Below are 72,089 nucleotides of genomic sequence, written 5' to 3'. Positions count from 1 at the left end.
AGAGAGATTAGAGAGTATGCTCCAACAAAACCCTGAAAGCATGCCAATCTCACCTGGAGACATTCTTATCTTACAGGAGCCACTCTTTTCCAGATTCTTCTTACTTCAGATCCATATACAATTACAGCATTTAAAAAATACTGTATACAAATATTATAGTTGTTATCTGTAGGAGATTTGTCTTTTACAAATTTCTCTCACATTATTCCAAGCTAGAACATCAAATTTGTTTTCAATTTTGCAGATTTTCTAAAATTAAAATTTACACAAACTCTAACTACTTAAGATACAAGTAGAATTTCTCTGGTTAAATAAAGAAATAGAGGTAGAATCCTGTCCTTTTTCTGGACAAACACATCTGTCACAAAATTACCCAGATATACTCCATAATAATTCTAGTTTTTCATAGATAGTTTCAAAATAATTTATCTACATCAAATAATGAATACTTATGAGGGGAAACATATATTATGTTTCCACTCAGAATATATTCACACATGTGACCAGAAAAATTGACCATGGGTTCACCACAATCTTCAAGCCAAACTCCAAAGGACATCTAAAAAATGCACATTACTTTAAATATATTTAAGGCTGCTTTTAAATATATTAAATATATTGTATAATTAGCTAAGTGCGGCATATATAATTATTGTCATTTTAGTACTGCTACTACTTTATTATTCCACAATAAGAACTGAAAACATAATTTTCTGACTATATGTGACAGACACTATGTTAAGAGTTCTGAACATATTATCTGACTTTATTTTTACTAAAAGCTTTTGACATACGGGTTATTAGTCTGCATATACAAAAGTGAAAGCCGAACTATAAAGATATCTTACTACTTACTCAAAGAGAGACAGATAGTAAAAATATGATCCACAAGCCAAACCACACTTTGTATGCCTGTGAAAGCACATTCTTTCCAACATATCATCTTGCATTTCCCAAACAAGAAAAGTGTTTCTCAAAGAATTAAATATTTTGACAAGATACACATTCATTATAATATAGAGATTGGGCTTAAAACTAGTTACTTTAATTGTTGGGCTTAGCCATTTTGTACTATATAGCATGACAGAACAAAAAAGGAAGAGAGAGACGATATTAGGACATGTAGGACTATTGCTGCAACTCTGAAATTTGAGTGGTTTAACCATAAAAATTTTATTTCTCATTTAATGAAATCCAATGTGGATTAGTAGCTTTCTTTTACTTTGAGTTTTAATTTAAGCAAAAGATGCCATTATGGTTTCACTCTAATGGTGACAGTAAAGCTGAGTCTTTAAGAAAGGAAGTGTAAGCTGTGCCTGTCATGTGAAAGAGCATCCTGGGAAATGTACAGGAAGATCAAAGGTCCAGTGTGAGATTATTTTTGGCTAATTGGAGAGCATCTGGGATGCCAGTGTTCTTGGTACAGAGGGAGAAAATTGTAGAAGGTGAGGCTGGAGACATAAAGTCTGTAGGTCTTTGAAAGCCATTGCCTTTATTCTAAGTAAGGTGGAATTCCTCTTCTTCAGTCTTCCACACCAGGCTCTAACACGTATTTATCAAAACTTAAATAATGTGTCTTGTAATTATATATACATCTTTCCTCTCTGTCTTTGTCAGCAGGCTCTGTGTATGTTTGTTAGCATATATACAACAAACCTGTCTTGTGTTTGGTACCTGATAGAGAAGACATACTGGTGGCATGTTTCTTGATCAGATTTTATGTTCCACTTCAGGTTCATGGGTGTCCCTATGGGAATATGGTCCTCTTTACATGCTTAGAATCAAGACATTTGGGTTTTCATTGTCATATTATCTTGGACCCAAATCAGTTTGGCCCTCTATAAGTGAACTCCCCTACTAAGTGCATGGGTTTGTCTTTTAACCAAAGCTGGAGATTTGGACACTGTATCCAAGTCAATTGGTTTTTCCACTTAGCCTTACCCTTATATTAATCCAGCCTTCTCTTCTGACTCCTGTGCTCTACTACTCAACCATCACGTTCGGACTCCTGGAGTCCTTGTCCCTCTAGTTCTAGTCAGTCTCAATTCACTGAACTGACATCAGCCTTAATTATTAGGTATAGGTAACGTATGATCCTCTGACATCCTGGAGAATGCAAATGAGTTGATATTTCTCCTAACTCTGCAATGAAGAGTCAGACTTGAAACGCTAGTACTGTTATGTGATTTATTACTATAAAAATATTCAATGAACAATGTGCATTTTTTCCCCAAACTTGTCATTTGGGATTGGCAACTCAAAAAACAATAATAATCCTTGGAGAATCAAAATGATCTACCTCATTCTCTTAAAATATGCGTTACCTAGGTAATCACAGTGACTATGATGAAAATAGATATAGGTTAAGTAAATTAGAAAGAGGAAGTAATGGATAATTCCTATAAAACTAGCAGATTAAAAATTAGCAAACTAAGATTATAGCTAATCAAATTGTTTTACTTTATAAAGAAAACATGAGTTTTGATATATGCTTAAAACATCTTATTTAATACTAGTGAATATTAGTGAAGTAATGAGGCAAAAAATCCTTAATACCACATTTGTTCTGTACAACTAAACTTTTAAAATCCATTTTAAAAGCATCTTCTATGAATAAGCTTTAGTAAGAAGAACAACAAATTGCTACCAAATACATTATAGATAGTATTAATGGTGCATTTGATTTCAGTTCACATAGACTGTTGAACAGCTTTGAAGAGAAAGCCCATAGAGAAATACATATCAATACAAATCAACTAACATTTATTTTATTATAGTGAGTTGCATATTTTTTCTATGCTAGGTTCAATAGAAAGGTAATTCTAACTCAGTGAAAAGACACTTTTTCCTAAAGTTATATTTTATTATTTCTACCTATATGTACACATTTTTTCTAAGTCTCTGTCTCTGTAATAACTGCACTGGTTCAGGAAATGACTAAAATTTTCCTAAGTTGAATTGTAGAAATATTTTTCAATAATGTGATGCTTTTTTCAAGGTTTGACTTTGCTTTCCCTAGATATTGGTTCCTGAAATTGATAGTTTATAGTTCATGGCAAAAGAGCTGAAGATATATTTTCCACTTCTCGATCTGCCTATCCAGAATGCTCCTAGGTTTTCTTCCAGATGATTAAACTGTGATCTCTTAACAATTCACTTGTTGAATTTTTAAATACACTTCTCTCTATCCCCTCCATGAAAGAGCATTTGTTGCCAAGCAAAAAGGTGAACAGCAGCACCCAGAGATACAGGTGTTCCTTTTTGTCCCTAAAAATTTTCATGGATTAGGTGGGCATTTAGAATAGTAGTGGAAAAAGGCATACTCCAGAACCTTAAATTTCATTTTTATTTCTTTATAGATCATTATGCCTAAGAATGCACCTGGCTCAATGCATGCTGCTAGTCTTTCTTCTAATCCTTCCTTTCATAATTATCACTCTTTATTTAGAAAAGAAATCCATATCTTTTACCCACTGTGAAATAGAAACTTCACTGTTTCTTTACTCTTGATTAAAAAGTCTCAAGGGTGCCAAGCAAAGGAACAATTCAAAACATTGGTGTTTGTGAGGACTCTTTTATTCAAAACATCACAAATTCATGGTAGGACTGATTTTGCATTTTTACACACATAGGTACACACCCACATATATCCTATTAAAGTGGAAAACTGACATTACAAATGGTATATTCTGATCTATTCCACAATATCCAAATTAAAATTTATTATATAACACATTTTGGGAGTGCTATCAATTCCTCTTCTTAAAGCAAGTCTCTTCCATTCCTGTGTTAATCAATGTACTCATTGTTCCTGAGAAAGAGAACCAAAGGGGATTAAAATTGTCTATAGAAATTTTAAACAATGTATGATTTATATAGTGATGCTGGAAACACTCAATTAATAATGCAAACTTGACCACATAATTCCTTTCTTACCAATATTCATAATAACAAATAGTCTGCTCAATGCTGTTATTCATGTATACCACAGACATATGGGATTCCACATTTTTCATGACCTTAAGAAAGATATAAATTCATGCTTTTAATTTTTTAATATTCATTTAGAATCAGAAGAGAATCATCTCTTTTCCTAAGCTCCAGTATTATCATTTTGGCCAATCTACCAGCTTCCCTTATCTGGATTACTGCAATCACCTCTTCATTATTTTTTTCTTCTGCTTGTAAGCCTGGTGCACTATTTTCTCTTTCTAATGAAAAACAAAAAGAGCAGCCAGAATGATCTCTGTGAAACAAAGTTTGTTATGCCACTTTTCTGCTCCAAACACCCATAGTAAATCCCAAGGCCATACCATACCAAAGGGCTGGCCCCCATTACCTCCTTGACAGTCCTTTTACTACTTTCCTTATCTGTTTACTCCCATCAAGGGACATCATGCCAGAATATGTTCCCCCCCGGAATGTTCGCAAGCCTTTAAACCTGTTGACTATGGGTGATGGGGCGACAATCTTTAGTTAAGCAAATCAAGTGCTTATGTTTTTATCTTAGAACTATAACAGTGGTGCCGGTTTAAAATATTTGTAAGCAAAACATAAGATATGGCAAGGGGAGATCATTTAGGGTATTATTGCAAATACAGGAGTAAATTTATATGAACTAAATTGTAACAGAGGATCATAGACTTTGATGCATTTAGAAAGTATCTGACCAGCTCTATAAGGGGAATATGAAAAAAAAAATGGCATGATTTAGAAGTTTGTTTGAGCAACTGGAGGAATTATCATGACAACAAATGATATTGAGGATAAATACCAAAGATATTACAAGAGTAGAGATAATCTTTCTGTGTATTTCTGCACTTCTGTAGAACATCTAGCTTGAGAAATTACAGGCAGCTCATGTGGATGAAGACAAATATGCACTCCTGGAGGGTCATTTTGTCTGCCCGTAAATGAGTTTAGCAGCTAGCTCAGTCAGTTCAAGGCAGCACAATTACTATTTTTTTTTTTTAGATGAAGCTTGCTTCTGGTCTCTGGAGGCTTCCCATATCTAACAAGACCAGTAGTCTTATTGGTATGAAGCTGCATAGATGTTTCCAATACCCCCACCTTATAAATACTTTGATTATTATGAGGGTGAAAACCATGCTCCAAGAAAACATTGGCCATGGTGAAATCAGACCAGCCATACCCAGTTCAAGCTGCAGGACAATGTCACTCAGGAAGATTGTTGTCACTCTACTAGTTCCCTTAATTTAAACTAAGTTCTCCATAAACCTTCATCTTTTGTGTGCCTCTCCTACTTTTTTGCACATTTGTCTTCAACTTTCCTTTGCACATGGTGAATTTCAGTCTTTTTTCTGCACCAAAGTTTCCAGTTTTTATGTGGTGTTTACTCTCCCTTATTTTGATTTGCAGTCATTAAAAAGAAATCTTGAGATTTAGATAAGCTGACTTTACATTTTCAAATGGGGAAACTGAATGGTCTTTAAGATTTCTTTCTTTCTTTCTTTTTTTTTTTTTTTTGTGAGATAGAGTCTCCCTCTGTTGCCCAGCCTGGAGTGCAGCCATCTCAGCTCACTGCAAGCTCCGCCTCCCGGGTTCACGTCATTCTCCTGCCTCAGACTCCTGAGTAGCTGGGACTACAGGCGCCGCCACCACGCCCCGCTAATTTTTGTATTTTTAGTAGAAACGGGGTTTCACCGTGTTAGCCAGAATGGTCTCGATCTCCTGACCTTGTGATCCGCCCACCTCGGCCTCCCAAAGTGCTGGGATTACAGGAGTGAGCCTGTGCGCCCAGCCTCTTTGAGATTTCATAGAGAGATTTCCAGGTAAAAATATACATAAAAATTATAGCTCAGAAAACTAAGGTATTCTGTGTATTATCCTGATGCTCTAGGGAGACAAATTTAAGAGAAGGCCCCTAGTTACCCATTTCAGCTCTATAGATTATTAGCTTTCAACAATGAGTTCTCATCTGTAAAACAGGTACACTGATGGCATCTTAGCACAGATTATTATATAGTTAACTGATATAATTTATGTAATGTGCATGTATATTCCCTAGCATTCAAAAATGTTACCTTGTAGTGTTGTTATTGTCATTATTATTATTTTCTGTTCTAGACTTTGAATTTGTTGAAATTCTAGACTTTTAAGTAATCATGGCTGTATTTCCAATGGCGAATACAATGAGTGGCAAATACTGGCTATTCAATATCTATTTCTTTAAAGAATTAACCATACAGGGTAAGGTCCTAAGTTGACTTTCTCTTTATTCACATCTAAGACTGAAGAAGGCCGGGCGCAGTGGCTCAAGCCTGTAATCCTAGCACTTTGGGAGGCCAAGACGGGTGGATCACGAGGTCAGGAGATCGAGACCATCCTGGCTAATACGGTGAAACCCCGCCTCTACTAAAAAATACAAAAAACTAGCCGGGCGACGAGGCGGGCGCCTGTAGTCCCAGCTATTCGGGAGGCTGAGACAGGAGAATGGCGTGAACCCGGGAGGTGGAGCTTGCAGTGAGCTGAGATCCGGCCACTGCACTCCAGCCTGGGCGGCAGAGCGAGACTCTGTCTCAAAAAAAAGAAAAGAAATATTTGCTGATGTTTTATAAAGAAAATTCAGTCCACTTCTTTAGCAGTCAAAGGTAGTATTTTCAATGTTTTTTTTCTTTGGAAAAAAAAAAAAAAGACTGAAGAAAACTGATATCCAGAGAAAATATCAATTGAATTTGAAGCAATGCTGTCTTGAATATGTGGTAATATTTATCAAAGTGTTAGGGAAATTGTGCCACGTTCCTATATTTACACCTTCTTCTCTTAACAAGACCAAGTCAAAAACTAAATGTTCTCTCTCTTTTTGTGTTTGTTTCATCATTTTCTTTCCTTAAATTATCTTCCATGCTATATTTTGGTGCATCTGATTGGAAAGTTGTAAAAATTATTTTTTAGCATCTGATTTGAGAGTTAATGACTTCTTATATTCTTATATTTTGTGACTTCCATAAATATTATGAGAAACCATAGTATACAAACCTAAATACAAATATGTCATTTAGAAAATATTTTCCTTTTTTTAACTTTTTCTTAGTTCATGAGAAAATAATTTTAATATAATTATTTTGGCCTAGTCAACATATGCTTTTTACCATTAAAAAATTATATTGAAATTCTTCAATAAGAACTGTATTCCATGTATATAACATTTATATTAGAAATATTAATTTATTAACCATGCATTGAAATTTATATTTTCTCATATCATTAATTTTATTTAATATATATGTGATCATTCCCAGTCCCCCAACTTATAGAAATAATATTTACAGCATAGCAGGGTTTTAAACCTAGAATATTACATATTAAAATTTACAAATATTCAAAAATACATTTTTAATTCAAGATGGCTACATAATTATGAACAACAGAATACCTAGTTATTTATCAACTTTTCTTTTCTTAGGCAAATTATTTTTTTATTTCGTTATTTTTGCTACTTAGGGCCCATGACATTAGAGTAAGTTGTTGTCTGTATCTGGAGATTTCTCATTTATAAAAATGCTCTTCCAACTTTTGGTTGCTTTAGATAAAATCTAAATGGTAAGTAATGAAAGTTCTTACTATATAGTTCTTACTATGTAATTCTACTCCAATTGTAGAGTTAAATATACAGAAATACACATGAAATGCAAAATAAATGTACATAAAATGTAGAGGATTAAAAATAATAAAAAGTTACAATGCCCTACTCAGTCTTTTAAATTTTAATTAGGTACCTAGGATATTTCCATAATTCCATTGTGTTCACCCTTTTAAGATAACAAAAATTTTTTATAAATCAGAATATTTTTATTGCTTACAATTTTGATAATTGCATATATACTATCGATTTTGAAGGTTTGGGGATAAAGGAAGGAAATACATGGAAAATATGCATATTACTTTGACTTTATGTGAATGATAGGAGGAATCAGTCCAAACTGTCAGCCAAATTAGAAGTGGTTCAAATTAACTAGGCATTTCCCACTATTTCCAAAATGAATTTAAAAAGTCCAAATAAGTCCATAAAAACTGATACATTGAAACCATCACACATATGGTTTTATCAGAGCATATTCTCTTTCCTAACTGAAAATAACCTCCTTCTGAGAATAAAAATCTGAAAAGAAATTCCATTCTTGATTATCTGCAAAAGCTACAAAAGCTCTTATGGGCCTAGCCTATTCAACCATCAGATGGGCAGAATTTTAGGGAAGTCCATTCCTGAAATGCATCTTTATTTCCTGATGTGCTTATTGCCAATGTTATTTTAGCTGTTAGAGTATCTTAAAGACATAAAAGCAGTTGACTAGATATTCTAAAGATGATGGCAGTAGCCCGCAGCTTACATAAACCATATAGGGTCCTTGGACATAGTTGCAATAAAGCAGAACATTGAAAACACAGCTTATATAAAACTTAATACACTCAGCCCGGAAGATACTTTTAAACATTTGCTAAAACTACTTTACAAGCAGGCATGTTCGCTATAAAATCATGGTAATGGAGAAATAAAGCAGGGGTACAGAATAAAAAGCAAGAAATTTGCCCAAACAGTTAATTTAAGCAGCTAAATAACCACTAGGGTTATCTTGATATAATTCAGAGTTTCTTTACATGAAGATCTCATTTACAGCTATGTGGGGTAGATAACTATCTTACTTAAGGTTGTTACCAAAGCTGTCATGTTTTTGTAATATCCTCAGTGAGTCTCTGACTTATTTGCCTTTCAGGTATGTGTGCTTGTAAGTGCGTGCTTTTGCTATATTTTAAGGAACATTAGTTTACAGGCTACATTTACAATCACATATGCATGTGCTCGTCAGTAGTTAACTTTATATAAGACACAAGGCTTATTATTGACTGTCTATTATTGTTCAGAGGGGAGAACAGGTAGTATTGGGTGAGGAAATGTTTTCAAAGCTGATTAATAGATATTTGTTGTTTGTGGTTAGTGAATTCCTATAAGACAGCAAACCTAGATTTGCTTGGAACTAAACTGCATGGATATTCTTTCACTGAATTGCTGCTTTCTCATCATTTTTTAATAAAATAAGGACAACTGGAGGGAACAATAGCTCAACAGAAATGTGAGCACATATGGCCTAGCCAGTGGAATGTCTTAGTCACAGGATGTATCTCAGGGGACAATGAAAGGACGAAGGGCCAGTGAACTCTCCTACTAAACCTGTTCTTATGTCTTCCTCAATGAAGCCTATTCTCTACTGCATTTAGTGTAACGTTGTAGAATTTACATTGAAGCTGTTACTTGACAAGTCATGACCATGAAAAGTCCAAGCTTGTTCAGTAAGCTGAAAATATAAAAATGAATATATATGTATATATATACACATATATATATAATTTTTAAACAAGAATATGTTTTACTATCCCACATAAATGGCTATTCATATTCTTTTCTATGGAAATACTATTCATTGTGTCTGAAAATACTCATAATAAAAATCATAGCATGCATATTTGGCCTTGCACTTCCTATTAGCATGTAGGAAGTAACCAAGTCCAAATTCAGTCTGCTCACCGCACAACAGCCAATAAGTCAAGACAGAATGATTTGGAGCAAAGAAAATGACTTTATTTCTGAAAGCCAGCAAACCAAAAAGATGGCAGGCTAATGTCCTAAGGAACCATCTTAAGTCAGTACACATTACAAGTTCTTTTTATGTTCAGGGTAGGGGGAAGAGAAAGGGATTGGGACCAAAGGGTGACTGATGACCACAGATATCTGTGTGCCAGTGAGGATCTGAGGAGGCTGTGAAACCTCCCTGTCCTTGGTCAGGTCACAACACCTCTGCAGATCCTTACCACAACATTGCTACTTGTGTCTATACCTCCGTTATTTCCTCTGGGATTAGTTTTGGGAAGGGACTATTAATAATTCTTGCTTTAAAGTTAAATTATAAACTAACTTCCTCCCATTGTTAGCCTGGCGTACCTGCAGAGATAAGCAAAAGCAATTAACCTAAAAGATATCACCATGGACAGGAGCAAAATGGAGTTAGTCATGCTAGGCCTCCTTTTCACTGTTACAAAAGCAACAAGGGAACATTATATCCTGTCTAACAAAAATAAGTTCAGTTGTCTAGGCATTTTTTAAAAAGTCTACCAGATGACTGAGATTGCAAGGTCCTCTAGCGAAATGAAATTCTTCTAAGAGTGAGAGTAATGAGCCCATGAAATAGGGTGGAGACACAGGACAAATGAACTGTCTTACTTAAGGCAGTTCTGCAGGAAGAAGAGATGTTCATGGTAAAAGCAGGTTAAAAAAACAGTGGAAATGTTAACCAATTCTTAAAGATGTAGGCTAGCATTATGTTTAGAATCCCAGGAAGATTCTAAAACAACGGAAGTCTGAAAGTATTATACAACTCACTACCATAGTCCTCTGACAAGCATTCACAAGGAAGTTTTGTGGTAGAGGAAGAAGCCTGAGAGAAAAACCCCTCCATAATGAAGACATTCAGGGATTCCCAGGGCAGAGCAGCTGGACCTAGAGAAAACTCTCTGTCCACTGTAGAATAAGTTCATGGTCATGGCTGACTGCCACGGGGATATAATATCAAACACTGCTCTGATACAAGGTACAAGCTGCTGAAGGAGGGACAGGAAACCTGTTCACATCAAGGAATCTGCACTAACTTAAGGCAGAACACCTCTGCCGTGGGTGGGAGAAAGGCAGGAAACACCTAGCCCTAGGCTTTGCACTGAGTTGAGTAGGAGGAAAAGTGACTTCCCTGCAAGGAGGCTCCAAACAGCTGAGAAAGCTCCACACAAGAGGTTTGGGCACGCAAGTGCAGCCTAAGCCGAAGACTGGAGAAGGAGAATTGAACAACTCCCCTACGCAAATTATGAGCCTGCCACAGGAAACACACACACACACGAAAAAACTACAGAACGTCATCTCTCGTGTAGATAGAAATCTGTAAAATGATATTAGCAAATGTAATCCAACAATATTTAAAAGAATAATATTCCATTATCAAGTTAACATTATCCAGGAATGCATGACTGGTTTACCATATGATAACTAATGTAATTTATCACATCAACAGATTGAGTGTAAAATCATTTGATTCTTAAAATAGGTGCAGAGACAGGCCAGATGCGGTGGCACATGCCTGTAATCCCAACACTTTGAAAGGCTGAGGTGGGTGGATCACTTGAGGTCAGGAATTTGAGACCAGCCTGGCTAAGTTGGTGAACCCCCATCTCTACCAAAAACATAAAAATTATCCAGGAATGGTGGCACGTTCCTGTAATCCAAGCTACTTGGGAGGCTGAAGTGGGAGAATTGCTTGAAACCAGGAGGCAGAGGCTGCAGCAGAGATTGCACCACTGTACTCCAGCCTGGGTGACAGAGCAAGACTCCATCTCAAAAAATAATAATAATATGTGCACAGAAATCATTTGAGAAATACAGTGACCATCTTATTTTAAACTTTTCAAAATACTGGAAAATGGGGAGAGGTGAGAGAAAGCACAAATTCTTAACTTTTTAATGAGTATTTACAAAAATGCTATGAAGCATCATTTGTTTTTTTCATGGATCAATATAAGGGACAAGACAAGGATGTTCTTTCTCACTGGTTTCTCATACACCATTGTACTGGAAATGTTGGGTAGAGTAATAAGACAAGAGCAAAATATAAACCATATTGACTTTAACTGAAAAGTCAATCTTTCCTGGCAAATAACTTAATTGTACACATAGAAAATCCTAAAACAAATCTCTAAGAGAAAACAGTTTGGCACTATTTTATGAAACTTAATATGCAACTGTCATATGACCCAGTAATTACACTCTAGGATATTTATCCATGACAAATAAAACCTGTGTTCCCACAAAAACCTGTACAGAAATGGTCACTTGCGTGCACATGCATCTTTATTCGTAACAGTCAAAAACTGGAAACCACCTAGATGTCCTTTATTTGATAAATGGCTCAACAAACTATGGTTCATCTATGCCATGGAATATTATTCACCAATAAAAATGAACCAACTGTTGATGCAGAAAACTTGGCTTTGATCTCCACGGAACTTTACCAGGTAGAAAAAAAAACAATCCCAAAAGGTTATGTAATATATAATTCCATATGTATAACATTCTTGAAATCACAAAATCATGTAAATGAAGAACTGATTGGGGGTGACAGATTAGTGAGGAATGGGAAGGAGAGTGATTTTAATGGAATTGTTCTGTATCTTGATTGCATTAGTGCCAATACCCTGACTCTGATATGGCATGAAAATTTTGCAAGATGTTACTATTAGAGAAAACTAGGTAAAGGGTAAAAGATGTCTTTTGGTATTTATTTCTTACAACTGCGTGAATCCACAGTTATCTCAAATACACTTATGCCCCGATTATCTGAAACTAAACATTTCAAAATAATGAAAGTCACATAATTTTAAAATTTTCTAGAAATTATTATCACTTTTTTCAAGCTTTTAAGAGTGCTCATTCTCTAGATGTCATGTTTTCTTTCTAAATGATGGTTACTATTGTGGTTTATCCTATCACATTTTGCACTCTTATAATATATAGATTCTGTTGCTCCTATCATTTAATTAAATGCAGAAAGTTTAGGTCAGATTGACGTGTTTATGTGACTGTCCTTGTAACATCAATTGCATTCTTGTATCTATTTCAATAGTATTCCCAAATTAAATGCAATATTTTGAAAGATATATTGCATCTTTATTTTTATTAATTTATTTAGCATATTCTCAATTTAAATTCTCAATTAAATGTGACAAGTTGACAAGTCATCAACTTCTGCAAATGTACATTTGTGTGTTATCTAGATATGTGAGTATCCTGCTACCAAATTTCAGATATTTCAATATGTGCATTTCTTTGATTTTTGCTGACTTTTTCTTTCTTTTTTTTTTTTTTTTTTTGAGATGGAGTCTCACTCTGTCGCCCAGGCTGGAGTGCAGTGGCACGATCTCGGCTCACTGCAAGCTCCGCCTCAAGGGTTCATGCCATTCTCTTGCCTCAGGCTCCCGAGTAGCTGGGACTACAGGCTCCCGAGTAGCTGGGACTACAGGCGCCCTCCACTACGCCGAGCTAATTTGTTGTATTTTCAGTAGAGACAGGGTTTCACCATGTTAGCCAGGATGGTCTCTATCTCCTGACCTTGTGATCCACCCACCTTGGCTTCCCAAAGTGCTGGGATTACAGGTGTGTGCCACCGAGCCTGGCCAACTTTTTCTTTAACATTTGCTTACATTAAGGTTCATTCAAAGTCTTTTTGGCATAAATATTGAATAGGGGCCTTGAGCTGTTGGGAATAAAGAACAACCATTAAAACTGGGCAGAATAAAACATTTTTGCTAAATTAGTTTGTGTAAATAATTCAGTTATATAGAACTGAGTGTGCTTCTAGTTTACATCATCAAAAAAAAAAAAAGTGTTCCCCTCTTGTGTCCAGGTGTTCTTGTTGTTTAACTCCCACTTATAAGTGAAAGCATGTGGTATTTGGTTTTCTGTTCCTGTGTTAGTTTGCTTAGGTTAATCACCTCCAGCTCCATCCATGTTGCTGCAAAGGACATGACCTCATTCTCTTTATGGCTGCATATTTCATGACATATCTGTACCACATTTTCTATATCCAGTCTACCACTGATAGGCATTTAGGTTGATTCTATGTCTTTGCTATTGTGAATAGTGCTGCAATGAACATTTGCATGAATGTGTCCGTATGGTAGAATGATTTATATTTCTTTGGCTACATACCCAATAATGTGATTGCAAACACCGGTGCCTACTTGAGGGTAGAGGGTGGGAAGAGGGTGAAGATTAAAAAACCACCCTTTGGGTACTATGCATATTACCTAGGTTACAAAATAACTTGCACACCAAACCCCATGACATGCAGTTGACCTTATAGCAAACCTGCATATGTACCCCTGAACCTAAAGTAAAAGTTTAAAAAAAAGTTGGAGAACCTTCCTTTGGTAATATAATGAAGAAGGTATTCCTTGTTTCAAAAATCACTTATTTGAAGATGATTTTTCCATGATTTGCAAGGTTAAAATATAGCGCATCAATATATATAATAAAAATTACTCTGCTAACAGCCTACAGATTCATTAAATTATAAAAATGGTTGAAGTGTAGTGAATGAGAATAGGTTTTAATTTCAATAACTTTAATAGCTGTCTATATTATACATACGCATATATATACATACACATATCATTTATGTACTGAAAATATTAGTCAAACTATTTTGAAAATAGGGAAGATAATACTTTAGAGAATTGTTCCCTGACCCTTTCCTAAAGCAGTTTTTTTCTACATGCACTTGAAGCTAACTTGTAGTGGATTTGGTATGAAAAATTGCCTCTTAAATCTTGTCAGGATTTTCTCTAATCTCATAAACTTGGAAATATAAATTGGATAATCTTCGATATTCTGTAATACCACCCTTGTTTTGAAAAAGAAAGCACATTTATTGTATACCAGGTCTTCCTGTATTCCCAACTGAATGAAAAATAAGATGAAAAAATCTAAGTAATATTTAATTACTTTAGGAATATATATCCCATCATATTTTAGCACCACTGGTAGGGTCATTTGAAAAAGAGGATTCTGGATTCTCATGATGTCTCCTTTCCTTAAATGCTATGTAAATTTTGGAAAGTTACTTAAAAGCTAAAAACGAATGGTAAGTCTTGTGTCACAGTAGTAACAATGATGAAAGGTCATTCTGTGATGAATTACCTATCACAGTTGGTGGGAAGAGAAGCTGGAGGTGAACAGACATGTCAGTTTCTTTGCTTCATTTGTCCCATAGATACTAAAACATATCTGGAAATAAACTTGCCAAGTTTTCTGGTCTATATACGTATCACATAGGAGAAAAACATTTGAATAAACATTTTTTAGTCAGATATTCTACGGAAACTCTTTTCTGCTTGTCTATTTCCATATGAATATATTATATGTGCATTGTAGGATATGAGAGTCTTTAAAGTTTTTCTGCTTCAGGATAATGAGATGTGAGCAGACATAAAGTGTATCACTTCTGGGAAGCAATTTTAATATTCAATATTGTGTTAATCACTTTTCATTTCTTCTAACATGGAGACTGATAGATACCAAATCGTGGATCTCTGACTGCCTGCGTTCCTGAATGCAGCTGGCAAGAAGTAAATACACTGCCTGAACTCTGAATAAAAATGTAGCACACGGCCGGGCACGGTGGCTCAAGCCTGTAATCCCAGCACTTTGGGAGGCCGAGACGGGTGGATCACGAGGTCAGGAGATCGAGACCATCCTGGCTAACACAGTGAAACCCCATCTCTACTAAAAAATACAAAAAAAAAAAAATTAGCCGGGCGTGGTGGCGGCGCCTGTAGTCCCAGCTACTCGGGAGGCTGAGGCAGGAGAATGGCGTGAACCTGGGAGGCCAAGCTTGCAGTGAGCTGAGATCCGGCCACTGCACTCCAGCCTGGGTGACAGAGCGAGACTCCGTCTCAAAAAAAAAAAAAAAAGTAGCACACACACACAAAAAAAAGCCTTTGTTGTTCCAGCCACTGAGATTTGGAGATTATTTGCTACTGGAGCATTATCTAGGTTATCACAGTGGCTTCTATGTAAGATTCCATGCTAGGCTACATAGAGAAGTCAAAAAATATTATGACCTTGGCCTTATTTTCAATTAGTGATATGCTTCTCTCTTAGAGTAAAATGCTAACAAATCTTTCATTTCATATTTATAAAATAATTTTCCTTCATACTTCTTTAAACATTTATAGGCCCTAACTACCTGTGCTGAGTAGTTAGATATGCTCTTTAGAAATAAAAAGAAAAATTAAAAATCACATGACTCGTGATCTTACACTTTTGAGGATAAATGAAATATACGCCCATTCTATCACTAATGAATTTCAAACAGTGAGGGGAAAAAATAAACACTGATAATTCTAGGATGTCCAACATATCCCTTATATATTTGTGAGTTTTCATGCACTTACTAGTATCTTGCCAGTAAGGTTTCTGTATGATTGATTTTAGAAAAAATTAGACACTTGACCCTTTGGGCTTCAGAGTACCACAATTGCCATTACAGACTATTAACCAATATAGGAGCCATAGTAGTTAAGAGATAAATCACGAGAGCTATTGCCAATTTCACTCTGACATATTAAGGAGCTTGGAAGTTCTTACTCTCATCCTTAAGACTAAAAAAAAAAAAAAGGGAGCTAAAAACCAACAACTTTTCTTTCATTCTTCAATGGCTTTAATTTGTGGCATAAGCCACTACTCTGCAATCTGGAGAGACAGGCAACCAAGCTCTGCCTAACTGCAGGTAAAACTGCTGGGGGCATGAACTGGGAGAAGTACTTAAATATAAATTTTGATGATTTTCTGGAGCCTGAGTGTGGATTACAAGGCATATCAGAATGCAAGAAAAATCATAGTATGAAGATACAAAGGAAGCACCAGAATCAGACTCAAATATGGTACAGAAGTTGGAGTTATCAGACCTTGAATTTAAAATCACCCTGATTGATGTTACGGGTGAACATGCAAAGTTGGACCACTAATAAGAATAGATTATTAATTGAAGCAGATACCTGAAAACATTAACAAAGAATAAAAAGGAAATGTTAGAAGTTTAAAAAATACACTGCAAGTCCAAATTCCTTCAGCGGTTTCATCAATAGACCTAACAAACCAAGGAAAAAATTAGTGAGCTTGAATATAGATCATTATAAACTTTACAGACTGAAATGTGATGATAATAAAAGATAAAACAGACCATTCAAAACTCTAAGACAATATCAAAAGATGTAAGTGTATGCATAATTTGAATATCAGAAGAAGAAAGGATGGAGCAGAAGACATTTGAAGTAATAATGCCCAAGAACTTTGCAAAATTAATGACAGGACAGTAAACTACATATTCATGAATCTCAGAAAACACCAAAACTTTGCAGCTGTAGTGAATAGAAAGCCCCACCTCAATGTTGCTTTAACCTTCATAACAGCGAGTACTGCTACACTTCTAGTGATCCTTGAAGGAAGAGACATTGCATTCCCCAAGGATGTAGTAAGGGAAAGCCCCGTGCTAAACTGGTCAGAGTTCCTACGTTTATAATTTTTTGGTTTACTCAAATATCTTCTTTCTCATGTTACAAATATGTTACCAGAAGAACTGGTTAGGGTAATTAACCAGTTTTGAATAAAATTTATGGGAGGCCATTTTTTTGAACTAGGCCCTAACCGATGAAACCAAGCCAGAAGAAAGTCATTTGTGCTAGGGGCCACATAATCCAACTGAGCTTTAAAACAGACCAGTTTTCCAAAACACAGGAGATTCATAGCAACTGATCTAAAGAGGCCAGTTAACTTGAGCGAGCTTGAGAAAGAAGTTCCCCCTGCCTTAACTCTATAGGAAAATAACTTTAAAATGGCCAATTCACTTTTTCCTACTTATTTCTGTTTTCTTCAGCACTTTTCTGCCTACAAAGTCAGCTCAGGTCAGTGAAACACCTCTCTATTTCATAGACGGGATGATGCCCAAATCATGAATCACTAATAAAAGCCAATTAGATCTTTAAACACAATTCGTTGCAATTTTAGTTTTAAAATGACACCAGTTAGGGTCACTACCTGACAGACTTGGAAAATATATTATACTTTATCTACTCAGTGATCAGGGCATGTCACTTATCCATTTATTTCTTCCTTAAAGGTAATTTTATTTCAAAGACTTTTTATTCCTGCAGGAACTTTGTCAGTATCCCTCAATTCCATCTTAGCCAGTTTCCCTAAATTTGATTTTTAGTGAGCAGTGGTGTTCATCCATTCTCTCACAGAAGGTTTCTGGCTCCTGCTTAGCCACGGGGAGGCTTCAATTAGCAACTTCATCCCTCATCACCACCATCACCCATCCACACAAAACACACAAACCCCGGCACACTGGCCATAGACTTATTATTAAATTATTTTAAGGTTCAATAATAGGAAGATGAACATTTTATGTAACCATTACTGAACAAGGGTGCTCCTCCGGATAAATCTCATTTAAGCTTTTGAAGATAAGCAGCTGGGGACTAATTTTGCATTTATGAGAAAAATGAAATAAAAAGACATGCCTCATTAGGCCACCCAAAATCTTGACTAAGTCACAGTCCATTGATTTGGTCTCCTCAAAACAAACAAGCGAGCAAAACAAAAGCACTTGTCAATCAGTTTCAGCTCCTTTATGTAAAATGAAAGGAATTATGTATTTTAAGAAATCAAAAAGCCTTTAGTATTGCTGATGGTACTTATAAAATTATCTTTCAAGATTTACAAAAGCTTTCATCATAAAAAATCTTTTTTCAAAATAGACTTTGGCTCCCTAACCATTATAGTAATAGTAAGGAAATGCTCAAGTTTTTAAACATGTCACAACACTACATTTATTGTAGCCTTTATATAACAGTGTTTGTGTGAGTCAAGTTCTTGTTAAGCATTTCTCAGCTTATTCTCTAGGGTGTACTGGCCAAACTCTAATCTCATGGAAAGGTAAACATAACTGAAGTATTTGGAGAGTTGAGGGAAAATCTCTTCCCTGAAGGAGCATTGCATGTGTTTTTAATCATAAATGCCAAAGGATAGGGCCATAAGTTCTTGTCTCAGTTTCTTAAGAGTGTTCTGAATTTGAATTCCATTATTTTTATTTTCTATCCAGCTCTGGAAGGAGAGAGATGGCTATTGACCTGACCTTCCATTAGTTGTTCTTTGAACATAGTTGTAACTACTCTGATTAGTAACATGATATATAGTAAGCTATATATAGTTTCTCATTATAATGACTTACAGGTATCGCCTAATTTTTTAAGTTCTTATCCTTTATTATGTTGGTGCCATATTTGTCCATGCTTAAGGAGTTCCTAACTGAAGCATACTTCCAGGTACGGTAGCTGTCATGTGGCAGATTCTCCTCAGATTAATTGTTTTATAGTATTTCCTGGTATGCCAGGTAGACCTTTACTTTCAGATCTTGAACAAAATTGGCAAATCATACCTTTCAACATCGTGTCCCTAGAAATGTTATCTGCTATATGGCCAAGAGACACCATTAATAGACTCCAGTAGCATATTCCTAGGTTTGTTAATTCAATATATATTTTCTAAGCATTTATAGTAGCTGTTACCACTTTCGTCTTAGGGTTACAAAAGTAATTAATACAATCCACTAGGCTCAGGAGTTACAAACAGATACATTAATTGATAAACAGAAAGTCAGAAAATTGCTAATACAGGGCACCAATATTTGGACTCCATTAAATAGTGGATACATACATTACTTTATAAAGATACCAGAAGGAATATGGAGAATACGCAAACACTGTCTTACTTCTCACCAAAGTGGAAGGTGAGTTCTTAATTTTCGAGGGTCTGACATGAGTTCTTAATTTCCCATTAATTAAATAGCGATTACACTTAGGTAATGTGGTTGATGGAATATGATGGTTTCTCAGAAGCATACTAATTCATGGCTTCATAAAAAAGCACTCACATAAAAACACACCCACATAATGTACTCATAAATTCTAAAACAGTGAGTAACTAATTTTAAAAGTAACCAACCCAGATGCACAAATATTATCTTAGAAGCAGATTACCATAGATCACAGGTGACCACTCCTGCTTCCATTAGAGCAAGAGCGATCTGGAATTAATTCCATCAAAATCCCTATTAATGCAATCTATTATATATATTTCGAGATTGCTATGCAATCTAATATATGTATTTCTGTTAAACCAACTTATTAACTCAAGAAATGTTACATCTATTTACTTTTCCTCTCTCATATTCTCATCTTCATGACTGCTTTGTTCTTCTACTGCCATAAACCAATCTTCCCTTCCTTCTTAAAGCTATGTCCTGGATACTTTTACATTTAATTGAATGTTTGCAAATTCTTGCCTTAAGTATAATGTTACTTTCTCCTGAGGTCACAGCTCCCATTACAGCGTATTCAAATGCAAGCTATAAAATAACCCAAATGCAGCACGAGAGAAGGCATCATTGTTATATTTGATTATCCTTCTTTCTAAGGATTAAAAAAATCTGTCGTATCCTCTGAGGCTCATATTTCTTACTTTACCCATGTCTATCTACCTTTCCTAATTTCTTTTAACTGTCAAGATGCTTAAAAGTTAGATCAATCTCAATTCATTCTCATAGCCCTCTAAAACAGCTCTAAAATTTCCAACTATTTATGAACAAATTTGTCTGCAAAAACACTAGGTGAACACACAACATTTCATGAATCAAATCTGGACAAATACACAAAACACTCTTCAAACACTACCAGCTACTTGAGTTTACCTCCTGTCTTATGAAACGTATTTTCCAAGTTTGGCATATAACTCTCCATCAAATTGCATATAACCTTCCACCTACCATTTCACAGTAAATCAAAAGCTGCAACCATTCCAATGTCCACTTCTACAAGCAAACTTCAGGTCTTTTCTGAGATAGTGTGACATATTTCTTGTAGTGTTGTTGCCTTTCTTACCATTTGACATATGTAATCCTGTGCTACTGTCTTTATTTTTTAAAAAATACGTCTCTAACAAAGCTTTGGAGTGTTGTGCCCTTACTTCCAACTTTTCGTAAGCCTTGTGGCTTCTATTATTTGAATTTACATAATACAACTACATAGCGATTTCTAAGAATGCATGTACTATATTATAACAGAAATGACTGTATCTCCATTGGCAAAATTTTCTAAAAAATGGAACTACTGTACTAAGATATTCCGGAGGGAATAAATTATACTGCCACATGTTTCCAACATTCAGTCACACATTAAAATCATCACCTTTTCCTCTGTGTCAACTATATCTTCTATTCTCAGAGTTTAATTTTTCAATACTTATCTGTACTTTCAAATTTCATCTAGAAAAGTGAGTAAATTTGAGATAGTAAGCTTTAGTGGTAGTCAAAACAAGAAAGCATACCAGTTTTTTTTTAGATTAATTACAAATATGCAAACAAAAAAACATGGAACTTGACTATGGAAGAAGATTCATGACATTAAGTAGATAAACCTTTACCATACTGGCTTTGATGATTGGATAAATAATTCTACCATTAATCAATATATACAACGTAAAAAGGGAGGTTTCTTTTTGAAAAATTTTTTGTTTTGTTTTTTTGAGACGGAGTCTCACTCTGTCACCCATTCTGGAATGCAGTGGCATGATATCAGCTCACTCCAACCTCCACCTCCCGGGTTCAAGTGATTCTCCTGCCTCAGCTTCCCGAGTAGCTGGGATTACAGGCACCTGCCACCACACCTGGCTAATTTTCTTTATTTTTAGTAGAGACGAGGTTTCACCATCTTGGTCAGGATGGTCTCGAACTCCTGACCTCGTTATCCACCCGCCTCAACCTCCCTAAGTGCTGGGATTGCAGGTGTGAGCCACAGTGCCCGGCCGCTTTTTGAAAATTTTGATAAATATAGGTTCGTTGATTTGAGGGGTATGTAGATTAGCATATAGAAAAATATGGAGATTGAAAGAACTAAGAGAAAATTTGTTCACTTGATAATTGACTTTAGTATTAGAGATGTATAAACACTGAGGGAAAGATATAAACCAATGTGGAGGAAAACTAAGGAATCAAGAAAAAAAGTTGAGTTTACAAAGGAACAAATTCTTTCTACTCATAACTGAGTTTAATCCAGGTAAATGATTGGATGAGTAGGATATGAGGCACTCCCACCAACTGGAATGCGGGGCAATGAAGAAGCAGGTACAATTGCAGGTGGCAGAGAGAGTCCAAAGCAGTTCTAGGCTGATATGGTCTCTTTTTCTAAATTTATGTAATTTCTATTTGATCACCTTCCAGAAGAAAGTGTCTGCTGTTTCCTACCACAGACAAAAAAACTAACAGAACATAGAGCTCTTACTTATTCCCTAATTGCAACCTTCAGAAGTCAGTCAAGCAACACGTTTGTACATTCCAGGGGGCTGGGGGGCGGGGTGTATGTGTGCGTGTACATTTTCATCCACTGCCTCACAATTCCTGAATCGGTGTGAGAAACAGTCATCACTTGGTTAAAGGAAAACCAAACAACCACAAAGAGCGATTTTAAATGACTGCCATGATGACCAATCATTTTTTTCAGTATTTCATTTTTTATGATATTAAAAACATTCACAAGCTTCTCAAAGAAGGAAGGCATGTAGTGCTACCTCATGGCCATACCTTTATTCTTCTCCTATACCCATAATCCCTACTTCTGTGATGTGAAATATCAATTAAAGTATTTAGGAGGAGTATGGGATCTCTTTACACATATCTGCTTATTAAGAAACAACACTATTACCAATGTGAATCTTGGCCTGGAATATAGTTTTTTTTTATGATGAACACTTTCATGTTCCTAACATCATATTGTGAAAATCATTGTTTCAGTCATGCTGGAAAATATCTACTTTTTCATCCCAGCTTGTGTAAAATTTAAAACAAGATCTTTAAAGTGATACAATCCTTTCCGGCGGTGACGACCTACCCACACGAGAACATGCCTCTCGCAAAGGATCTCCTTCATCCCTCCCCAGAAGAGGAGAAGAGCCCCAATTCCTGCTTCATGGATGTGAAATGCCCAGGATGCTATAAAATCACCACGGTCTTTAGCTATGCACAAACGGTAGTTTTGTGTGTTGGCTGCCCCACTGTCCTCTGCCAGCCTACAGGAGGAAAAGCAAGGCTTACAGAAGGATGTTCCTTTAGGAGGAAGCAGCACTAAAAGCACTGAATCAAGACGAGTGGGAAACCATCTCAATAAACACATATTGGATTAAAAAAAAGCTATGTAATCTTTATTTATTTAAGCAAAATACTTTATAGCACTATGTCATATGCTTATTTCTTTTGGAAGAAATAAAAATGAATAATTAATTAATATAACAAATGTTGCTAACACTTACGAATAGTATTACTATTTCCCGATGAGAAAGAATTATATAAGGGTCTCTGTGTAATATTTTAGCTAGTCCAGGCCAGAATTGCCGCTTCTAAGAAAACTTACATTGCCCATCCTTGACATAATTTTAAAACTTACCAAATGTTTATTACTTATGGCAAGCATTTTTGGGGAGCCAACAACACAACTTAATAGACAATGATGACAAAATAAAAAAATAGCAGGCTCCTAAGCAAGAGTGCCAGTGAACAAATGATTTTGCTATAAAGGATTGCTCTGGTTGAAATTCTAGATTAGGGATACACATTGCCTATGAAAGGCAAACTTATGTAGCTGAGGACAGGCGATAAATACTACTGAGAAAAAAATGTACAAAGTAATTGTGAATTAGGTTTATTTGATTCACTATTTTTTTTCCACTTTACTACCTATGTGAGCTGAAATGAAATCATATGAGAGAAGTAAAATCTAAACTGATGAAAAATGCCTTTCATGCTTTTATACTCTACAAAATTATAACTTTCTATCAAGCTTATGCATAGGTTGTGACACTTTTTTCGTAGCAAAAATTTTCCACTTGAATACAAAGTTAAGAATTACAATGTCATGATCTCACAAGAAGAAAGTAAAAATGCTGGAAAAAGGGTGAAGAAACAGGTTGATCCGTTTGTTGTTTCGGTCAGTTAATTGATCGGAACAATATTTTACATCATACCTGGTTGATTTTGGCATGAGTGGTTAAAGGTTAGACAGTTTGTAGATTCCAATATTAATGGAGACTTGTGGGGTATTCTCACAAATGTTTTTAAAAATATACTTAAAATAACAAAAAAAGCAATAGTATATACAAATACTTAAAATATGTACTTAAAATAAATGACATATTAATTTCACTGAAGTATTATCAATTAAAAAACCTAACCAGTTACATTTTTAATTTTTACAACTGTGTTAATCATTGTGTAATAATAGATAAAGACATTCAAGCAGTATATATATGGCACATTATGTGGCAATTTGAAAGGGTTAGATATAAATTAAGTATTTAAATAACATATATAATTAGTACTTTTCTGTAGTAACTTAAATAATAACTGATATTTATTCAGCACCTATACATGTATTACTGTTATTATGGAGTACAAAAAAGCATAAGATGTATTTCCACCAATAATTTTATGATATAATTATGTAGATATAACCAAAGTACATAAAACAATTGAAAATAGCAGCATTATATACTGATTCAGGCATTTAGAGACAAGTTGAATACATGAAAACATACTAGACACATATAATTCTTTATTTTCTTTTTTAATTATAGAACAGTATTGAAACAGCCCTATGTTCTGAGGTATTACCCGGAGTTATTTGAGAATAAGGAACATGTCCACCAAGGGTGACGTTGGAGCAAAGGTTCAGTAAGCTAAAGAGAAAATCTGTCCATAGTGGACAGAAGGCCTGAAAGAGAGTCACCAGCTGTGAGGCTGAGTCTAGGTTTTTATGGACTGGAAGGGGACGAATGGGCTTACTGGTCTTTAGGCTGTCTTGGAGAAAGCACCACTTAAAGAGGTATAATAGTGTAAAGAACCAAGTGGAAGTAGAAGTGAAGGCTTGGCCTGGAACCAATTGGAGGTAGAAGTGAAGGCTTGGCTGGGACCAATCAGGAGCTGAAGTGATGATTCACCCTATGTAAATGAAGACTTAGCCCATAGCCAATTATAGAAAGATAGACATATGTAAGATAGGTGAAATGTAAGAGACCAGTAGGTGAAAAGTAAGAGGCTAAGGAATGCCAATGGGAGAGAAATGTGTCCAGAAATGAGTGAAATTTGTTCATCTGGATTCATAGAGTGAGAGTTTCCGTTTCAAGGACACAGGCTCTTTCTTATCTGGGACCTGAAGTTTGATTATCAGGCTGTTCTTGGTTTGAAGAAGTTTTACCAAGGACCCACCCTAACTGCCTGCCTGACCGGTTTCTTCCTCCTCTTTCAGTACGATCTATACTGAGTAGTGATATCATGAGGATACTGAAACTAGGGTCTTGCTGAAAATGATGTGTAATAACAGTAGTGTGAAAATAAGATCAAGTAGAAGCCATTATATTTTGTTAATTGACAGACTAATTCCTATGCCATATCACCAGTTGTGATTAAACAAAAGCTGATTTTTAAAAGTGAATTAAACAAAATAGAAGCTCATATCTCTGAAAATATATATAAATGCATACTGTATATATAAGTGTGAAATAGTAGCATTTCATGGTTGATATGAAAGGAACTGTGGGGTGTCATAGGTCCTAGGGTCCTGGCTACTGTTCAACAATCCTCAGCTCACTGCTTGCATCGCAGGTCACCACATCATCCGACAGGTCTGTGGGAACCCTAACTTTGTTTATGTACTCTAGGCTTAATGCATGAGATCGATGAGAAAGGCTGCCCCTCATTTTAGGAAATGCTTCTTGGAATTGTAACACAATGTTTCACTTAAATTATATGAATGAAACTTAATAATATAACCTAGCTAGCTTCAATAGAAGTCGGGACACGTGGTGTTTTAGCTGTGCATATTTGATGATATTTTATCACTAAATATACAAGATTCTAAGTTATTTGAACAGATAAGCCCTGAATTAGCAAACATGGAACCATCACTCTCAGGGAAAATACAGGGTTAGGTTCCTGCGAACCTCCGGACAAATTTTCATCAACCTGTCAATACATGACTTAGATTTATGTGTGTTTCGTTTTAAGACACCATATTTAATGTACATAGTTAATTCATTAACATTGAACTCACAGAGAAGCTTACTCTTTTTTTTCTGTTACAAGAATGCTTCCAATGGACTAGTGTAAAAGCATGAAGAAATGTCCTCCACTTAACAGTTTCTGTTGACACAAACACAGCAATACTTCACAATGTTAACTAATTATGTTGAGAAAAGTAAACTCCTTCTCCACAGTAATGGCAAATAAGGATAAAGATTGAAGAAGCAGATTATAGGAATCGTCTTGGGCATTAAAAATAAATCTAGAAAGCAGACAATAGTGTGTGGATTTATACTGTTTTTCTCTGGAAAGAACAGATGGGATTACATAAGAAACCTAGATATACCAGAGGCGATTTTTTCTACTGTAAGGAATGCCATATTCAGAGGCTATATAACAAAATCAAAATGTTGAAATTTAGTGGCTGTCCTTGCTCACACACACACACACACACACACACACACATAAAATGCTTCATTCAGTGGGCTTATAGAAATCAATTTTCTGCACAAAAGGGGAAAATTAATTAATACAAAATTCCTCAACACATTATTAAAGTATATAAATCCCTTTAAGGTGAAAAAGTCAATTACTATATGTATATTTGTTCATTTTTATTTTCTATTTTAAGAACCTTAATTTACTAAGAGAAACCAGAAGTAACCAAAGAATACTAGCACCAATTAAACCTCATCAGTTTTTCAAGAGAAGATACTGTGATCCAGAGGCGTAAGACTTTTCTATTCAGTTTCAAGATAAAGGCATAGAAAATTTAGAAGTTAGGTGCAAGCCCACTACTATTATTTTTAAGACTTGACAAAGTATGAGGGAAGATTCCCAGTTGTGAAGCAAATTCAGTGTACACTGGTTACCACTTCAGCCCACTGTATCTTAGACTGCAATTTCTACTGCTTGCACAAGTCCTGTGAGACAGAACAGTCACACAAGTTACCTGAAGCAGACTTGTTACAAATAGGGAGCAGGGGACAAGAGAAAACCAGAACTCATGACAAGCTAGCCTGCCTAGGTTCAGGACAGCTATGCAGGGTAGATAGGTTTGTCTGTATGTGTCCTAATTGCACCACAGCTGAGGGGCCCCAGAAAGTAGGCTGTCCTGTTTTGTTTGTTTGTTTGTTTATTTTTTATCCCAGGGGCAAACTTGAATAGCTGAGTGAAATACTGTAGGACATCCTCTTCTAGGATGGGCAGGAACAAGGCCCAGGCTTTTCTGGCTAGTTTCACCCTATCTCAGAATGTTACATTCCCAGCATATTCTAAAGACAACCAGCAAGAAAAGAGTGACAATTGAATTTGTTCAAGTCCACCTAGAAAATGGCCTGCACCAGTTCACAACCTGCGCATTCCATACTTCTCACACTTGGTTCCTTTTGTTCTTTGACTGGTGTCTGGACCACGCATTTAGATAATAAAATCCACACAGCCAGACTTTATCTACAATCTTAAAAGGCCTACACCCTCCATCATCATCCTCTTTCATAATTTCTTTGGCCTGAGGGTGTGCACAAATGAGGCTTTCAGGAACAGACGACAGAGGGCCAAGGAGAAGGTCTGGCCCATTGGATGGGGAATTCTAGGTCCAAGATTATATTTTGGAAGAGGAATGCAGGCTCTGTATGGGCATATGCCCTCAGTGCGAATGACTGCTTGGCAGATGGGTCACAGCAGGGATCTCTAAAGCCCTAATTCAAGAATGAGATCCCTTTGCTTGGGTCACAAGATGGGGCTGTCTAACTATTTTACTTCATATCCAGGGTACATTCAGATTCCTTATAATTCCCATTACTCAAAATTGTTCACTTGTTTTAAATTTGCATTCTTTCTTCATTTGGAACAAAGAGATCAAAATCCTAATTTATTATGTGGACTAACTGCTGCATACATTTTTCTAAGTAAGTATTTTATCTTTTATTAAATGTTTGTCTCATCTTAATTTTTTTAGTTACAATAAGATACTACATTGCTCAATAGGTATGTAATATGTCCAACATTAAAATGGACAATCTATATTTTTAACTCTGAAAATTTTAAACTTTGCAAAATCATACATAAAAAGGTTAAAAGACAAGATGAACTGTAAAAATAAGTGCAATAAATACATCATTAACTCACATATCCTAGATATAGAGGAATCCTAAATGAATAATAAGACAATAAAATTAAAAATACAAACTACATAGAGCACAGAAACAATGAGTAGTAAAAACACAGAATCATGTAAATAAATGTCTGAAAATGTTGTGATGATCTACTCAGGTTTACTAATCATAAAAAAAAGAGATGAATAGAAGGAAGAAAGAGGAGGAGAGAGAAAAAGAAGAGGGGAGAAAAAAAGGCAGAAAATATTTTCATACCTTTCAAACTGATAAATTTCTTAAATACAATAATGCATAATGATAGATGAAATTGGCATTGATAGATTGATAGAAATGATAATTAATATAATATTTCTGGAAAACAAATTACAATTAGAAATTATTTAAGTTTTAAGACATTCCACTTATTACACGTGTAGAAATCTAACCTAAGTAATTAAATGTAACAAAAATTATAATATATGGTCACAAAAAGCCCAAAAACACCCTAAAGATACCATATTAGAAGAATGATGAATCAAATGTGACATGTATGTAAAACCAGGGAATCTCTGAAACAATGCAAATTTTGAGCAACATCATTTGTTTAAAAAATCCTCCAACTGAAAAAAAAATTATTTATGCTCGGAGTACATGTTCAGGTTTGCTACATAGGTAAATTGCATGTAACGGGGATTTGGTATAGAGATTATTTCATCAAAAATTGACAAATGGGATCTAATTAAACTAACGAGCTTCTGCCCAGCAAAAGAAAACTATCAACAGAGTTAACAGACAACCAATAGAATGGGAGAAAATATTCACAGACTATGCATCCAAAAAAGTCTAATAGCTAGAATCTAAAAGAACTTAAACAAATTAACAAACTAAAAACAAACAACCCCATTAAAAAGTGGGCAAAGGACACGAACAAATATTTTCAAAAGAAAACAAGAATTCTCCAGATTTATCCAGTCTTGAAAGGAGGTTGACCTTGTATCAGACATTTTGGGGCAAACATTAAGCATCAAAATTTTAACTTAAATTTTCATCATATTTAGAAAAAAGGAGGCAGATTCAATGCTTCCTGTACTCCCCTTGTCCAGCTTAAAATTAGAGTCCAGTGCAGGCACCCAGAACCCCCAAACCAAGGTATAGGCATCAACTAAATGACTGTATTTCAAAAATGTGATGCATGTGTGAGTTCATGGTTGTCCTCCTGTTGAGATCGTTGCTGTCAGCACCTTTGAAGCTTGCCTTGTCTGGGACCTGCCAGGCTCCTTATGAATTTCTTTACACCCCTGGTGTTGTGGGTGTCCACTCGCAGCTATTCTCTTTGCTGATGCCATTTTATTCCTGTTGTCAATTCTCCTGAAAAGAATTGTTTTAAAATACAACCCCTGGCAGGCTCTCTTGAGTATGTACTTTTGACATCTTTGCCCTTGCCTAGGAATAACTGAAATTAGCTTCATGATAGCTCTTCTTATAAACATACACAAGACAAATGCTATTCATCAAGGCCATGACAGAATGGCTCAAAAACATTTCAGTGATGTTCAAGGCTGTCATGCCCAACAAAGACCCAGAGTGTCAAGGACTTGAGGTCAGAAGGGTTTCAATGGAGAGGTCCAGGTTATCAGTGGGTTGCAAGTCACCCACAGGTCCTGGAGGCTTGCTGCCCAGTGCTACCTCCAGATTCTGCTCCCCAAATTCTAGTGAGCATTCCTTGGTCACCTCACCTGAGGCTCAAAGGGACCTAGGTGAGGTCTAATGAGCACTTTTCTAGTGAGCACAAGTGGTTAGCATTGGTGACATCTACATGGTGCTAACTCTGCAGGTATACTGAGCACAAGAGCTCTGGGAACATAGCTTCCTCCATCTAAACTTCAAAGGAGGCCAAGGGGACCCTTGGGGTCAAGGCAGGTACCTGCTGTAGGAGCAGGGTCACCACCAAGTCCCCATGGGATAATGTCTGGTAGAGCCATGGGGTCAGGGCCACTACCGTGAGCCATAACTGTGGAGCCATCAATATGCAATGGCAGCCTGGAAGAGCTACAGGCACCTGACTCCAACCTGTGAGAGCTGCAGCATGCCAGGGGAGTAGGGTCCCTTGGAACCTTGGGGATTCAGTCCCCTTCCCAGTGTGTCTAGAAGGTGGGGCATGTAACTAAAGATGGTTCTCAAGCCTTAAAATTTAATGTTTGCCCTAATCCATTTTGGACTCGGTTTGACCTGTTACCCCTCTCCTTTTGCCTGTTCTCATTTGAATGGAAATGTTTATCTTATACCTCTTCTAACATCGCATGTTAGGAGCACATAATTGGTTTGCTTTCTCAAGCTCATGGCTACAGAAAAATTTTTTTTTCCAGATGAATCATACCTTGAGTTTCCCTCATATCTAATATCTATGAGACTCTAGACTTTAAACTTTTGAGTTGTGGCTGGAATGAGTTAAGACTTTGGGGGCTATTGAGATGGAATGAATATATTTTGCATGTGAGAATGACATAAATTTGGGAGGACCAGTGGCAGAATGTTGTGACTTGAATGTGTCCCTTCCTAAATGTATATGCTGAAACTTAATGGCTGATGAAATAGTATTAAGAAGTGGAACCTTTAAACAATTTTAGGTCATAAGGGCTCCTCCCTTGTGAATGGGATTAAGGCACTTAGAAAAGAGGCTTCACGTAGCATTTTGTCTTCTTTTGTCCTTCTGCTTTCTGCCTTGTGAGAATGTATTAAGAAAGTCCTCACAAGGTACTGCTACTTCCATTTTGGACTTACCGACCTCCAGAACTGTGAGAAATAAATTTCTGGGTTTTATACACTACCTGATCCATGGTATTTTGTTACAGCAGCACAAATGAACTAAGACACACCTCTTTAAGATATTGGGTTCTAGATCACAATATTTTATTTTTCTTGGCCTCCAGAGCCTCAACTGAAACCAAAACAAAAATTATTCTCATTTTAGCATGATTTTATATACTATATGTTGGTAATCATAGACACCAATATAAAATTAGGCATATAGAGAGATGTGTATGTAAACATAATCAGGTAGAAACTGAATAGCACAGGGGAGTATATTTTCTGGAATTGCTACTATTGTCCGAACCAAGCAGACTGCAGACCTTCATCTTCTTTCTGGACCAGTTATCACCCAGTAGACTCAGCCATGTGTTGTATCCAGAGTTGCAATATGCATCCACATTAGTGATATTTTTAAGACAAAAATCCACTAATTCTATGCTATCATCTTTTATCTATCAATATACAAAATACAACTATGTTGCCCCAAGAGTTTTCTAACACATTATTTTCCTCACCATGAGTTTTACCTTATTGTCCCTATCTCAGCCTGCAGCCCTTTCCCTGCTCTACATACTCTAATACAGAGCTCCACAATTGCAGAATTCTCTGCATTCACAACTTCACTCACCTTCACTGGCAACTGCACTAATTGAACTCTGGTTCTCTCTCTGGGAAATGTACATTACTCCTTATTCCCAAACTCTTTTTACTTAAACACTTTGACACCTTGTTTGCATAATTTTCTTCATACCTAGATGTCATTGTCATCATCCTTAGTAAATACAAATGTCCACATAGACACAGAAAACAACTAAATTATCAGTTTTATAATTATGTATGTCTGGTGAGCTTTTAGCCCTTCACTTGGCAATTCATTTTCCTAATTTCAAATTTGACCTTGTGATTATCTGTAATAAAATCTCTTTACTATGTTTCTAAATATCACCAATTCAGTGTTTCTACGATCTAATTTATTGCCCAGCTACTTGGTCAAAAATCTTGCTCGGAAATTGAAGCCTCTATCAATTTCTCCCCATCTACCTCTTTTTTTCACTTTGTCATTATCCAGTTTGCTCCATGGTCCATGATTTCAAGGACATTCCTGCAAATATTCTAACTCTCTTGTTCTTCTGTTATTCCTATTTATGCTACCAAGCAAAACAGCAACCTTGGATGACCTGAACTATAATCACACAGCATGCCCTTACCCCAGCAGCTCACCAATACCAGATAATTTCACACATGAGGTCATATTAGCCTCCTAAAACTGCATTATCATCACTCACAAGCCTTTGCCACTGCCCATCAACCTCACTCTTCAAAAAAAATTTGATCCTCTCTCCTCTCCTCAGATTTTGATTACTGCAACTTTCTCTCACTCCAACAGATGTCTTTGTCATCTACTTGTCAAAGAAAATAAAAGTCATAAGATTCGACCACAAATACGTATTTAGTACTAAAATATATAGACATGCATTTACACACTCATCTATTCTAAGGTTAATTTCTCCTTATCTGTACTTTGAACTTCACATATTTTTGCTAAAGCAAAACTATATTATTGATTTTCCCTTATTTATCTTGCATATTCAATCTTTAATTCTCAACTAAAAACCCTCCACTGTTTTCTATTCTTACATTTTAATTAAAATGATAAAAGTATTGGACAGTAATATAACTCTCCCTATCTGTCTATAGCAAGGAGAAGACTCAGAGATGCAAATTTGTGTGATGAAAAGTGCTTAACTCTTTGGAACAACCAATTAATCATAGTCTCTTCCTTGCCACCAATGGAATGGTGATGTGAACAAGAAATAAACTATATTTGTCATTTTTAACCGCTGGTACTCTAATTGATCTCTTATAGTGTTATAACAACTAGCATTAGTTTCACTAATGCAGAAACTGTTCCCTTGAAGTGATATTATGCTGTAAGAAAAAGTAAAATATATGGAATTAGTTAAGCAGTCAGGTGGCAGGTCAAATGAGCTGATACTTATATATGTAACCTGAAAATCTATGCCATAAAATGACAAGATACATACACTGTTTTCTGTAAGAATTGGGAATTCAGACCTCATGAAAATTGTGCGTTTAACTCTGAAAGGGAATGTTAGAAAATACACTGATATTAGTAATTTGGGGTGTTACTACTTACAAACAGTGAGGCATTAGAAGAAAGAAATAGACTTAGAAAAAAAATGTCTGAATATCTAACAAAAATTACAAGGAAGAAAATTCAAACATATGGAGGCTCAAAGGTGAAAAAGTGAATGGCTTCTAGACTCCAAAGAGTAATAGATAAGATAGAGAAATAGTTGGGGCAGCAAATGACATAAGGTTCAGCACTTAGACACTTCAGAAGTGGCCCAGAGGTTAACAGACAGTAAATATTCTCTTTTTTTCTTTTCTTTTCTTTTCTTTTTTTTTTTTTTAATGAGATGCACATTCAGTCTTGTCGCCCAGGCTGGAGTGCAATGGTGGATCTTGGCTCACTGCAACCTCCACCTCCCGGGTTCAAGCGATTCTACTGCCTCAGCCTCCCGAGTAGCTGGGATTACAGGCATGCACCACCTTGCTTGGCTAATTTTGTATTTTCAATAGAGACGGGGTTTCTCCATGTTGGTCAGGCTGGTCTCGAACTCCCAACTTCAGGTGATACGCCGGTCTCAGTCTCACAAAGTGCTGGGATTACAGATGTAAGCCACTGCGCCTGGCTAAATATTCTATCTGAGGAAAAAGTACGAGTCACAGAAAACAGCAGATAAGGAATATCCTGTAAGTTTGATCTAGGTTTACTTAAAGAAAGAAATTTTCCTGAGAGGGAAAGGGCCCCAACAAAATCGCCCATTAGAAACAACAACCTCACACTCACACACACAAAAACTGTAAGTCCTATCAAAATTTGATCTTAAATGGGAATTTTTGTGTAGTTGTCTTGTTTCTGTTCCAAAAACTGTACACTGGGTCTATCATTATAGGGAGTGAAGATAATTTGTATCCTTTTAGAGAACAGTTTGCTATACCAAAGCTAGCCACATGTGGATCTGAAGGAGAAGGCAGAGGAGCACCAGGACCTTATCAGCTGTTTTAAGTAATTGAATGGGTATTGCATTTGTTGCCCTTGGAGAATGTATGAATATGCCCAGTGTCTGAAAGAAAGGTGCAGGATGAGATATTCAATGGTCAATGGAGTAGCAAAGAAAGACAGCCAACCACCGTAACTGTTTGCTCTGTTTCTCTAGTGTATACTAGTTGAAGCGATAGGACTAATTTTCTAGTAACTTCATTTTTCAGTTTTCAGTCTGTTTGCAGCTAAGTGGGGCTGTGTGATCTGTGCTTAACAATAGAGAGTAAGTATAAATGAGGCCTAGAAAAAAGGTGTGTCTTTTTCTGGTCCTATTTTTTTTTTTTTTTTTTTGATGGAGTGTTGCTCTGTCGCCCAGGCTGGAGTGCAGTGGCCCTATTCCGCTCACTGTAACCTCCGCCTCCCAGGTTCAAGCAATTCTCCTGACTCAGCCTCCCACGTAGCTGGGACTACAGGCATGCACCTGGCTAATTTTGAATTTTTAGTAGAGATGGGGTTTCTCCATGTTGGTCAGGCTGGTCTTGAATTCCAAACCTCAGGTGATCTGCCTGCCTCGGTCTTTCAAAGTGCTGGGATTATAGACGTGAGCCACCACGCCTGGCCCTCCTGATCCATTTTTAATGTTAATAACTCCTAAGTTATAAATAGGGACTGATATCTGAAATGGAAGAAACTACGTGCTTTCTTCACTCTTTCATAGAAGTGCTTCCTTTTGTACCCACTAGACATCACACCCTGTCATCACTGGACTGTAACATGAGCTACTGAAATTTTGGGATTTATCTCTTACAGCAACTGTTACCTTAAAAAATAATTCAGCTTATATATTTTTATATATTTGAAAGGATAAAATGGTACTATGGCAGTGACCAGTTCTTGCCTCTCCACTCCATAGCTATCTTGCCAGATGTCATCACTGAATGTTATTTTTTAGTTTTTCCTAGAATTTATAGGCATATTATAAAGCTGCATGCTTGCATCACCATTTAAAAATAATAATTTGTTAGCTTTCTACTATTGTGTGTTTTTTGAGTATGTCATTATGGATCTGTGTACCAAACACTTCATAGAAAGTCAATAAATAATAAATACATATACTTATGTATAATCATTATATTATATGTCATATATTAATATTTTATGGAATATATTTAGTACATACATTTTAAATATAAAATTATAAATAAATAATCCTCTTATACTTCTCAGCCATAAATGTACATTTGCTCACACACACACAATTAGTTTTTCTGTGTTCTAATAGAATTATACAGCATGAATAAATAAATGTTTGATATTTGCATTCTTAAGATTATACAAAGATGGTTCACAGGAACTCAAAGTGTTTCAATAATGTTTTAATGTCTGACTTACAACTAATGAAACAGTAACCCTTTCAGAAATTAAGATTTCTTCTAAATCTGTGGTAATTTCATTTTGGACTCTTGAAATTACTTCTCCATTCTGTGGATAAAGTTATAATCATTATCTCCCTCTATAATTTCCCTGGAAATAAAGAGTTAACAGTTCTTTAAGCTTTCCTCTAACCTCAGGGACACCCGATAATTTTTTGACTTGCTTAAGCCCTCCTTGTATTACCAACTCAAGAAATTTTTAGGAGTGTAACTATACACAGGAAAGATTAAAAGTATCCAGCTAAAGGTTGCTTTTCAGACCAACCACTGTGTAAGTCGATGTCTATAACAAAGGGTCAAGAGACAAGAAAAAATATAAGGGGACATGAAAAGAGTGGCTGCCATCTTCTGCTATCAAGTTAATCTGTTAGATGCTTTCTTATTTTTATTACTTTGTTAATCTTTGTGTTCTTCGTAAAAGCCTTTAAAAGCTAAAAATGTTGCTGCATCATCTATAGCACCAAACACTTATATCCATGTGGTACAGAAATTGACCAATACATCTTCACAAAAGCAGAGTCATTTGTGAAAACGCAGTATAATAGGACTGACAAGATACAATCAGTGAAGAATAATCAAGTCAGAACTAATTAGTTAAAATACATTATACATAGACCCATTCAAATTTGGTTAGTTTATTTTTTATAGATTTGTACATAATGACTAAACAAGAAACATGTAAATAAAATATACCATGACTATATTTCCTTCATTCACATATTATCACTCTAGACTCATGATACAGCTATCTATGAACATAGCTTGTATATGTCATGCAAAATAGAACAACAACAAGAAAGTATTGCCAGTTGTGAAAATTTTAGCATTATAATATTTTGAATATCCTTAATGTCTTATTACATGCATGACTTCTAAATCAGCATGTTAAAATATTTGAAGGATAGTATATATGTGTATATGTATGTATACATGTATATTTTTTCTACTGATGTGGCACTGAAATAGTATACTATATTCTCTCTTGATATTCAGTCCAACTTATAAGCAGCACCAAATGTTATTTTCTAAATGCATGCTTATTGAGTATTTCATTATGGATCTGTGTACCAAACACTTCATAGAAAGTCGATAAATAAAAACTACAAGTATATTTAACATATATGTACATATATGTTTGATATAATCATTAGGTTATCTTAATATATTAAATTTTATGTAATATATTTAAGATTATTATAAAAAACATGTTTGAGTCATTCAAGTATGCATTTTGATTATTTTCAACAGTCATAAAAATTTAAATCACTTCAATGATATTAAGAATCTTTATTCACAATATTTGAAATGAAAACCAATTATAATAAAACAGAAAATAATAACTCTTTAACAAATACCTTATAATTTAGAGTAAATGATAGACTAAAATATTTCTCAGACATTTTGATAAAGACATCAGGAGTCTGATCGAAAAGATTTTTTTGAGACCTTAATAATTACAATAATTTAGAAAAAGTAATCATGTATTAAGTATTACAATAAACTTCCTTATGTAAAGAGCTCTAACTGTGGAACATAAAAGCTTCCAAATGTGGAAAAATAAAAGTGTTTAATCGACAACTTATTATTCAAGTTTTGCAAAATGTGATTTTCTTATATTAACTTTGACTTCTTCAGTCTAGTTCCCATCCACATTTCTCATTCATATCTATTAACACCTTTACTGTGTGAGGTGTGAGGTGAAAAAAAAAAATTATTGAAACATTTATAGAAGATTATTATTCAATGTAATATAGTCTGGTTTAGAAATATTTTAGTTTTTACAGTAAAAAATGTCTAATAGTGCAGAAAACAAGACTTAGCCTTTATAATTTGGTTTTCACATGACTTACATTGTATTATAAATTTTATGGCTACATAATGTTATATAAATGCCTTTATTATGAAGAAGATCCAAAATATATATGGTAAAAATTTGTAATAGGCCAATTATAAATCAATAGATAAATTGGTATTTTTAAGCAATCTTTTGTGTACAGAGAATATTAATGGAATTTTCACTAAATCATCTAACCTAGTCTAAATTGTGATGCTCTTGAGTTCTTATTTAAATATAGTATAACCAAAGGGTGTTCATTAATAGCTTTTTTAAAACCCTATATCCTGCCGGGCGCAGTGGTTCACGCCTGTAATCCCAGCACTTTGGGAGGCCGAGGCGGGCGGATCACATGAGGCCAGGAGTTGAGACCATGCTGGCCAAAATGGCGAAACCCCGTCTCTACTAAAAGTACAAAAATTACCCGGGCGTGGTGGCGGGCACCTGTAATCCCAGCTACTCAGGAGGTGGAGGCACGAGAATTGCTTGAACCCAGGAGGCGGAGGTTGCAGTGAGCGGAGATCGCGCCACTGCACTCCATCCTGAGACACAAGAGCGCGACTCCATCTATAAAAGAAAACCCTATACTAGTGAATTACATCAGATATGTGTTGTTTATGTCTCCTTTGCCTTCATACTCATCTATATATACCCCATTTTCCTACCATCTCTGTGCCCTAGGAACCCGAACCTTTGGAAAGGATCAGATGGGCTTATTTTCTCACTTGTGCCTGGTTGGGCTCAGCAAATGCAAAACACCAGTAAATGACCCTGGAGAAGTTAAATAAATAAAAGCTGTAAGCATCATTTAGTTTTTGAAGAGTAAAGAGGATTTTCTCTTTTTAAATTACATTTTCATGAAATGACTTGAGGAGACTTTTCATCTAAAGTATACTTTTTCCTCCAAACAATATACAAATATGGATAGTTTGAACATCTAACCTCAAATAATACACATACTTTTAAAAGTAGTTTATTCAATCTTTAAACAGAATTTTGAGTCTTAAATAATGGGGAGCTATTACTCAGAAAGAGTAAAATTTCTATTGCAATAATTGCTTATATTGATAAAATTTGAGCATTGGTATGATAGGGAAAATATCTGTTTATTTCTTTCTATTCAGCCCAAGTATTGTGCCCAGCAGGTACATACTAAATGTACTAAATGCCTATTGATTAAATTGATAAACATAGGAAAGTTGGAATCCTATAGCATTTCACAATAAAGTGCTTTCACAGGTACACATGCATAAGTTATTTGACTTTTTATAACTCTATAGGTATTGTTGGGCACGTTTTATCATCAGCTTCTCAAATAGTGCAATTTAGAAGTTTTTTTCAAGATCACATGGCTAGCTAAGTTCTAGAATCATGAATCCATTCACTTTCCTCTATAACCTCTTCCAGCGATATGGTACTACAATACATATCCCTTACTGTATTTTCTGATGTGATTAAGCATGTATTACTGTATACTCATATAAGCCACTACCAAAAGCTTATTATCTGTGATATGCTCACTTATTTATTTGTATCATTGCTATTAATGCTTACAATGATTCTAAAAAAGAATAGTCTACATTTTTTCATCATTATTATTTTACATAAGAGGAAACTGAAGCAGAGAAGGCTAAACTCCAATACCATTCTCTGCAAAAGACACCTAGATGTACGGCATACAGGCCCATTTAAAAAATACGTTTTATTTGCTATTAGTAATAATAAAAAATAAAACTAGTTTAAAAAAAGAAAGTAGAATTAGGGGGCAATGAAAAAATATCCAATTGGTTCATCTCCAGAAGGATAAATAATCATTGTAACAAATTTTTCAAGTGAATTGGTATTATTTTTATATAATGGAAAACAAGCAAACATTAAATTTTCAAAGTCTTGCCCAGATAATGACATCATAGTGATCAACTCAATAATTATTTCAATACCAGTGTTCAGAATAGTGAAAAATTCTTGTGCAGGGTTTGGTTATGTCTTCCATTTTGCTATCAATAGCTGTATATTGTTTTCTCATATTAGAAATTGCTTACCATAATATTTGAAATATTTCTAAACCAGACTATATTATATTGAATAATTTTTATTATTGTTCTAATAAATGCTTTTTCACCTCAAGCAATAAAATTGTTAATGGATATAAAAGGGAAATTTGAATGGGGACTAGATTGTAGAAGCCATAGTTAATTTAAGAAAATCACATTTTGTAAAATTTGAATAATAAGCTGTCCATTAAATGCTGTTTTATTTTTCCACATTTGGAAAGTTCTATATTCCACAGTTAGATCTATTTAAAGGACGTTTCTATTGTAATAATTGACACATTATTGTTTTTTCTAAATTATTGTAATCATTAAGGTCTCATAAAAATCTCTTTGATCAGACTCATGACACTCTTTATCAAAATGAAAATACAGAGAGCCCCTTATTTAAAAGACAGGGGAGAGGTGCTGCCAGAGGCACTAAAATACATCATTTTGGTTTCATGGCATTTTTACTTTGCCCTAAATGACACAAATTTCTCCCACTTGAATGCCGAAACATGGTTCCTCTACCCTCAAAACTTTGGTATACACAAAATATTAAAGTATCTTGACCTGAGTCTTTCTCAAGGGAAATTTGGTTATGATCCATACCCACTGTCAACAGCTGTCTTTTCATCATATGAAATGCAAGTATCCCCAAAAAAAGAAATTTTATTTTTCTTCAACTCATGTTTTTAGAGCAGGACAGCAATCACTGGCCTCAGTATATTGACTTCATGTGATTCAGCTGCCCAATATTGTTCCAGCCAGCTGTGTCTATGGATGAGAGAGGGTCACATGGTGTCCCACTCAGAGAAGCATTAATGGCTGTGCTGAGGCATTTCCCATCAAAGCAAAGGGTGGGCAAGTCAGTGTCTGTGATTAACACATGTAAAATATGAAAGAAGCCATATTATTCAAATAGTTTAATTTGGCAAAACATCTGTTAAAAATAAAAATAGTATAAAATGTATGCGTTTAACTTTAACTGTAAAGATATAAGTGTGAATATATTCTAAAACCTTGACATTCAAGACAAGAGCTCTGCTTAAAAGTTAGCTGATGGACAGACCTATACACTTTCTTTTCTTTTTCTTTTTTTTTTTTTTTTTTACATAAACCGCACTCATAATGCATGCTCTGCAATTTTCTGTTTCCATCTCTTTAAAGCACATCAAGCAATTACAAACACTTGTGAAGCAATTTATGTGGAGAATCATTTTAGAAGTCTATGATTTTTCCCCAGTTTTTTTATGGTTGTCCAGCCCACACTTACTTTTTGAAAGCATCTTTCAAGTAATTCACCTTTATAGAGTTGTTTTCAATGCATACAACTTAGTTTTCATAGAAACAACCTCTTTATTTTCATACACTAATTTTCATAAGCTTAAGTAATATTTAAACAAATTTTGTAAGTGAAAAAACAAAAAAACAACTGGTATAAACAGATTTAGGGATAAACACATCTGACACTTGGTATACATACTACCGAAACATAGAGAACAGAAGTGTGGAGACAGAGTAGTCTGCCAGCCAAAGGCATTCAACAAGCATAGACTTCAGTAAATATGCTTAACAGAAGGAGTGGAAAGCATTGTTTCATCTGGTAAACTGGTAAAATGCAAGTCATTAAAAAAAACTTTTATTATATTCTTATCCCTTAGTTCTTTAAATTTAGCTTATTTTATTTCAGCATTCTCAAACTGGTCTCTGTATGGAAAAGCAATGTGAAAAGGCATATTATTTCACTCCTACTAAATACGTAATTAAACATTTAGACCTTACTTAATCTATATAAAAAGATAATAGGGCCATATTTAGATGATGACCTTGAAATCAATATACTGTTTAAATACATGACAGTTTTTGCTTCTGTTGCAGTTGCTTTTGGCATTATCATCATGAAGTCTTTGCCTATGCCTATGTCCTGAATGGTTTTGCCTAGGTTTTTTCCTAGGGTTTTTATGGTTTGGGGTTTCACATTTAAGTCTTTACTCCATCTTGAGTTAATTTTTGTATAGAGTATAAGGAAGAGGTCCAGTTTCAGTTTGCTGTGTATGGCAGGCCAGTTTTCCCAACACCATTTATTAAATAGGGAATCATTTCTCCACTGCTTGTTTTGTCAGGTTTGTTGAAAATCAGATGGTTGTAGATGTGTGGTGTTATTTCTGAGGTCTCTATCCTGTTCCATTGGTCTATAAGTCTGTTTTAGCACCTGTACCATTCTGTTTTGGTTACTGTAGCCTTGTGGTATAGTTTGAAGTCAGGTAGCATGATGTCTCCAGCTTTGTTCTTTTTTGCTGAAGATTGTCTTAGATATATAGGTTCTTTTTTACTTTCATATGAAATCTAACATAGTTTTCTCTAATTCTGTGAAGAATGTCAATGGTAGTTTGATGGAAATAGCATTGAATCTATAAATGACTTTGGGTTATATGGCCATTTTCATAACATTAGTTATTCCTATGCATGAGGATGGAATATTTTTCCATTTGTTTGTATCCTCTCTTATTTCCTTTAACAGTGGATTGTACTTCTCCTTGAAGAGGTCCTTCACATCCCTTGTTAGCTGTATTCCTAGATATTTTATTCTCTTTGTAGCAGTTGTGAATAGGAGTTCATTCATGATTTGACTCTCTGCTTTTCTATTGTTGGTGTAAAGGAATGTTTTTTATTTTTGCACATTGGCTTTGTAACCTGAGACTTTGCTGAAGTTGCTTATCAGCTTAAGGAGTTTTGGGACTGAGACAATGGGGTTTTCTAAATATAGAATCATGTTGTCTGCGAGACAATTTGACTTCCTCTGTTCCTAATTGAATACACTTTGTTTCTTTTTCTTGCCTGATTGCCCTGTCTAGAACTTCCAATATTATGTAGAGTAGGACTGGTGGCAGAGGGCATCTTTGTCTTGTGCCGGTTTTCAAAGGGAATGCTTCCAGCTTTTGCTCATTCAGTATGATATTGGCTGTGAGTTTGTCATAAATAGCTCTTATATTGAGATATGTTCCATCAACACCTAGTGATCTGAGAGTTTTTAACATGAAGGGATGTTGAATTTTATCAAAGGCCTTTTCTGCATCTATTGAGATAATCATGTGGTTTTTGTCTTTGGTTCTGTTTATGTGGTAGATTATGTTTATTGATTTGTATATGTTGAACCAGCCGTGTATCCCAGGGATAAAGCCAACTTGATCATGGTGGATAAGATTTTGATGTGCTGCTGGATTTGGTTTGCCAGCATTTTATTGAGGATTTTTTCATCAATGTTCATCAGGGATATTGGCCTGAATTTTTCTTGTTTTTGTTGTATCTCATCTCAGTTTTGTTATCAGGATGATGCTGGCTTCATCCAATGAGTTAGGGAGGAGTCCCTCCTTTTCCATTGTTTCGAATACTTTCAGAAGGAATGGTACCAGCTCCATTTTGTACCGATAAAATTCGGCTGTGAATCCATCTGGTCCTGGGTTTTTTTTGTGGTTGGCAAACTATTAATTACTGCCTCAATTTCAGAACTTGTTACTGGTCTATTCAGGGACTCCCTCCTCTTTTAGTCTTGGGAGGGTGTATGTGTCCAGGAATTTATCCATGTCTTCTATATTTTCTAGTTTATTTGTGTAGAGGTGTTTATAGTATTATCTGATGGTAGTTTGTATTTCTGTGGGGTCAATGGTGATATCTCCTTTACCATTTTTTTATTGTGTCTATTTGACATACTTTCTTCTCGGTGCCACATGGCACTTACTCTAAAATCGACCACATAACTGTAAGTTAAACACTCCCCAGTAAATACAAAAGAACTGAAATAATAACAAACAGTCTCTCAGACAACAGTGCAATAAAATTAGTACTCAGGATTAAGAAACTCACTCAAAACCACACAATTAAATGGAAATTGAACAACCTGCTGCTGAATGACTCCTGAGTAAATAATGAAATTGAGGGAGAGATCAAAAAGTTCTTTGAAACCAGTGAGAACAAAGAGACAATGTGTCAGAATCTCTGGGTCACAGCTAAAGTAGTGTTAAGAGGGAAATTTATAGCACTAAATGCCCACATCAGAAAGCTAGAAAGATCTCAAATTGACACCCTAACATCACAATTAAGAGCTAGAGAGGTAAGAGCAAACTAATCCAAAAGCTAGCAGAAGACAAGAAATAACTAAGATTAGAGCAGAATTGAAAGTGATAGGGACATGAAAAACCCTTTAAAATTCAGTGAATCCTGGAGCTGGTTTTTGTAAAGATTAACAAAATAGATAGACCACTAACTAGACCCATATGTTTTAGTATGTTGTGTTTCAATTTCTATTTTCATTGAGAACTTAAAAATTCTTTTTTTATTTTCTTCATTAATCTATTGATCATTCAGGAGAATTTTTTAAAAGTGTATTTATTTGTACAGTTTCCAAAGTTCCTCTTGCAACTTTCATGGAACGTTTTTCTCTTGTTTCTATGCTAGTTTTATTCCATTGCAGTCTGAGAAGACACTTAATATAACTTCAATTTTTAAAAACATATGTTGAAACTTGTTTCATCACCTACCATATAGTCTATCCTGGAGAATGTCTGGTGGGCTGATGAGAAGAATGTATATTCTGCAGCTGTCAAATAAAATGTGTTATTAATATCTGTTAGGTCCATTGGGTCCGTAGTGCAGATTAACTCGAATATTTATTTGTTGAACTTCTGTTTCGATGAGCTGTCCAATGCAGAAAGTGGGGTGTTGAAGTCCTCAACTATTATTGTAGTGGGTATATCTTTTTTTTTTTTTTCTTTTTTGAGACAGTCTCACTCTGTCACCCAGGCTGGAATGTAGTGGCATGATCTCAGCTCACTGCAACCTCTGCCTCCCAGGTTCAAGCAATTCTCATACCTTAGACTCCCAAGCTGGAATTACAGGTTTGCGCAACCATGCCCAGCTAACTTTTGTATTTTTAGTAAAGACAAGTTTTGCCATGTTGACCAGGCTGGTCTCGAACTTCTGACCGCCAGTGATCCATCTGCCTTTGCTTCCATAATTGCTGGGATTACAGTCTGATATAAATATTGCTACTTTGACATACTTATGGTTTCTGTTTGCATGGAATGCATTTTTCTATTTCTCAATTTTCAGTCTATATGTGTCTTAACAGGTGAAGTGAGTTTCTTGTTGGCAATATGAAACTGAGTCTATCTAAAAAAAAAAAATTCTATTCGGCTAGCCTATATTCTAAATTGTTGAATTTAGGCAGGCATGGTGGCTCACGCCTGTAATTCCAACACCTTGAGAGGCCAAGGTGGGTGGATCACCTGAGGTCAGGAGTTCAAGATCAGCCTGGCCAACATGGTGAAATCCTGTCTCTTCTAAAAATACAATAATTAACCAAGTGTGGTGGCAGATACCTGTAGTCCCAACTACTCAGGAGGCTGAGGCAGGTGAACCACTTGAACCCATGAGGGGGAGGTTGCAGTGAGCCAAGATGGCACCACTGCACTCCAGCCTGGAAAACAGAGTGAGACTCCATCTGTAAATTAAATAAATAAATAAATAAATAAATAAATAAATAAATAAATAAATTGTGGAATTTAAGCCAGTTACATTTCAGTTTGTTATTGAGATGTGAGGACTTCCTAGTGTCATTTTGTTGATATTTTTCTGATTTTGTATATTCTTTGTTGTTTTCTTTCTCTCTTTTTTATCTTTGTAATTTGGTGGTTTTCTGTAGTGACATTGTTTGATGCTTTTCTTTTTCCTCATTCGTGTATCTGATCTGCCAGTGAGTTTTCCACTTTTGTGTATTTTCATACCATGGCATATATTGTCATTTCACCTCCAGATATAGGACTCCTTTAGGCAGTTCTTGTAGTGCTAGTCTAGTGGTGATGAATTCCTTCAAGTTTCACTTGTCTTGGAAAGACCATTTTTCCATTTCTAAAGAATGGATTTGCTGAGTTTTGTATTCTTGACTGGCATGGTGTTGTTGCTTTTTTATTCCCAGCACTTTGAGTATAACATCACATTCTCTCTCCTGTCCTGTAAGGTTTCGGTTGAGAAATCTGCTGTTTGTTAGTGTGATAGGAATTTCCTTATATGTAACTTGACTCTTTTCTCTTGGTGTTTTTAGAATTCTCTCACTGTCTTTGATTGTTGACAGTTTGAATATAATATGCCTTGGGGATGACCTTTTCGGGTTAAATCTATTTGGGGATTTTTGAGTTTCCTGTATCTGAATATCTACATCTCTTTCAAGACTCAGGAAGTTTTCAGCTATTATTTTATTAAATACATTTTCCATGCCTTTTGAAATCTCATCTCCTGAATGTCCTAAATTGTGAAAATGTGTTTGTTGAATGTCCTATATATCACATAAACTTTCATTATTCTTTTTTTTTTTAATCTGACTTGGTTATTTCAAACCTGTTTTCAAGTTAAGAAATTCTTTCGGCCCCTCCCGGCCCCTCCTCCTGGAGCGGGTGACCGAGGCATAGCACTGCGACCCCCGCACCCCTGCGAACATGGCGCTGCGAGTGGGGTGCGGAGCCTGTAGGCCCTGCTCTGCACCCTGCACGCGGTCCCATCACCCGCCACCCGCGCCCTGACCTCTGAAGCCCTGGCAGCTGGAGGGGGCGCTGTCCGGACGCTGCGCATGCGACCCGCTCTGCTCTCGGTGCGTAAATTCACAGAGAAACGTGAATGGATAACAACAGAAAGTGATATTGGAACAGTGGGAATCAGCAATTTGGCACAGGAAGCGTTGGGAGATGTTGTTTTACTGTAGTCTACCTGAAGTTGAGACAAAATTGAACAAACGAGTTTGGTGCTTTGGAAAGGGTGAAAGCTGTAGTGAACTCTATTCTCCTTTATCAGGAGAGGTAACTGAAATTAATGAAGTTCTTGCAGAAAATACAGGACTTGTAAACAAATCTTGTTATGAAGATGGTTGGCTGATCAAGATGACACTGAGTATACCCTTCAGAACTAGGGATCTTATGAGTGAAGAAGCATATGAGAAATACATCAAATCTATTGAGGAGTGAAAATGGAACCCCTAAATAAACTAGTATGAAATAACGCAACCCAACAGAGTTGTCTAAAATTAGTGGTGGATAGAAGACTTCGAATAGCAACTTTTAGCATTACCGATGGGGGGGGGGGGGAAACTACTGTTAACACTGCTAATGAAGGAAAATGCCCTTTAACTTTCTAATGATTATAGATAAATATAAAACACGTCTTTTTCACAATATCCTATGATTTATAGACTACTAGACTCTAGTGTTCAGAATTCATTAAATTATCCATGGTAAAAACTAGTTATAAAAATTGCATAATTCAAAGATAACATTGTTATTCTTAAGCCTTATATGATATTGTGACTTGCGTATATCCATACCTGGGTTTGGGATGAAATACTTAATGATCTTTCCATTGGAAATAACTGGGAGTGAAGAGTTGCTTGTACAGTGTCAGATGAGGAACACCACTATTTTAATTTTGCAATACACTGCATTTGCTGGTGCTATTTTTATCTGGTGAAACAACAGCTTTGCAGCAAAATAATAAAATGTTTCTTCGTTTAAAAAAAAAAGAAAGAAATTCTTTCATTTGCTTGATCAATTCTATTGTTGAATATTTTGATTTTATTTTTAAATTTCATTCATTGAATTCTTCAGTTCCAAGATTTCTGTTTTGTTCTATTTAAATGATATTTTGTATTGGTTCATTCTCACATTCCTATAAAGAAATACCTAAATTTCCCAAGAAATTTATTTAAAAAGAGGCTTAATTGGCTCATGGTTCTGCAGGCTGTACAGGAAGCATAGCAGCATCTGCTTCTGGGGATGCCTCAAGAAGCTTCTAATAATGACAGAAGACATCGGAGGAGCCGGTATGTCCCATGGCAAAAGCAGGAGCAAGAGAGCAAAAGGGGAGGTGCTACACACTTTTAAATGACAAGATCTCATGAGAACTCACTCACTATCATGAGGACAGTACCAAGGAGAATGGTGCTAAACAATTCATGAGAAATTCACCTCCAGGATCCAATCACCGTCCCCCAGGTCCCACCTCCAACATTGGAGATTACATTTTAATATGACATTTGGGCAGGAACACACATCCAAACTATATCATATATATATTCTTGTTGAATTTCTCATTTACATCATACATTGTTTTTCTGATTTATTTTCATTTATTTGTTCTATTTTACTTTGCTGAGTTTTCATTACAATTATTTTGAATTTCTTCTCAGGCATTTCATAGGTTTCTTTTTCCTTGGGGTTTGTTACTGCAGAATTATTGTGTACCTTTGGAGGTTCATGTTTTTTCATGTTACTTGTGCCCCTACATTGATATCTGAACATGTCATATAACAGTTGCTTCTTTCAATTTTAGGAAGTATATTTTGTGAGTAAAGACTTCTTCCTGTAAATATATTTATAATGTCAGTTGGGCATGGTGGTTTGGCTTTGGCGGGTTAAGTATCTAGCTCATATATATATATATATATTTTTTTTCTTTTTTTTGCTGTAATCAATGACAGCAGTGTCTGCAAATTTCTCAGTAGCCTAGGCTGTGGCATGGTTTTTCTGGGTATGAGTACAACAGGCAGGCTAGTCCTCAGGTTTCTGGGCAGCATGTATGGGTGTCAGCAGTGGTCCTTAGTCCGATTGGTTTTCAGGCCCCTGGGTGGCATGTACATTCTTGTAGTGGTGGTGGCTAGCTCTATGTAGGCCAGTTTTTGTGTCCCTGGGAAGTGCATATGGGCACAAGTGGCCCCACCGCTTGAGGTGCAGGGTCACTGTCAATGGTGGTGGCCCCAGGCAAGTAGTTCTCAGGCTCTGGGGAGCATGAGCTTCAGCTCCTTGTGTCTTGGGGGAAGTCTCCCAGTGTGTCAAAGCCCCTGTTCCCTAGGATATGGGACCCTGCATGAGTTCAGTTGCAGAGTGAACAGGTGCACCACTGGGTGGAGCTAAGGTCATGATGCAGTGGCCCTCCTGGTGGATGAAGAAGAAGGTTAACACGTTTCCTGGTTGTGTTTCTGCAGGGGGTATTGGGCCTCAGGGCAATACTCTGGTGTTGGCTCTTCTTTCAAAATGGTTCTGTGCTGCAGCAGCCAATGTACTGGGGAGTGGGGAGAACCCAACATGAATTCCCTTTGTGGAATAATTCTGTTGCCTGGACTTCAAGCAACCCCCTATACTAGGCTTAGGGCCTGTGAGGGCTGAGGGGCTCTTTTATAGCTAGAATTGCAGGCGTTTGGTGTGAAAACATGAACTCCTGGGTTTATTCTTACCCGTTTCCAGTGCTGGGGAGTTTTATTTGCTCTAAGCGAATGCCAGCTGGCTTTGCTTAGCTTTCTGTGCTGTCATCTTAACTTTTAGTGCCTGAGAGAGTCTTTGTAATTCTTTACTGAATGGTAATGTTCTTCCTTAGACACTCTATTTGATGTGTTCTTATCTACTTGTTGTTTTGGTCCTTTTCTGTGTGGAGAAGGGAAGTGTTAGGTGCCTCTAGTCCACCATCTTAACGACATCCCAGGTACAATTTATTAATTGGATAAATACATCCATTTATGCTACTGTAACAAATAACATTTTCTTCATATTAAACTCCATAAACTATCTGCATGTAATTTTGCTGTATTATGATGTAAGTTATAATATATTTTATCTAATATTTCATGTTAAAGCAAATTAAAGTAGAGACCAGGCCTGAAGAATCTCTAAACAGACAAAGCCACCTAGACATAAGGAAACTTAACATTTTTTGATTTACAAACATAAGCAAAACTTAATTTGAGCTACTTATTGTTATTGCCTATATTAAAGAAAAAGACTTAAGGCTAACCAGGCAGACTGTGTCAACTAATATATAGCTTTATAACTAGAAACTTTGCAGCAGAATAGATCAAATAAAGCAACTGTATAACTGCAACCAATCAAATACATTCTCTGCTTTACTTTCAAGTCCATAAACCCTCTGCTTATATTCCCTAGGCAAAGCCCCCAGTCGACTCCTGGTATGGAGCTGCCAGATTGATGAGTCACTGTTTGTTCAAATAAAATCTTCAAAACTTTTATTATGCCTCAGTTTACCTTTTAAAATTAATAATTTTCTACAGATAAAATATTAGGCAATTGATTTTTACTTTATAATTTCCAATGGTGTACTTGTCATATATCATTTTGTTGCATATGTTTTATCATATCTAGAGAAGCATATTTCAACCATTATCCTATTATTGTTTTAATATCATATAATATCATATTATTGTGACTTACAAACAGGTTTTAATATCAGAGGAAAATATGTAAACCCGTAATTGGCAATATTGTTCCCTCAGAAGTTATAGAAATCTGAAGTCAATAATTCATCTAGATTGACTCTAAAATTTCTTGTTGAAGCTATAAAACTTTTATGACATCTAACAATTGCAATCAGAATTTGTTACAGCTAATAATTAATTTAGGATAAATTTGAATGTTTTAAATACTGTCTTCTTATCAAAGTACATGATACATTGTTCCATGTATTAAATTCTTTATTGCCTTTTGATATACCATATAGCTCTCCCAGTATAGATTTTTTCAAATTTGCATTGGCACCATAAATTTAAGTTAGTATTTTTTGCTGTCTAGCGATAATGAAATAAATATATTCCCAATATACTTACAGATGCACCATCACTGAAATATGTAACAATAATATTAAATTGTATATGTCAATTTTATAGCTAATTAGATCTTTAAATAGGCATTTTTTATAACGACTTGGGATTTTCAGAAATTGTTAATATAGAATACAAATACTATTAATTTTGTCTCTCTTGAAAAAAAGGCAAATAGTAATACATATTTACATGCTACTCTTAAATTTTAAGGAACTGTTATGATTATGGTGATGTTTACTTTTTGTTTAAGAAAGTTTAACACGATTGAATATTAATTTCAACAAAATTACCTTTTTCTATGTATTTTGATTAAATGATTTGTTTATTTTACAACTAATTGTGTCACTTAATGTTAATTTAACTTTGCATATTGAAATGATTTTTTTAAATACCTTACAATGCATTTTTGAAATTTAATCTGCTTCTCTTTGTGCATTGTTTTTGACCTATACTACGAGATTTTATGTGATAATATGATTTTATACATATTGGCTTTCTAAAAATTAAATTTTGGGTGTACTTTTTACATTTCAACTTCATAAAACTGTGTTTATCTCTCTCTCTTTTTTTTTTTTTTTTTTTTGTTCTGAAACGGAGTCTTGCTCTGTCACCCAGGCTGGAGTGCGGTGGCGCGATCTCGGCGCACTGCAAGTTCTGCCTCCCAGGTTCACGCCATTCTGCTGACTCAGCCTCCTGAGTAGCTGGGACTACAGGCGCCCGCCACCATGCCCAGCTAATTTTTTGTATTTTTTAGTATAGACGGCGTTTCACCGTGTTAGCCAGGATGATCTCGATCTCCTGACTTTGTGATCCAGCCACCTCAGCCTCCCAAAGAGAGCCACCGCACCTGGCCATCTTTATCTCTCTTTCTTCTTATTTGAGTAGTTTAACTGTTGTCTTTTCTGTTTGTATTTTTCCCCTAAAATAATAGTTATTGAGTTTAATCATTAGTGCTATATTTCTCTTCATTATTTTTCCTTTTATCTTTGTTTCCCATGTTTCTTGAGGATAACTTTAATAATACTTCTGCTAATTGATTGATTTTACTTAATTAAATTCAGTAAAATTTTATTTGGGTTCCAATTTTTTGGCCCAATTCTTTATCATATATAGCTTTTTTACTTTAATTAGCTTATAAATTATTTTGACTCTAACATTTAGGTTTATTTTGCCATGAAGCAACTAAAGCAGAGTATGAGTTTGTTGCAGATTTTCTTTTATTTCTATAATTTTGCAACATCATTAAAAAAGGAAACCTGTAAAATTTCTCCTTTGATGACTTTTGAAAATAATTTTTATCTGTGTGTGTGTATTTGAATGCATGTGTGTATGTGTGTGTTATTTAACCCCTAACCAATGATTATTGTTTCAGACTATTTCATAGGCCCTTAAAAATGATGCATGTCTTCTGTATTGTTTATGGTTATAATTATTTAATAAGTCTACAGCATTCATCATATTCCATTTTCTCGTATCATTCACTTTTGCCCACTCGATTGCTCAGGGGTTAAATGATTTCTGAAACAGCTGTTCCAGTGCATTTTTGTTGCATTGTAAGATATTTTTAAAAATATATTTTTACCATTTTTATGTTGCATTAAGGTCCATGAATGTTAGCTTATCTTTTTGGATAACTTCATTTATTTAATAATGTTTTTTCTGATTTCTACATGTTAATGTAATCATTGTGATATGTGGTTATACTGATGTTATTGTTGATTAGACTGAATCATTTCACTCTCAAGATATTTTGTACAATTTGTTTTAGCTTTGCTGTTTATACTCTTTAGAAAATACACAGTAAAGAGAATACTTTCTGGGTTTTCTTTGTGATTGATTTGTTTTTGTTGTTTCTTTGTAACTGCACATGATAATTTTATTTTTAGCAAAGAGGTTTTAAACTAGTTCATTTTTATATTCCAAATTAATCCTTTGTTAACTTTCATAAGTTTTCCTGTTATATTGTTGTGGTGATGGTTGCTGTTTTCTTGATTTACTATGCATGCTCTATGAACGGCTTATCCTCTGACTTTTTCTTCCAGCACTGATTTTAGCAAAAGTATATATCACATTAATTATTAGCTTTCTACACTTGGGATAGGTAATATTATCCACACTTCAAAATACTTTTAGTAAGAAGCAAATGTTTAAAAGCATTATTTGTCACTAGCCAGTTAAAAGTGGTAAAAACTAAGGGCCGGGCGCGGTGGCTCAAGCCTGTAATCCCAGCACTTTGGGAGGCCGAGACGGGCGGATCACGAGGTCAGGAGATCGAGACCATCCTGGCTAACACGGTGAAACCCCGTCTCTACTAAAAAAAATACAAAAAACTAGCCGGGCGAGGTGGCGGGTGCCTGTAGTCCCAGCTACTCGGGAGGCTGAGGCAGGAGAATGGCGTAAACCCGGGAGGCGGAGCTTGCAGTGAGCTGAGATCCGGCCACTGCACTCCAGCCTGGGTGACAGAGCGAGACTCCGTCTCAAAAAAAAAAAAAAAAAAAAAAAAAAAAAGTGGTAAAAACTAGGACTTTAACATAAGTCTGATTTTAAGGCCCATATTATACACACCCCGTAGAAATGAAAAAAAAATCCACTTGTACATTTTCCAAAGGCTACTAGTTCACATACTGATCCATAAAACAATATTTGATGCTGCAAGAGAACATGGGCTGAGATGAAATGGGATGAGATCATTTCAATAAAGTATATCTGCATATTTCAGGGTCTGTATCTGTTAATTGGTGTAATATTTTAGAAGACATGGTCAGTAATTTTCATTTGATATAAGTGGCCATTTGGCAACATGGTAGTGCTGTAAGAAGCTGAGTAATGGGATCAAAAGGACACTTGCCTTAGCTGACTATTACTTCTTATTTAATATACATTAAATAGACTATTAGTCAGGAAACCTTGTAAAGAAGCTATGGCATCATTTATAGTTATTGAAAATAATTTAACTAAATTCTGGTAGAATGATTAGAAGAAAGTGTTACACAGAAGAAAATATACAAACAAAGGGTTAGAAGAATTTGGTGATGTCCTCAATGAGATTAGAAGTCACCCGAAAATGACAAGAGAACCTAGTCTCTGTGACTGCTAAGGTCAACTTAATACACGACCAAGGTTTGGTTAAAAGTAAAATAGTATTATTTTTGCATATGTTTAGTTTGCATACAGATGAAAACGATTAGGGCCAAAGTATAAGAATTATGACTATAAACATGTCTTCATCTGAAACTCACACACAGATAAATATCCTATTACAGGTTGCAGAAATACCTTCTTATACTACCTTAGTTACCTCAACCACAGTAATTGGAAGAAACACATACGGAAGGTAGGATGCTCATCAGAGGAATATTTTGGTGGCGTTTATAAATCATTATAAATTTTTATAAATTATTTCTATAACTATGAACACATTAATAAATCTAGTACTTAAATGTGTAGGAATATTTTGAATATCTTGGAGCTTGGTTATCCTTTGAATTTCCGAGAATATCAGTTAACTGGGCCATCAGATTTTTTCAAATATGATGTAATATTGTATTAAAATAACATTTCTGAAGAGAAAAACAGATCAGTTTGTAACTCGAAATAAATCAAACTAGAAGTTGACTCATGTAAATAACATAATCATGATGGATAATCTAAGAGAGAAAAATGTTTGTGTTGTGTTTCAGGTGTGTTGATAGATTTCATCCTATGAGAATAGATTTTTTTACTGTTATGTCATTTACATTATAATCAGATGAACAGGCCATTGACAGGGAGACAAATAAGTGAACAAAATGATTTCAGGAAGAAATAATTTATCTGAAAATACAAAATACAGGGATATGATATAAGATTACCAGAATATCAAAGAGATTATCTGACTCATTAATGTGATGGTACATTTAATTAATATTAAGTACAAAAAAATCAAATTTTAGATCCAAAAAGGAAGATAACTTCTAGTGAATTCTATTGTATGTTTATCATATTCCAACTCATAATGTGAAAAATAGGAGAGAATGATGCCAACATTTAGAGTAAAGCACAGAGAAATGATGAATTGATTAAGATCACCAATTTCATCACTAAATATTAGCCCTTACAATCCTTGTAATTCATTGGTTCCACTCCTTGAGCTCTCTGAGAATATATACAGACTGTCAAATGCAGGTAGACCAATAATTAGTGCATGATATTAAGGATTTCAAATGATAAAGTCTATACATGAAACTGCTTAAATAAGATGGTATGTGACTAATGAGATTTCTCCATTTTGTGCTTGAACAAGTTTCTTAGTTTCAACAAACACACACACAAATGCTCAGCTAAATTTAAATTTCTGATAAATAATTTCATAATATAATTATATTCTAAATATTGCATGAAATAAATGTATATTAAAAATAATTTGTTGTTTTTCTGAAATTTAAATTTGACTAGTCATCTTGTACTTTACCTAGCAAACCTAGGCTGGTAAGTCATACTTATATATGATAGTAAAAATCTTGGATAAAATATTGAATTTTTTAGCTTAGAATTCACTACCAAGGCTCTGGGATAATACGAGCCATTGTAGAAAAATAAGATTCTCTAAAAAATATCAGGCTACTGGTGTGTGTCAATGACTTATGTTCACTCTTCAGTAAGGTGTTAAAGGAGACAGTCATCAACGTTACTAAAGAGAGGAGCTTCGATATATATAGTGTGAGAAAAGAAAGGCTTTCTGCTTCTTGCTAAAAATCCAACAGTGCTAAGGATCTATAATTTGAAACTGCCAAAAGTGACTTGTCTGCCCCAAGGTAAAGTTGTGGCAAGCCAAAAAATGAAGGTCAGAAATGTCACAATTTAGCTTGGCATCTAAGGTGAAATTAAAACAAAATAAAAATCAGCAAGGGATCTTTTTATGTATTGCTTGCTAAAGTACATCAATGGATGCTGTGTTTGACAGAGATAATAGTATCCTTACACATAGACACAATGTAAAAGATGGCAGATAGGGGATGGGGTGATTTGTCCATTATTTCTCATTAATTAGAGTCAAATATCAAGTAATGAAGTCACAAATTGAGGCCTACAAATCTATGGATAAAATACAGAAAAGTCAAGTGTGGGCTCCACATTCAACTTTCATGATTTAATAGATTTCTGCTGCTGGATGTTAATAAAAGCCTGTCCTCCCCATTAAAGCTTTGGGCAGCAGTCTAAAGTTTTAAGAAAGAACTCTGGCATCAAGCTGCATGGAGAATGTATGAATCTTCCTTCTAGGAGACTCATATCAACAGTGAATGGGCAGACTACAGATCAGCAGCCTTGAAAACATGTCAGTGATCAAGTTACTTTAGTATTCCTGCTTTATTGGAGGTGATGTAAGCCCTGTACAAGTGATCACTGTATATATTTTCAATTTACAGCCTTTTCTAAATTAAAATCGTGGCCAGGAACTGTGGCTTATGACTACAATTCCAGCACTTTGGGAGGCCAAGGTAGGAGGATGGCTTAAATCCAGAAGTTTAAAACCAACCTGGGCAGCAAAACAAGACCCCATTTCTACAAAAACAAACAAACAAATAAATAATTGAAATTAAAAATTTTTTTTAATGGAAACTTAAAAAAATAGAATTTTACTGTGGTTGCCTTGTTTTTCCATTCACTGTTACATTTTCTGTGTGGAGTCATGTTTAAATTATCAGATAGTTCAAAGGTTGCAAGTTTTAAAAAGAAATGTCTAGATATTTTAGGTTTATATGTACCTCATGTTCATATTCTGCAATATGATAGTACCTCTCAATAAAGGCATAATGGCTACCTCTTCATTCATATAATTGGTATATGAGAGTGTTGCATTGTATTAAAATTATTGAATGTGTATATTTAAGTGAAGATAGCAATCTATATACTTTGAGCATGTGAGGCATTGGATCTTGAGTTAAAGACTAGAGGATTTATTGTTTATCCGAGTTCATTATCTGATTATAGTAACCAAGGAGGAGCACCCTTTTCACCGGGGATTGGGTTATAAACAACCAATTGACTACTTGATTCACATCAGAATCACCAAACTTCAAAAAATTATCACTTTTTTTATTTTTTTATTTTTTAGACAGGATCTCACTCTGTCACCCAGGCTGGAGTGCAGTGGTAAGATGATGACTCACTACAGCCTCGGCCTCCTGGGCTCAGGTGATCTTTCTATCTCAGCCCCCTGACTGGCTAGGACAACAGGCGTGCACCACAATGCCAGGATAATTTTTGCTTTTGTTGAGATAGGCTTCCCTCATGTTGCCCAGGCTGGTCTCAAGCTCCCGGGCTCAAATGATCCTCCTCTCTCAGCCTCTCAAAGTGCTGGGAGTACAGACGTGAGCCATGGTGTCTGGCCAAGATAAAAGCTTATGACTCCAGAGTATATAGGTTTCATATTCACTGGCAGAAGGAAATATAAGAGAGAAAAAAGGAGTCAGGAAGAAGAGGGGAAATAAAAAGAAAATAAAGTACCCTGAAGGAAGATAACCCTATATAGTATTGTTTTCAATGTGGATGTTGTAAAACATTTGTGAGTTGTAAAACTAATCTACTGGTTGATGGTCAATAACTTATTTTTTTAAAGAAACAGAATAAAATAGAATTAAATAGGATGGAAAATAGAAGTATTAAAATCATCAATGTGCATCATATTAAAAGTATTGTTTTATTACACTTTTATTTATTTGAACAGTGTATGTGTACATGTGTGATTTTCTAGGATTGTGATGTAAAATATATTTCTAACTTTAAGAAGTTGTTCAAAGATGTTTGAAATGCAATGATGAACATATTCTAGTCCCAGGAGGTTATCCTTTTGATGTATAAGCTACCCCAAGATTCTCTCTACTATCTGCATTTCTTATTTTTATTTTGCTTAGATTAATGTTATAAGTATTTTATATACAATAAGTCATTTAATCCTCTCAACATCCCCATGAAGGTGTTACTATTATTATCCCAATTAATGCAGTAATATAATTGAAATGTACAGAATTTATGTAATTTGCCAAAGCTCAGTCAGTCGGAAAATGATAGGGTTAAGATTTACACTGGCACCCTGGAAAACTATCTATTGAGTGGAAGCAATGAAATATGAAACAAAATCTGTATTTTGTAAAAATATATTATAAAATGTTCCCTGGAAAAAAGACAATGCTCCTGAAACTGGAACAGATACTGTCATATTACCAGTGGTGCATTAGAATGGAGGTCACACCTTCTTGTTGCTGAGAACTTTAGGCCCATCCTGGATCAGTTCCAGGTTTTATGAGAAAGTGGTACACTACGATAACTGCTTAGAAATTGCTGAGAAATCCTTGAATCTCAAAATGCCCACATAAATCTTTAAAGTGCTCATTATTTACCATAACATTAGTAACCCTTTTTCTTGAAAACTAATAGTATAATATAATTCATTGTTAAAACTTTTTGTTTCAAAATAGGATTTAGAATACCTATCCAGAGACCAAAACAATATCTTTGGTAATTAAGAAAAATGCAATTTATATTTTAAAATGAAATATTGAATTTAAAGTGGTATTATCTTTACGTGATAATATTTAATTAGCTCATAAACTTAAGATTATTTATTTATTTATTGAGATGGAGTTTTGCTTTTGTTTCCCAGGCTGGAGTGCAATGGTGTGATTTTGGCTCACTGCAACCTCTGCCTCCTGGGTTCAAGTGATTCTCCTGCTTCAGCCTCCCAAGTGGCTGGGATTACAGGTGCCCACCACCATGCCCGGCTAATTTTTTTTTTTTTTTTCTGTATTTTTAGTAGAGATGAGGTTTCACCAGGTTGGCCAGGCTGGTCTCCAACTCCTGAACTCAGGTGATCCACCTGCCTCGGCCTCTCAAAGTGCTGGGATTGCAGATGTGAGCTACTGCGCCCGGTCAATACTTAAGATTTTTAATAATAAAGTCTGGGAATGAACCAGGCTCCCAAATGAAGATGCAGAAAACATAGCTAAATATTATCTAATTTCATATATATATATAGTGTTAAGTATTATCTAATAGTTTATATATATAAAGCTAAGTATTAGCTATATATATATATATATATATATTTACAGCAATTTATAAATAATGTAGCCATTGTACGTAGCTTTAGAAAAATAGAGAATAAAGATGCTCGTAGTCATCCTTATATCTGTCTGTACAAGATACCTTCTTTATGCTAGGCATTTTATGTACTTCATTTCAAAACAATAATGAGACCTACTAAACTGAGGGTCAGTGAGACTAACAAAATGGCCCAAGAACTTGCCGTGCATTGGCTGAAGAATAAACATGAAATTCCAAATTTGTCTGAGGCCAAAATATGTACTTTTTCAACTACAATGATCTTGCATTTTTAATACAAGCTGGACACCTGTACGAAAAGGAGGAAGGTAGAAAACATTATTTATTTTCAGAAAAAAGTAAAAACAGACCTAAGTTCAGTAGAAAAACGTGTTTCTGTGCCCAAATGTAGCTTGTGACAGAGACTAGTCATTTAACGAACTCATTTTCACCCAGGACATCTTGTTGTATGCGTTGAGAGAGTAGAACTAAGTTGGATGGAGTCAGGGTAGTCTAGGGTATGTAACCATGGTAATTGTTTCAGACTGTGGGTCTTTTTAACTTAAAACTGATTTCCTTTCTGTACTAATATGGAAAGACACGATAAAGCAACTACAAAGAGTTTAGTACTAATATTTCTGAAGTCATTCACATGTCTAGGTTATCTTATTCAGATATTACAGCTAAAATTGCTGTAAAATCTTTGTGAAGAGATGAATTTTACTAAATTTAAAACACTTTTTACTAGCTTGGCATTTTATGAGCATAGTTGAAGACGCAAACTTTGCAGAGAAGAAGTTAAAATTTTTCCTTAGATGTACATATATATTACCAAGATCATTATATCAAAGTCAAGAGATAAATGTCCCTACATTAATAAATAGATAATTTAACGACTAAAAAAAAGGCAGCCCCACCAAGATGTCTTCATCCCTTCTTTGCAACACTTTTATCTCTGTTACTGTGATCTTGATTTTTATTCCCATTAGGTATACTACCCTTAATTCTCCTCTTTAAATGTCCTAGATGCTCTCAGCAACATCAAATTCTTATGATTCCCATAGTGCCTTCACAGTTTTAAGTATATTTTACTTTGTGACTTGCAGGGCATAATATAAAGCTAAAATGTAACTTTTTAATCTTTTTTAGTTCAGTAAATTTATGTCTATAAGAAGTGAAAGAACTGCAGGAGGGATAATTCTCCAATGAATTAATATTTTCGAACCACCTTACCACATTGCCACATTTTCTCAGCTGTAGGGCTCAGCTGAGCAAGGAAGGCCAAGAGAAATGTAAGGGGGCAATGGTAGTTCCAGTGATAGTGAAAACACTGGCATAGCTGTTTGTAGCAATGCTCATTGTCACTGTAATGGTATTGCAAGGTCTACTCAATAATATTTAAACATAGTCATGCAAATATATTTCTAAAATTATGATTTTGAATTAACGTACCATATTCTGAAAACCGTAGTACAATTCTACATTCCTATATTCTGAAAACCATAGTACAATTCTACGTTCCTATATTCTGAATACGTTCCTATATTCTGAAAACCACAGTATAATCCTACATTCCTATATTCTGAAAACCATAGTACAATTCTACATTCCTGTCCAAAATTTCTAACATAGCTCAAGGTCAATGATATGTGCCAATCAGAAATCCTTCTCCCCCCACATTGGATAATGAGTCGTTTTAAATCAATGTAAACACATCAGTTCTCTGCTAGAAAATAGAGTGGGTTAGACCACACATGTGAAGATACTAAATGTAAGGCTTTAGATAGGATACTCTGACAATATTTGTATTTACTGTTCAAGCCTATACGAGTAGTTACACATCTTTTCACACACTACTGAAAAGCTAGATGAATTCTAATTATGTGAATTTAAACTGACTGTTGTGAATAAGACTCTGTCTTCTAGCATTAAATCTGAGAGGGAAAAACCAGCGGAAAGCAAGTGGCTAATGGGAAAGTAATTGACTTTGTATGGCTACACATTTCTTATTACACAAATACTAGATTATAAACAAAAGGGGTATTGTTTAAGAAAAATTCATACTATGTTTTTCTTTGCTCTCACACCACAGCAATCATCAACACACAAAAGGACTTCTGTGGCCAAACTGGTGTGTGGTGGAGGTTGATTTCCACATCGGACACCAATAAGGTGTCCTCCGATTCAATTCTGACTCTATCCACGTAGAGGTAAGTGTCAGATTCCACAGGTGGGGAGCCCGGTTTTCAGAACTGAGAACTGATGTGTTTACATTGATTTAAAACGACTCATCATCCAATGTGGGGGGAGAAGGATTTCTGATTGGCACGTATCATTGACCTTGAGCTATGTTAGAAATTTTGGACAGGAATGTAGAATTGTACTATGGTTTTCAGAATATAGGAATGTAGGATTATACTGTGGTTTTCAGAATATAGGAACGTATTCAGAATATAGGAATGTAGAATTATACTATGGTTTTCAGAATATAGGAATGTAGAATTGTACTATGGTTTTCAGAATAAGGTTTTCAGAACCAGACACTAGTCATGAGGGAAGAGAGAGACCCTCTCATATTTTTTTTTATATTGTTTTATACTCAGAAAAGGAAAGAGAACCGAAACTAAAAGCAGGTAGCCCGGTGTCCAGGAACCAGACCCGAAACCACACCTGGGCCTGCCTGACCTAAGCCTGGTAGTTAAAATTCAACCCCTGACCTAGCTACTGTTGTTATCTATAGATTCCAGACATTGTACGGAAGGACATGGTGAAACCTCCCGTTCTGTTCTGTTTCACTCTGAACACCGGGGCTCGCAGCCCCTGTCAGGTACCCCCTGGCTTGCTCAATCGATCTCGACCCTCTCACGTGGACCCCCTTAGAGATGTGAGCCTTAAAAGGGACAGAAGTTAAGCACCTGATGAGCTCGGATTTTAAGACACTAGCGTGCCGATGCTCCCAGCTGATTAAAGCCACTCCCTTCACTATCTCGGTGTCTGAGGGGTTTTGTCCGTGGCTGCTCTTGCTACATTTCTTGGTTCCTGACTGAATATTCTGAGCAAGCAGCTTCAAGATGGGTTTTCCACAACCACCTCTTTTGGTTCAAGTAATTTTCTATAACAGTTCACAGTACTCGGGGAAACATTTAAATGTGCCAGTTGATTAGAAAGGATATTACAAAGGATACAGAGGAAGGACTGCCTAGGATCAGGTATGTGAGAAGGGGCACAGAGCTTCCGTGCCCTTTCTGAATGTGTTGCCTTCTGGGAATCGCCACTTGTTCAGGTGTCTGTAAACTCTCTGAATCTTGTCTTCATGGGCCTTTTACGGAAACTTCATTGGATAGGCATGATTGACAACTGTGTGGAAATGTGACTGGACAAAAGGAGTATAATCCTAACCCGGCAACGTTTGTCTGTTCAGATTCTTCTTGGCCTTGCATGCAGTATTGCTTCCTTCAGTGTGTGAGGCAGGACCCCCTCTGGAATGAAGGTCTTAGGACCCACAGTCAGATTAGAGTCCTGCCTTAGGCAAGTGAAAGGAAGTCAGGAGAAGGTTGAAGAGAGAGATTCTGTTTTCTGAGACCCAAAGACCCCCAACATTATGAAAAGGGATATGGGAGTTATGAGGCAAAAACTGGGTGTGTGTATATATACACAAATATATATACAAATATACATACATGTATACACATATACATAGATGTATATATACACACATACATATATGTATATATGTGTGTACATATATACATACATATACATATATACATATACATATATATGACAAACACCAGTATATTGCAGAATAAGAGCAAGAAAATTTAACCTAATAATTTACTGATTAAATGTATACATCTGGAAAGTTATTCAGCACAGGAAAGAGAATACTTTCTCAGAAAATGTGTGCCTTGTGATTAAATATAATTAAAGATAAGATAATATAAGATAATAAAAATAAGATAAGATAATACGGATATATATATATATATACACACGTTCCAGAGACAGCAAGAAAGTGAGAAAAAATTTCTGAAAAATAAGAGAATGAATACAATAATAGAGAAAATAGCACTACCAAACCCAGCAGGTAGGGTATATGCAATCCTTTATGACTTAGAACTTTGGACACAGGAGGCAAGCATGTGGTCCTTTTTACTAGAAATAACACTATCCATTTGACAGGGATAGATACTGAGAAGAAAATCTGCCTCACCGAATTTCTAGTTTCATGACTGTCCTCAAACAGGTTTGGGATTAGAATTTATACCACACCTACTTCCAGAAAAACCCAAGTAAATAATTTAGTTTAAATACACCTAAGTTACGTTGTTGCTTTATTTCCCTGGGAAAAACAAAAGAAAAATTTAATTAAAGCAAATCTCAAAAAAATTCCCTCAAAAGTGTTCCCAAACGGTGGACTCCATAATCAGGATAACAAAGATAATAGAAATATTAAACAAAAACCCTGAGACAGTAAATATTAAACTTACCAGAAATGGAATGTGAAGTAAATCTTTTTCACATATTCAAAGAAAAGTTGTTAACTTTAAAAAATCTCTGGGATTATTAACTTAAAAAAAACTCCAGACATACTTATAAATACTAAGCCAAATAAGACAGGTATAAATTAATTGGTATGAGACATACTAAACAAATTCGACATTAATTTTTAATAAATCACTGCATAATGGTAAAGTATTTGATTCAGCAAGAAGATATAACCATCTCATGGTAAATTGCCTGGTAGCATAGCTTGAAAGTAGATGGAACAATAAACTGTCAAAATTCCAAGAAGAAATTAAACAAAATTCAGAATCATATTGAGCAATTTTAGCACACACCTCCTGGAAGATAAATCAGACAAAATAATCTAATAAATCAGAAAAAATAGATAACTGAGGATTTGAACAATACAAGGAAGTTAACCTAATTGGTAGATATGAACAATTCACTCAATACCTGGAGAATGCATATTGCTTTCTAGAATTCATGGTAAATTTAAAAATTGACCTTAAAATAATTAGCAAAGTAAACTTCAGAAATTAAAAAATGATATTATATATATCTTTCTCTGACCATAATGTAATTTGGAAATCAACCAAAAACATAACTAAAAGAAACAATTTAGAAAATATAAGCTGCACTGAAGGCAAACACAGGAAAAGAATCAGTCACAATGGAAATTAGGATTTATTTACATTGAATTGTTTGCCATCATAACATAGGTAAAAACTTTTGAAAACATACTTAACAGGATAATTTTATCTTTAAATGTTTATTTGGGAAGAAAGGAAATCCATGCCCAGGTTCTAACTTATGAGTTTATAAAAGGAGTAAGAGAATAACAGCGGTGCATAACACATTAAAAAACAAACACACACACAATCAGCAAATGTAAATTCTTGTAAAATCAAATCTAATAAAATTGATCAACTTGTGGCAAAATTGATGAATAGATACAATTAGGAATTGAAAAGAAGACAAAATTCAATATGTAGTAAAAATATTAAAAGAAGAAAATACGATAGAAAATTATACTATCAAATAAAAAATGTTCTTTTAAATAGAAATTTAAATAGAAAAATAAAAATTTCCATGCCTAACTAAAAATAGGTAATATGGGTAGTCTCACATTATTAAATAATAAAATTAATACTTAAATAATAACCAAACAGTTACCATCATTCCCAAAGCATTTTAATGTTAAATTCTTCCCAATATTTGTGGAATAAATCATTCTCACCTTAAAACAAGATTAAACAAGAACAACAAATCTCTTCAAATTTACAAATCTTGTATAAATTTGATACAAAAATTGTAGGAGAATGAGAAACTACAAGTTAATACACTCATAACTATAAGTAAAAATTTAACATTAATATTAAAATACTAAATCCAACAGTGGTTTAAAAATATAATCCTCCCCCAAAATTCGAAACTGAATGAACATTTGAAAATCCACTGATGTAAGTTTCTGGATTAGAAGATTAAAGAAAATCAACATGTTTATTTCAATGGATTTAAAAGAATATTATTAGATTATGTTCAATAACAGTGCATGATCAATTGAAAAGAATCTTAAATAGAATGACACAAGTAATTTCCTTAGTTTATAAAAACTTATAATAAGAATTATATTTAATAGTAAATTTTAAGAGCTTTTCCTTTGAAATGAGAAGCAAGTAAAGTATTTTCGCCATATCTCCTCAATTCAACATTCAGTGCATAAATAAACAAGCCAAAATTAAGTTGACATGATTGGAAAAAAAGAAAAAACGAAACAAGATAGTTAGCTTTTGCAAAGTGAGGACTAGTTTATGTACATAGACAACCTGGTAAGATCTACAGTCAGATAATTAGAATTGTAAGGTTGTTGGCTGGACTAGTCAGGATAGCAAGAATACAATATAGTAATTAAGAAATAAACACAACCTCTGGTTTGATTCATGCACACATTTATTCTTGCATATACCGCGTCTGATCTTGGCACGAGAAACTCTCCATAGTGTGTCCTACATGCTGTGATTCAGTGATCCAGGCTGATGCAAGCTCATGACACTGCTAAACTCCACACCAGGCCTCTGCATTTCCCAAGCAGGGTAGGCAATTGCCTTAGTCCCTCTGTGCTGCTATAACAGAATACCACAGACTGAATAGATTACAAAAAAGAGAAATTTATTTTCTCACAGTTCTGGAGGCTGAAAACTTCAGTATAAAGGTGCAAACATTAGTGTCTGGTGAGGGCTCGTTCCATCGATGGCATCCTCTCACAGTGACATCCTCCCATGGCGGAAGACACAAGTGCAAAAAGGGGTGAACTCTTGCTGAAACTTCTTTTTTATCAATCCATTCCTGAGCACTGAGCACCGTGACTTCATCACTTCTCAAAAGGCCCCCCCCTCTTAATTGCATCACAATGGAGATTAAGTTTCAACATGAATTTTGTAGAGGGTGCATTCAACCCATAACAGCAATTATGTTCACACATTAATATAAAAACAAAGATCTGTCTTTATAAAATGTTATACATTTATTTTGCCTTCCATATTCCCAGATCCTAGAGTTAAAATCATTGTGAAGAAGTTTTTGAGCTTCTATTATGTGGCTGCAATATTTACAAACCTCCAAATATTTCAAAGCCACTGTTTTGGTATTGATTAAATGAGAATAAAATGTGTTACGAGCGCACCTCAATTGCCCTGTCATATAGTATTTTATCCCATTTTTATCTCTCTCTTCCTCATAAAGCTTTTAGAGCAATAAAACAGTAAAATATATGCAGGAATAATTTTTGTGTTATAAAGATATACACAGATGTAATAGAAGGATGTGCAAGATACATTCCTAAGAATGTCAGAAATACGAACATCTATGATTGAATTCATGATTCCCCAGTATTAACAAAATTGTAGTGGAGAAAAAATTATAGACAATGTATAGGTTTAAATAGATAATAATAAATTCTCCTGTTTTGAGAGCCCCTCCAACTAATTAGGGGTTCCACTACCAAAGTAGCTGGCAACGCTGCCTTAAGAAAATATAAAGAGAATTGGATGTGAGTGTTTACAGTGTGCCTCTCACAGGACATTATTTTACCTGGTGGGCGACCTAATGCCTAGTTGTTTGACCCATGACCAGGGGGCTTCTCACACGGGAAACTTGCTTATACTGGCAGATGCCCTTGTGGCTCTTGTCTGATCCATGCCCAGTTTATACCTACCTCACCATCACTCTGGTTCCAGGACCTACAGATGTCCCTAATTTTTCAGATGGAAGGTACAAATTCAGTACACTACCACTATAAAAGTGCAATGACTTTTACTTACATATCCTGAGCAGGGAGGGCACGAGGAGTTCAGAGGACAATTCTCCATTCCCAGGTCCCAGGAAGCAGGAATGGAGGATCAGGCGGACAGAGACAGAACATTTTGGCAATCAGCAGTATGCATGAGGAAATAGGGTGTGGGACACTTTAAGTTCACAGACAAGTGCCTGAATGTCTGTTTAAAAGAAGAGGAACCAGTCATCGAGATGAGAAAAATGCTGCTAAGTTCTTATCTCTAGCCACCGGCTTGAACCATTTGGATGTGGTATAGAACTGGAAACTATGTCAAGGATGACTGAGCCCTGCTTCTGGTGTTAGAAAGTTAAACCTACGCTCAAAATGGAGGTGAAGCCAACATAAAATTATAAAAATACACCACATCCCTCACTGCCACTGCAGGAAAAAAAAAAAAAAAAAAAATCCCAGAATGGTATAGATGGACAAATAAGCCAATACTTATTTCAAAAGTTTAAGAGAAGAAAGATTTGATACACATAGGTCATTGGAGCTAAGCCTTGCAGGATGTGCAGCTTTAAACAAAGATAGATAAAAATGAGAGCCAATGAATTCCAGTCATAAGGAAAGAATGGAAATCAGCATGGAAATTTAAGAAGGCTACATGGATCATACTGACCAGTTCAGTGTGAGTGAGAAATGAGATTCATAAGAGGAAATAGTGGGATAAAGAACTTGGAATGGTGGTGAGAAGACAGGCCAGGGGTGAGGTCATGGAGGTCTTTAGTTATATTCAGTAGAAAATGTGTAATCATACAAATTCTCTGCCAGCATTTAGAGGCAAAAGAAAACAGGGCAGGGGTTAGAATGTTGTCCAAGAAAAGAACAAAAGAAGAATGATTTGTGAGAGATGCAATTTGCAATTTAATTGTCCGAACTTGGTCAGGGATAATATGTGTCTGGGCAAACAGTGCCTGAGAGAATGGGAACACTATTTATCTAAATGGTGTTGTAATACCAATGAGTGGAATCATATTGCTGATAATTTTTTATATCACATGCTTTACGCAAACTTTATTGAAATATTTAAAAAGAGCTTATTTTTAGTTTGAGGAGCAAGTAGACTAGCAACCTATCAACTAAACATGTGCAACTTGAACTCAGTAGAGAGGTCAAAGTGAGGAAGGAATACAGATTAGTGACCAAACTTATGGACGTGATATCTGAAATCATGGGAGTGTCTCACCATTCCAAAATAATATGCTGTAGAAAATTGAAAAATAGAGCTCCCGATTTTATTTAGCTCCACCAAAATTAAAGGAAAATAATTATATACTTTAAATAGCATTTATTAATTACAACTGTATGTAAGGTGCTATGAATGTATTAAAGATATAGGGCTTAAAACAAAATTTACTCTCATGTAACATAATTAAATAAAACATAGATTAGTAAAAGAAATATAATCTATTATTTTTCAGCCTTGAATTGTGTTGGGTATTTGGGCTGATTTCTCATAAATCATATGTCACTAAATAGCCTTTCAAATGACCTTATCTAAATTTGGTGTATAAAGGGAAAAAGACTTATTGAAACTGACATAGGCAATGCCAAAATATGGATTCATGTATCATTTAAGAACCTATGCTGTTTTTTGTTTTTTTTTAACTTCATGAAACAAGAGAGGTTAAGAAATAGGATGGTAAAGGAAATGTCTTTATGATTAAGAAGTCATTAGAAACCTTAGAGGACCTGGTTGTATAGACTGTTACAAGAGGCAGACATAACTCTCAGTGATTAATGAATTAGCCTGAGGAAGAGAAAGCCAAAAATGACATAATATTCTGAGGAAATACAGCCAAGAATATGATCTTCAGAGAAGTAGCAGAATCATTGGAAGATGCTTTAAGAATAAGTGCAATTAACATGTTTGCAGGCAAAATGAAAATAGGAAGGACATAAATGATTTGGAGAGAATTTCATAATTGATTTAATAAGACCCCTAAGAATGAATAAGGGCATCAAGTCCAGGGTCTAATGCAAGAGACACATCAAATGATGAAAATAATGAGAGAAAAATACAAACACTGATTATATGGATACAACACAGTGATTAGCAAGGAGAAACGCTGGTAAAATTATAACAATAGAAAACAGTGACACCCTTTAAAAATGTCCTTGAAGTGAAGATTCTCGACTTGCATTACTTCGCTTTTAAAAGTCAAAGACTCTTTTAAAAACATGGGCTGTTTAGGCCGTGGCTCACGCCTGTAACCCCAGCCCTCCAGGAGGCTAAACTGGGGGGATCACGAGGTCAGGAGATCAAGACCATCCTGGCTAACACGGTGAAACCCCGTCTCTACTAAAAATACAAAAAATTAGTCGGGCGTGGTGGCAGCCTCTGTAGTCTCAGCTAGTGGGGAGGCTGAGGCAGGAGAATGGCGGGAACCTGGGAGGCAGAGCTTGCAGTGAGCCGAGATCGCGCCACTGCACTCCAGCCTGGGCGACAGAGCGAGACTCTTGTCTCAAATAAATAAATATGAATAAATAAATAAATAAATAAATAAAATAAAAAAATAAAAACATGGGCTATTTGGATATTTGTTTTCTCTTAAAGCTGGAATTTAATTGTTATTGTGCTAACACTACGTTGTGGTCCTTACATCAATTGCATATACACCCAGACACACATCTACAGTGCCTATGTAAAATAAAATTATAAAAATATTAATAATGTAGACAAATGTACAATTGTATGTGTATGTAACTTTGTTAGGTATATGTTGCTTTTGGAAAGAACAAAAGTATTAAAATACAGTGAGAGTTTAATAAACATATGGAATTTAATTTATACTCTTTAGCAATACAGCAATAAATCTCTCCAGTCATAGTAATTCTCGCTGTTTCAATAACATAACGTCTAAGTTCAGATATGTGCATGTATAATCTTTAACTTACTCTATACTCAATTTCTAGGATTCTCTAGAAATGTGACGTACCTCTCTAGAATACCTGCTTTATCTTGAAAGCTCTCTGCTTCATTAAAATTTTTCAAATATATATTCATATACATATTACTATAAGTATGTGTAGACACATATAATTATATGTATATATGTACTTTATGCATATATATATGTACTTTATTCTGATAAAAACACATATCTCTCTTAAATCAACTTTAATTTTACTCAACTTTTTTAGTGGTTGAATATTTTTTATTTTTGAATAATTTCGTCATCTTAGCTTCCTTGGGGAAGTGTGTATGCCCTGAGTACGGAAGAGATTCAAAGGAAATAGTAGTTTCCATGGGAAAGAATAGACTTCACACCCTGATATAATAAATTAGACCTGGGTTGAGCACGGCAGATCATTTTGGCTTTCTGAGTTCAGCTTCTCATATGTAAAATAAGGGTATGAACTTTTATCTTGTAACCTAATGCAGCTGACCCTTGAGTAATATGGAGGTTGAGGGGCCAACTCCCATGCAGTAAAACATCTGCATATGACTTTTGACTCCAAAATCTTAACTACTAATAGCTTACTGTACACTGGAAGACTTACTGATAGCATAAAATCAATTAACACATATTTTGTAGGTGATATGTATTATATATTACATTCTTACAATGAAGTAAGTGAGAGAAAAGAAAATGTTATTAAGAGAATTATAAGGAAGCAAAAATATACTTACTGTTCATTAAGTGGAAGTAGACCATCATAAAGACCTTCATCTTCATGTCTTCACCTTGAGGAGGCTGAGGAGGAGGAGGAAGAAAGGTTTCTCTTGCTGTCTCCCAGGTGGCAGATGCTGGAAAGGTGGACAAGGTAGAAGGGTAGACATGTGTATAAGTAGACTTGTGTAGGTCAAACTCGTTCAAGGACCAACTGTATATAAAAAATTCACACAGAAATGCAACATTGTTAATAAAATATATTGTAATTACATCATTGCATATTGTAATTACATCATTGCATATCGCTATTTTTATTTCTTCATAATTAGAGAGCAAGGTCTTTCTAGACCTTTCAGTATTTTTTTGCCCTTGTTAATAACTGATCATACGTTAGTAAAATCATATTGATTTTTTCCAAGTCAATAACATTATAATATTAACATACCAAAACTGTAAATGATGTAGCATTTGGATGTATACACTAATCACTTTTATATAAAGATAAAAATAATTTTATTGGCCCAGCGCTGTGACTCACACTTTTAATCCCAGCACTTTAGGAGGCCGAGGCAGGTGGGTCACCCGAGGTCAAGAGTTCGAGACCAATCTGACCAGCATAGTGAAAGCCCGTCTCTACTAAAAATATGAAAAAAATTAGTCAGGCGTGAAGGCACGCGCCTGTAATCCCAGCTAGTCAGGAGACTGAGGCAGGAGAATCGCTTGCACCCAGGAGGCAGAGGTTGCAGTAAGCCGAGATCGTGCCATTGCACTCCAGTGTGGGCAAGAAGAGCAAACCTACGTCTCAATAATAATAATAACAATAATAATAACAACAATAATGTACGAAGTATTTGGTGTTAAAATATGATTGAAGCTGTTGAATATTAAAATTTGACATTTGCATGCTAGTTATTGCTACATATGAACGTGTGGAGATGCCAAATTTGTGATTTAAAATATATTTCAAATTACGCAGAGATACATTTCTCCATCTGAGTTTGAAATCACCACAGTGTTGCACAACTGTTGGAATGCTGACACCAAGTGCTGCACAAACTTCCTGAGCATCACCTCTTATCTTTAAAATGTGGAGCATAGGCCGGGTGCTGTGGTACAGGCCTGTAATCCCAACACTTTGGGAGGCTGAAGCAGGCGAATCACGAAGTTAGGAGTTTGAGAACAGCCTAACCAACATGATGAAACTCCTTCTCTACTAAAAATACAAAAATTAGCTGGGCATGCTGGCGCGTGCCTATCATCCCAGCTACTTGGGAGGCTGAAGCAAGAGAATTGCTTGAACCTGGGAGGCAGAGGGTGCAGTGAGCCGAGATCACACCACTGCGCCGTTGCACTCCAGCCTGCGGGACAGAGCAAGACTCCATCTCGAAAAACAAAACTAAACTAAACTAAAAAAACGTGAAGCATAGTAATTTTCTTTCCACAAAATGAGCTTTAAGTGAGATGTTGACCATGAATAATTTAGAATGCAACCTTATATGTAGTATTTCCTCAATAAATATAAGCTCCTTTAAATTTAAAATGTTACTTCCTTGAGATGCTAAAAACTTTGACTATTCTCTTTAGAAGAGGGAAAACTGACTCAAATAAAATTTTAATTTATTACTTTTCAAAGTTAAATATTATATGATGCATTTCCCAACCAAATTCTTATTGGCCAGAATCATACTATTTTTGTGAAAATGGAGGTATGAACATATCTAATGTTTAAGCAAAGAATCTTTAATATCTTTTTAAAATAAAATTATTCTTTAAATCATATTCTAACAATGTCCATTAAAAGTAGAAAAGGATCTCTTTTTACTAAATTGTTAGATTAACCCATAAGAAATTATTTCTGAAGATCAGAATGGTTGAATATCACACTTCATACAGCTCAACCTAATTAGTGCTCATTCTCTAAATCCCAATAATGAGTAAATGTGTCAGATAAGTCAAAATGTGAGTTACTGTTTTAACTACGCCGCTTGTAGATAAAAAATAAAGCCATGCCTCTTGAAAATGTTTAATCCCAAATAAAATCTTGTTATACAATAAACAGGAAGCCTTACTTTAACTTATTTACAAGGTTAAATTATGTGCAAGGTTTCTTTAATCAGAAATTTTTTAACATTTTAGTTATGATGTATTGACTGTATTTAGCTATGAATTGGAATGTATTCACTTTTACATTTTTGTAGATTTACTTTTACACTTGTAAATATGTGTTTTACTAGGTATAAACATGTACAATTTTCTTACTATGCAAAGTAATTAATGTTGCCTTTAAAAGAAATACTTTTTCTTGGTACTGTTTGATTTCTACCTCATATTCCTCACCACTCATCCACTAATCAAACTATAGCAGCAATATTATTACAGCTATTAAGTAACATATTGGAGATTTAGAATGTGTCAGGAAACCTCACTTATGTTACCCACTCACATTCATATAATGCTCAAAATTACCCTTTGCATCTGTACTGACATGTCCTGTTTTTCCACTATTAATCACAGATGAACTGTTTGTTTCTAAGCAAGGCGTGTGCCTCTGTTGTGTAGTAGATCCCATCATTTATTATCTAACCAAGGACACTACAAAAGTAATTCTTCCTCTCCCCAGCATTTCCCCAGAATATAAACAAGCAGATACTTCTCTCTCATAAGTTACTGGACTATTTATTTTCTCCTCTTCGTAGAGGTGCCATGTTTCTTGGAAGAGTCATCTTGAAAATAATGTCCATAAATTTCTTTCCTAGATTCTTCCTTTTATGTCGTTTTTATTTATAAAAGTATAACTATTATTCAGAACAGGATACAAATTGTAGGTGTATTGCTTGGTAAATTATCACAAAGTGAGATCGACAATGGGTAATATTAGAA

At 35.1% G+C, this 72,089-nt stretch overlaps 1 protein-coding gene, 1 long non-coding RNA gene and 1 pseudogene across 3 annotated transcripts; 2 read left to right on the top strand and 1 right to left on the bottom strand.

The window, feature by feature from the left end:
• Window positions 1-22,554: 22,554 nt before the first annotated feature.
• LOC111553004 (40S ribosomal protein S27-like) lies at window positions 22,555-22,801 on the top strand. Its single transcript, XM_023227526.1, has one exon. It carries the CDS (start codon window positions 22,573-22,575, stop codon window positions 22,795-22,797), a length of 225 nt encoding a protein of 74 aa, XP_023083294.1. The 5' UTR covers window positions 22,555-22,572; the 3' UTR covers window positions 22,798-22,801.
• A 22,712-nt stretch (window positions 22,802-45,513) lies between these two features.
• Window positions 45,514-46,575, top strand: LOC111552969 (annotated as a pseudogene). Its single transcript, XR_002734791.2, has 2 exons — window positions 45,514-45,541; window positions 45,607-46,575. The product of XR_002734791.2 is annotated as a glycine cleavage system H protein, mitochondrial-like (transcript).
• A 17,615-nt stretch (window positions 46,576-64,190) lies between these two features.
• LOC113219628 lies at window positions 64,191-65,761 on the bottom strand. Its single transcript, XR_003306606.1, has 2 exons — window positions 65,579-65,761; window positions 64,191-64,381 (listed from the first exon to the last, which is right to left on the bottom strand). It is a non-coding gene; the product is annotated as an uncharacterized LOC113219628 (long non-coding RNA).
• Window positions 65,762-72,089: the final 6,328 nt, after the last annotated feature.

The sequence above is a fragment of the Piliocolobus tephrosceles genome, chromosome 19 (assembly GCF_002776525.5).
Source record: "Piliocolobus tephrosceles isolate RC106 chromosome 19, ASM277652v3, whole genome shotgun sequence".
NCBI classification, from domain to species: domain Eukaryota; kingdom Metazoa; phylum Chordata; class Mammalia; order Primates; family Cercopithecidae; genus Piliocolobus; species Piliocolobus tephrosceles.
The sequence above is the reverse complement of the archived record's forward strand: the minus strand, read 5'-3'. Positions and strand labels throughout refer to the sequence as shown.

What these genes read in the sequence shown, in the direction of transcription:
- LOC111553004 (XM_023227526.1), top strand. Translation starts at nt 22,573, where the DNA reads ATGCCTCTCGCAAAGGATCTCCTTCATCCCTCCCCAGAAGAGGAGAAG.